Genomic DNA, 72,089 nt, shown 5'->3' on the forward strand with positions numbered 1-72,089 from the left:
TTTACCATTACCAAAAATGCTTCCAGCAGCATTTTCTTTCATGTATTTTTGTTCATATCTATAACTACAGTTAATAGCTATATTCATTCTATTAGGTACCATTTATGTTGACCTTGAACAACTTTTCTCGCTGGTAGTGTACAAGTATGTTTCATTCTCTCTGCACCTTTTAATATTTGCCAAAATCACAGGAAAGAAGAATTCTTTTATTTATTCAGCCACTGAAAAATATTTTCTTGAGCACCTACTATGTGTCGAGGATATGTATTAGGATATGGGAAACATGGAGGGCAAAAAGCGAAATGGCAGACCCTTTCCCAGTGGAGCTCCTGGTCCAGATGGGGAGACAAACATTCAGTAATCACATTGGGTTAAGTGTAAATTATCATCTTTTCAAGTGCAGTAAAAGAGAAACACATAATAGTTAGAAGAGCATGTAAAAGAGAGAGCTGATCTCATTAGGGGTTAGGCTGGGTGGCCAAGAATAGCTTCCTCCAGGAAGGGACAACTGACCTGCCAAATGAGTACAGATTCACTAGGAGGAAGAGGGAAGGAGAGAGAAAGCATTGCAGAGAGAGGGAATACAGTACAGATGAAGTTCCTGAGAAGAATCCAGGTGTGAAGTCAGAAGGAAAAAGTCGGTTCATGGCCAGACCACACATAACTCACTCAGGGTTCACATCCTTTCCTAGGAGGAGGGGGAAAGCTTGGAAAAGGTTTAACCAGGGGAGATACATAATCAGACTTCTGTTTTGTAAAGATTGTTATGTTTGCTCTTAGAGGTAGACAATAGTAGAACATAACTCACACTACTGTAATTTGCACTTATGGTAAGTCTCCAATATACAAACAAGTTTGGTTCTGAGAATACTTTCATAAGTCAAATTTGTTCATAAGTCCAACAAAGTTAGCCTAGGTACCCAACTAACACAGTCTACTATATAGTCTTGGTGGTGGTGGTTTAGTCACTCAGTTGTGTCTGACTCTTTGCGACCCCATGGACTGTAGCCCGCCAAGCTCCTCTGTCCATGGGATTCTCCAGGCAAGAATACTGGAGTAATTTGCCATTTCCTTCTCCACTAATATATAGTACTATACTGCAATAGATTTATAATACTTTTCATGCAAATAATGCATAAAAAACAAACACAAAAAATAAATATTTTTTAATCTTCCAGTACAGAACCTTCAGAAGTACATTAGTATAGTACAACAGCTGGTATCCAGAGGCTGGCATCCAGTGAACAGGAAAGAAGAGATACTACTTGAGGATGGAGAGGAGGTGGGAGATGGTAGGAGCTGAAGGATGGTCAGCAATAGGAGATGGAGCTACATCACTGCTGCTTTTACACTTGCTCTCAGACATGCTGGGCTTGAAATAAATATACTGTATTACTCTACTCTATACAGTACTGAATAATAGAGTACACAAGGCACAAGCACTTGTAGAGGATACATATGTGGGACAATGTAACCCAGACACATGAACTAACTTGATTGTACATGAAAAGCCATGTTTGCATCTTTGAAAGTTCACAACTTGAGCATTCTTACATAGGGGGCTTACTGTATTTAATTTTGAGTTAGGTTGATCATTTATTCTTATTTGATTGATGGTCAATTGTATGATTTTCTGAGTTGTTTGCTAATGGCCTTGACAACATTTTTCTATTGGTTTCATCTTATGATTTATAGGAGCTCTTTGTATTTAAAAGCATTAGCCTTTTATTTGCAAAGACTTATAAATACTTTCCCAATTTTGTCTTTTGGCTATTTTACATGCTCTTTAATATTTATATGGTCAGATTTAGCAGTATTCCCTTTATGGTTTCTCAATTTTGTGTCATGCTTATAAAGGCCTTCTCTCCTCTAAGATTATCAATATTTCCTTATTTTTCTAGGGCTCATATGTTTTTACTTTTTACCTTTTAATGATTTATCTGGGATTTCTTTTAGAAGAAAGTACAGAAAACCACTAGAACATTCAGGTATGACCTAAATCAAATCCCTTATGACTATACAGTGGAAGTGACAAATAGATTCAAGGGATTAGATCTGATAGACAGAGTGCCTGATGAACTATGGACAGAGGTTTGTGACATTGTACAGGAAGCAGTGATCAAGAACATCCCCAAGAAAAAGAAATGCAAAAAGACAAAATGGTTGTCTAAGGAGGCCTTACAAACAGCTATGAAAAGAAGAGAAGCAAAAGGCAAAGAAAAAGAAAGATATACCCATTTGAATGCAGAGTTCCAAAGAATAGCAAGGAGACATAAGAAAGCCTTCCTCAGTGATCAGTGCAAAGAAATAGAGGGAAACAATAGAATGGTAAAGACTAGGGATCTCTTCAAGAAACTTATAGATACTAAGGGAACAGTTCATGCAAAGATGGGCCCAATAAAGGACAAAAATGGTATGAACCTAACAGAAGCAGAAGATATTAAGAGGTGGCAGGAATACACAGAAGAACTATACGAAAAAGATCTTCATGACCCAGATAACCACGATGGTGTGATCACTCACTTAGAGCCAGACATCCTGGAGTGTGAAGTCAAGTGGGCCTTAAGAAGCATCACTACGAACAAAGCTAGTGGAGGTGATGGAATTCCAGTTGAGCTATTTCAAATCCTAAAAGATGATGCTGTGAAAGTGCTGCACTCAATATGCCAGCAAATTTGGAAAACTCAGCAATGGCCATAAGACTGGAAAAGTCAGTTTTCATTCCAATCCCAGAGAAAGACAGTGCCAAGAATGCTCAAACTACTGCACAATTGCACTCATCTCATATGCTAAGCAAAGTAATGCTCAAAATTCTCCAAGCCAGGCTTCAACAGTACATGAATGGTGAACTTCCACATGTTCAAGCTGGATTTAGAAAAGGCAGAGGAACTAGAGATCAAATAGCCAACATCCGTTGGATCATTGAAAAAATATGAGAGTTCCAGAAAAACATCAACCTTTGCTTTATTGACTATGCCAAAGCCTTTGACTGTGTGGATCACAACAAACTGTGGAAAATTCTTCAGGAGATGGGAATGCCAGACCACCCGACCTGCCTCATGAGAAATCTGTATGCAGGTAAAGAAACAACAGTTAGAACTGCACATGGAACAACAGACTTGTTCCAAATCGGGAAAGGAGTACATCAAGGTTGTATATTGTCACTCTGATTATTTAACTTATAAGCAGAGTACATCATGAGAAATGCTGGACTGGATGAAGCACAAGCTGGAATTAAGACTGCCGGGAGAAATATCAATAACCTCAGATATGCAGATGACACCACCCTTATGGCACAAAGCGAAGAAGAACTAAAGAGCCTCTCAATGAAAATGAAAGAGGAGAGTGAAAAAGTTAGCTTAAAACTCAACATTTAGAAAACTAAGATCATGGCATCTGGTCCCATCACTTTATGGCAAATAGATGGGGAAACAGTGGAAACAGTGAGAGACTTTATTTTTTTGGGGGGCTCCAAGATCACTGCAGATTTTGACTGCAGCCATGAAATTAAAAGACACTTGATCCTTGGGAGAAAAGTTATGACCAACCTAGATAGCATATTAAAAAGCAGAGACATTACTTTGCCAACAAAGGTCCATCTAATCAAAGCTATGGTTTTTCCAGTAGTCATGTATGGATGTGAGAGTTGGATTATAAAGAAAGCTGAGGGCCAAAGAATTGATGATTTTGAACTGTGGTGTTGGAGAAGACTCTTGAGAGTCCCTTGGACTGCAAGGAGACCCGTCCAGTCCATCCTAAACAAAATGAGTCCTGAATATTCATTGAAAGGACTGATGCTGAAGCTGAAACTTCAATACTTTGGCCACCTGATGCGAAGAACTGACTCATTGGAAAAGACCCTGATGCTGGAAAGATTGAAGGAGGGAGGAGAAGGGGACGAGGATGAGATGGTTGGATGGCATCGCTGACGTGATGGACATGAGTTTGACTAGGCTCCGGGAGTTGGTGATGGACAGGAGGCCTGGTGTACTGCAGTCCATGGGGTTGCAAAGAGTCGGACGCGACTGAGCTACTGAACTGAATTGAAGTAGGTTTATTTATTATTTTGCTGATTGCTGGTCAGTTGTGCATCACCATTTAATACATCTCTTAATTTTTCTTGTCAACGTGAATTGCTACCTTTATCACCTACTAATTTCCCATCTGTCAGTTATACATTTAGATATAACTTTATTCTTTTTCTGTTTCATGTGATTTATTCTTGTCTATTCCTGCACAAGTACTAATTCAAAAAATTATAGTAGCTTTGGGATATATTTTAGTATCTGCTGGTATTCAACTTCATTTCTCCCCTCCTCACTGCCACACATGCTTTTCTTGGCAATACTGGCATGTTTCTTTGCAAGGCCTCACTGGGAGAAATGAGCAGCCAATGTGACCTCCATTGTGAAGGGGCCTGTCACTCATGGTTTCATCCTTTGTGTGACATTCAGTGACTGTTCTAGAACCTTCTCGTTTGTAGTGTGATCTGGTGCTCCCCACTTCTTGGCATCAGAATGCCACAAGGATGCCACTACCCTGGTGATCCATTGCTTAAGAATCCACCCCCCGTGCTGCTGGGAGTTGTTCGGAGGTTGGCGGCGCGGGGCTGAAGGTCCTCAGGCAGAGTGATCATGTCGCAAAACAAATTTACTATTTGGACAAATACGACGACGAGGAGTTCGAGTACCGGCATGTCATGTTGCCCAGAATTGAAAAAAAAAAAAAAAAAAGAATCCACCTCCCAATGCAGGGGACATGGGTTAGATCCCTGGTCCATGAGGATTCCACGTGCTGCAGGGCAACTAAGCCCGTGTGTCACAGCTATTGAGCCTGCACTCTAGAGCCCAAGCTCCATAACAAGAGAAGCCACGGCAACAAGAAGCCTGGGCACCACTCGCCACAGTTAGAGAAAGCCTGCACAGAGCGATGAAGACCCAGCACAGCCAAAAATAAGTAAGTAAATATATAGTAAAAAAGAGATGCCATTGGGTTCACAGTTCCTCCCCTGTGTTTAATATCAGTGGAACAGTCAGATTAAATTCTGTATCATCTGGAAAATGGGAAACACTGGCAAGTCTGAACTCTTACCTAAAGAAGCAAATATCATCAGTAGTAGCAAAACTCCCACCGTAGATCAAAAAGGAGAAAAATACCACCCAGATAGGCTGGACTGCAGACCGCTCTTCCCTCCTCTTGTGCCCAAGTCTGGTTTCTCTCAGCCTGGTCTAGAGCACCTGTTTTTAAGTCTTCTTCAACAGACAGAGCATGGACTTAAGAGTCAGGTCCAGGGGCAAACTTATCCACTTTCTCTGTAACTTTGGACCTCTTAACTTCTTAGAACTGCAGATCCTTCTCAGGACAGAGGAGATCCTGATGTTTACTTTGAAGAGTTGCTCTCAGCAAAAAAGATTCCGTATCTGGATTGCACCTGGCACAGTGGAGCTGCTAATCAGAAACCATGGTTATTCAGCACATCACATGTTTACTTTATAAAAAACGCCTGTCCTAATCATACCCAATTCTTCTGAATGTTGATGCAAATCAGACACCAGACTGGAGTTTTCAAGGCCACACCAGTCATTACTGGGTCTTTTGTAGGCAGTATTTAATAAAAAGGTGGGGGAGGGGATTCTAAAACGTGAAAGCAGGCCTTGAAGAATCATCTTCCAAATATCAGGTTTTACCCCTGGCTCCCATCTCCACACTCCCAGGGCTGTGCCAGGCAGGTGATAATGAAATAACACACAGGCAGCCTGCAGCATCTCTCTTTAGTGGGGGCTCAATTAGCATGCAGAATTGATGCAGCCTGTACCTCTGGAATGAACTTTTACCCACTTCCTCGTTTGGAAAGTTTAATTAGCCAAAACCAAGGCAGTGGTCTGGCATAGATGAAAATGCTTTCAGGATAAAAATTTCAGTTACCCTGAAAGTTTTTATGATAAGTCAGGAAATGAAGTGAACGAACAACAAAAAAAGTGAACAATAACAAAACAAAACCCAAAGTCCAAAGCCTACTCTCTTGACCACTCTCCTTCTAAAAAAAAGAAAAAGAAAAACAAAACAAAAAATATCAGGCCTGGGTCAAAAGGAACTTCTCCCAAGTGATAGAGCTTTTCAGGTGGTTTGTGAAGTGTGTTCTCTAAAAAGCCCTCAATACTTTCAAACATCAAACCTGACGGAGGTTTTAATTACTATGGCGTTTCATTAACAGAGAGGGTGACTAGGCAGTCAGGTCAAGGGTAGATAATGTAACTTTGACAGGAATATAGAAATGCAGGGTTGGCTTTAAGTCAGATGGTCACCCTTAGATTTGAGAGGCCAGTCATTACTGGCCTTCATTAGGTGGTAAATACCAAGTGATGGGGGTTCACGATGGGGATTCAGTGATATGGTTAGAGGGGTAGCAGGTGGTGTGGTCTGGGGAAACCCAGAGCAGACTTGGAGGGCAGTGCCATCAGGGGAGACTTCAGGTGGAGGTCAGGCCAGGCTCTCCTTACTTCCCCACCACTCAACTCAGTGATGAGGGGTGTAGATTCCAGGCCCACTGCAAGGAAGCAGCAGAATGGTGAGGGCATGTGCAGCCCAGTGCCCTCTCTGATCTTCTGGCATAAGAACCCTGGATGCAGGTCCAGGGCTTGGGAGCTGTGTATCATCCTCCTCCGTAGGGTCTACCTCCTGTTCCCTTGGGTCCTCTGTGTCTGCCTCACCTGGTCCCTGCTCACCTTTCCAGCTTTGTCTCCCTGTCTCATGTATTCATGTCCTATCCCCAGTGGTCCTCCTGGCTTACTCTTGCTTGTTCCTCAGAACTGAACTTAAGCAGCATTTTCTTCAGGAAACTTCCCTGTATTTCTACCTGGCTGTGCCTCTCCAGGCTGGGTGAGAGGACTGGAATGGCTGTGTGTCTTCCTCCACCATAGTTCTATCCCAGCACGTAACTAGGGGCTGGTTTGTCACATGTCTCCCTAGGTGTGAGCTCCTGATCTTGCATTGCTGTGATGCCACACCTGACATGGTGCTGAGCACTAGAAGGGGCTTCTTGTACAGTGGACTTCCCAGGAAGCAGACTCTGGATGGAATTTAGTGGTCAAAGAGGATTTTTAGGGAGGTGTCCTTGGGAAGTGCCTCTATGGATGGAAGGGGAAGGAAGCAGGAAGTGATCTGTTTTCACCAAAATTATAGAAACAGAAACCTGATTGAAATAAAAGGTGCTTTAAAATTAAACAGTTAATTAATTTTAAAAGTAATTTCATTGAAGTTTAATTAATATACAGAGTTGTGTTAGTTTCAGGTTTACAGCAAAGTGATCTAGATCTGATAGATAGAGTGCCTGATGAACTATGGAATGAGGTTTGTGACATTGTACAGGAGACAGGGATCAAGACCATCCCCATGGAAAAGAAATGCAAAAAAGCAAAATGGCTGTCTGGAGAGGCCTTACAAATAGCTGTGAAAAGAAGAGAAGCGAAAAGCAAAGGAGAAAAGGAAATATATAAACAACTGAATGCAGAGTTCCAAAGAATAGTAAGAAGAGATAAGAAAGCCTTCTTCAGCGATCAATGCAAAGAAATAGACGAAAACAACAGAATGGAAAAGACTAGAGATCTCTTCAAGAAAATCAGAGATACCAAAGGAACATTTCATTCAAAGATGGGCTCGATAAAGGACAGAAATGGTATGGACCTAACAGAAGCAGAAGATATTAAGAAGAGATGGCAAGAATACACAGAACTGTACAAAAAAGATCTTCACGACTCAGATAATCATGATGGTGTGATCACTGACCTAGAGCCAGACATCCAGGAATGTGAAGTCAAGTGGGCCTTAGAAAGCATCACTACGAACAAAGCTAGTGGAGGTGATGGAATTCCAGTTGAGCTATTCCAAATCCTAAAAGATGATGCTGTGAAAGTGCTGCACTTAATATGCCAGCAAATTTGGAAAACTCAGCAGTGGCCACAGGACTGGAAAAGGTCAGTTTTCATTCCAATCCCAAAGAAAGGCAATGCCAAAGAATGCTCAAACTACTGCACAATTTCACTCATCTCATATGCTAGTAAAGTAATGCTCAAAATTCTCCAAGCCAGGCTTCAGCAATATGTGAACCGTGAACTTCCTGATGTTCAAGCTGGTTTTAGAAAGGGAAGAGGAACCAGAGATCAAATTGCCAACACCTGCTTGATGATGGAAAAAGCAAGAGAGTTCCAGAAAAACATCTATTTCTGCTTTATTGACTATGCCAAAACCTTTGACTGTGTGGATCACAATAAACTGTGGAAAATTCTGAAAGAGATGAGAATACCAGACCCCCTGACCTGCCTCTTGAGAAATCTGCATGCAGGTCAGAAAGCAACAGTTAGAACTGGACATGGAACAACAGACTGGTTCCAAATAGGAAAAGGAGTACGTCAAGGCTGTATATTGTCACCCTGTTTATTTAACTTCTATGCAGAGTACACCATGAGAAACGCTGGACTGGAAGAAACACAAGCTGGAATCAAGATTGCCGGGAGAAATATCAATAACCTCAGATATGCAGATGACACCACCCTTATGGCAGAAAGTGAAGAGGAACTCAAAAGCCTCTTGATGAAAGTGAAAGAGGAGAGTGAAAAAGTTGGCTTAAAGCTCAACGTTCAGAAAACGAAGATCATGGCATCCGGTCCCATCACTCCATGGGAAATAGATGGGGAAACAGTGGAAACAGTGTCAGACTTTATTTTTCTGGGCTCCACTGCAGATGGTGACTGCAGCCATGAAATTAAAAGATGCTTACTCCTTGGAAGGAAAGTTATGACCAACCTAGACAGCATATTCAAAAGCAGAGACATTACTTTGCCAACAAAGGTCCATCTAGTCAAGGCTATGGTTTTTCCTGTGGTCATGTATGGATGTGAGAGTTGGACTGTGAAGAAGGCTGAGCGCCGAAGAATTGATGCTTTTGAACTATGGTGTTGGAAAAGACTCTTGGGAGTCCCTTGGACTGCTAGGAGATCCAACCAGTCCATTCTGAAGGAGATCAGCCCTCGGATTTCTTTGGAAGGAATGATGCTAAAGCTGAAGCTCCCGTACTTTGGTCACCTCATGCGAAGAGTTGACTCATTGGAAAATACTCTGATGCTGGGAGGGATTGGGGGCAGGAGGAGAAGGGGAGGACAGAGGATGAGATGGCTGGATGGCATCACTGACTCGGTGGATGTGAGTCTCAGTGAACTCCGGGAGTTGGTGATGGACAGGGAGGCCTGGCATGCTGCGATTCATGGGGTTGCAAAGAGTCGGACACGATTGAGCGACTGAACTGAACTGATCTGATCTAGTTATATAGATCTAGTTACATATAAATCTATTCTTTTACAGATTTTTTTTATTATTATTATAAGATATTGAATATAGTTCCCTGTACTATACAGTAGGACCTTGTCAGTTCTCTGTTTTATACGTAGAAGTGTGTATATGTCGATGCCAAGCTCACAGTCCATCCCTCCCCAGCCTTGGCAATCTTAAGTCTTTTCTCTATGTCTGTGAGTCTGTTTCTGTTTTATGGGTAAGTTCACTTGTGTCTATTTTAGATCTCACATGTAAGTGATATCATACAGTATTTGTCTTTGACTTACTTCACTTAATGTGATAATCTCTAGGTCCATTCATGTTGCTGCAAATGACATTAGTTTGTTCTTTTTAATGACTGTTGTGTTCCACTGTCTATATGTACCACACCTTCTTTACCATTCATCAGTCGATGGACACTTAGGTTGCTTCCATGTCTTGGCTATTGTAAACAGTGCTGCTATAAACATTGGGGTACATATATCTTTTCAAATTAGAGTTGAATAAAGGTGTTTATTTGGGATTTGTTAAGACTGTAGCCCGGAAGACACAGACTTAAGAAGCGCTTGTATTGTGTTTCAGCGGACTACAACAAGGGGAGGCTTATCAAGGCAAAACCTCCCGGCGACAGTAGTTACTTGAGTTGTTTATCAAGAATTATAGTCGGAGCTGACAAGAAGTAAGGGAGTTTGTTAAGTAAGGATTGGTCAGTGTCTGAAATGGTGGCATGGTTACCAGGGGAGATTTTGAGACCATAAGTTTGCAGCTGGTAATGCTGTTCTGAATATGGCTGATAGTGTCTTTGGGCCTGGTATAGTTCAAAGAGAATTCAAGTTATCAGTGGGTCAGAGACCTGTCTGAGATCACCTGAACTGCGATCCCTCCATTATAATTTTAATTTGTCGTCAGCTGGGAGGCAGGCCTGACAACAGCCCTGCCTAGCTGTGTGGGGAATGCTGGGGCTGAAATAAACCCTTAGAGATGTACCTCCTTGGCCTGACTTGACTGGGCCTTTGTACCCTCACCTCTGTCAGTCCTTGGATGAGGGCCACTCTGAGAAGTGGGTAACCTGAGATGAGGGGTCTGGGTGGTGAACCTGGAGGGGCAGAGAGCTGTTTGACCTGCTGACAGCACCCCAGCAGCTGGAGGTCCCCACTGGAGTGGGATCTGGTTGTCATGTCCCCTGGTTCACACAGAGCCTGAGAATAGCAGGATGAATGAATGCACAGACAAGTCTGGCAGGCCGGCTATTTGGGAATCCTCAGCTAGACCCTCTCCTCTGCAGACATTCTCTGTGGTCATTCATTTTCATCCCACAAATATCCAGGCACAAATTAAGGTCAGGCCCCACTTTGTGCACAGGGACCAGTGGGGAACGAGACAGACATAGTCTCTGCTGTTCAGGAGCCTGGGTTCTAGCAGAGAGACTGACAATAAACAAGTCAATGTATACTTATAGTAAGTCCCTTACATGCAAACCTTCAAGTTGTGAACTTTCAAAGATATGAATGTGTCCCTGTATGCCGGCTGTTATACTCTACTACTGTGCTTTTCAAAGTATGAAACTGTAAGATTAAAAATATTTTCTTTATTTTTTGTTTGTTTTTTTAATGTACTCTTTGTGTGAAAAGTATTATAAATCTCTTATGATACAGTACTATATAGCTGATTGTGTTACCTGGGTACCTTGGCTAAATTGTGGGAAGTGTGTTAGTCACTCAGTCATGCACAACTCTTTGCAGTCCCATAGTCTGCAGCCCACCAGGCTCCTCTGTCCATGGGATTTTTCCAGGCTAGAATACTGGAGTGGGTTGCCATTTCCTTCTCCAGGGGATCTTCCTGACGCAGGGATTGAACACAGGTCTCCTGCACTGTAGGCAGATTTTTTACTGACTGAGCTATGAGGGAAATTTGTTGGACTTATGAACAAATTGGACTTAAGAATGCACTGTTGGAATGGAGCTCATTCATATGTAGAGGACTTATTGTAATGCAATTTCCCTGCTTCACTGAAGTTCAACAGAAAATAAAGAGGTGATATGAGCATGTCAGGGAGTAGGACGAGAGAGTTGACTCTTCTAGATGGGTGTTTGAAAAGTCACCCATGAGGAAGTGACATTTGACTTGCCACTTGAGGGTGAGGAGGATTTGACCAGGAACATTTGCAACAGAGGCAGGAGCAAGTGCCAAGGCCCTGAGGAAGAAAGAAGGCTCATTAGTCTGGAGAGCAGAAGATGGGATCAGATAGGAAGGCAGACACCAGTCTTTGTTTCTATGGCAGGAATGATAAGTTTTTAGAGTGTGTAAAGCAGGAAGTGTGAATTTATCTGATTTATATTTTGCATAGGTCATTTTCCTGCTATTAGAGTATGAATCAGAAGCACGCAGATTGGTCAAGAGGGAACACTAGGCAAGAGGTGACTTGGGTCCCTGCAAGGGATAGAGAGAGTGGACAGAGAGGATGTGAGGAGGGCATCCGTTGGACTTGCCCATGGACTGAATGCATCCTGTGAAGGGCATGGGGAAGATGGGGAACATCTGGAACTGGGTATCAGCCCCTGGATGTTCAGGGGGCCACTTCCTGGAGTGATGTGGGTCTGTCTCTCCCTCCTTTTCCCCGTTGTTCATTTCCTGTCTTATATCTTATTTCCTTGCAGAGTTTTTTTACTGAGATGATAAACCAAGTCACTCATACTAATTGTTACCTAATGCAGTCCATATGCCTTACACACAGTGAGGCCAAACAACCCAAAATGTCAGAATTTGGAGCAGAGAAAGATTCATTGCAGGGCCATGGGAGGAAAACGGGTAGCTCATACCTCTAAAACCCCAAACTCCTTGAAGGGTTTCAGCAAAGCACCTTTAAAGGCAGGCTCAGGGAGAGGTGTGGCTAGTTATTGCAAACTTCGTGTGCAGGAATCCTTTGTTCTTAGAGCTGCTCGGGTAGGTCAGGTTACAATGCTGCTGTAAACCTCCAGCTATATAAACAGAAAAGTAAAGGTCAGAGACTTGAGATGGGCTATACTGTGTATTTCAGGCTATAGGCAAGATTCTTTCTTTTAATCTCTATTTTATTTTTGGCCATGCCACATGGCTTGGGAGATCTGAGTTCCCCAACCACGAATTGAACCTGGGCCCTTGGCAGTCAAAGTGCAGTGTCCTAAGCACTGGACCACCAGGGAATTGCCTGGGCAACATGCTTAACTTGAAGCAAAAGCAATGGAACACAAAGGTTAAAGTAAAAGAAATAGATCTAATATGGAGTCAGATTTGTTCTTCCCTATTACGTGTTTTGACTGACAAGTGATTTCTCCTGAAACTCCATCTACAGTGGTGGAATTTGTGCAAAGCAGTGGTTTACCAGTCCTTTTTTATTTTCTTTACAAGTTTGTGCTTTCACTATATTTTATCTTCTGTCTGCGTGGAAATAAAAGTAAAGCAGATAAACGCCTGAGAGATGGGAATCTAAAGTCAATTTCATGGAACGTTCTTAATAGCTGAGCTGTAAAAGGGAAGGTTGAGTTCTTTTTAGGTAAAGAATATTTAGCATTTCATAGCCTCTCCAGTGATGGGGATGCTGGTAGATGCTATTTCTGAGTTTCCCAGTCTCAGGGCCCATGTCAAAAAAGGGTTAGCTGACAGACTAGTCTGGGGGCAGTCAGGAGGTCTGGTCATCTGTGGAGTTGGTAGAGATCACTGCTGGGGACCAGTGGGTGTGTGGTTCCCCTGTCTGCCCTTCTGCCCCTCAATAGCACAATGAGTTTCCTATCAGGGTAGGTGATGTATAATGTTTCTCAGGGCCATGGATACTCCATGGGGCTAATCTCTAGAGCATCCAGAGTCTGGACTTGGGGGAGAGAACCAAGATATGGAGAAGTAAAGGGTATAACTACAGCAATGTTGTTGAGAAATCTCACCTGAGGAGTGATTCGAGGATGAGCACGGAAGACTCAAGTAGTTAGGATGTGGGTGGACCAAACGGACTGAGCCCCAGGCAGGCTGGGAGTGTCAGAGCTGAGAGTATGCTTGCAAAGTGTGTGACCCTTTGCAAGAAGTGAGGCCAGATGGGCTGCTCTAGCTGTGGAATATTTAGGAAGAGCTCTGTGGGATGGAGGTGGGCTTAAAGGTCTGAGATATCCCAACAGGATCTCCCAGTGATATGACTGAGCTTCAGAAAGAGAGGGTGGTGGCACATGATGGTGGGAGAGTCACCTTGCTTTCTGAGTCTGGGAGCCAGTGTGGAGCACCCCCACCCCCACCTGCTGCTGCAGAAGGCATTAGGTGTGGGTTCAACCTTCATTCTCAGGGCCTGAGACTGACCCAGCCTGTGGCTGGCATGAGCCTGTGGCTGAACAGTCCTACAGTGAAAAAGAACCTTCTTTAAGTGGTCACTATAAGGAGGCCATTATCGGCATGTATTAGGTAGTAGCGGCTACAGGATTAGAGCACAGCTGCCTTGCAAGAGCTGCTCAAACTTGGGCAAGACAAGGAATCTTGTGGAGCTTTTATTTCTTTGTCAGAAAAACAGGATAATGATTGCAACTTCCTTTCCGGTTGAGTTGATATTTGCTAAGCTCTTAGAACAACTTCTGACACATAGTAAACACTCAATAGATGTTATCTCTTATCATCATTGCCACTTATTGAGTGTGGACCGTGCCAAGAGCCATGCTAGGTGATCATACACATAGAATTATTTCAGCCTGACAATAATCCTGAATGTGATCATCCCATTTTATACAAGAGGAATCTGAATTGCAATTATGTAATGCTTATGATGGTGACCGCAGCGATGAAATGAAAAGACGCTTACTCCTTGGAAGAAAAGTTATGACCAATCTAGATAGCATATTGAAAAGCAGAGACATTACTTTGCCAACAAAGGTCCATTTAGTCAAGGCTATGGTTTTTCCAATGGTCATGTATGGATGCGAGAGTTGGACTGTGAAGAAAGCTGAGCGCCAAATAATTGATGCTTTTGAGCTGTGGTGTTGGAGAAGACTTCTGAGAGTCCCTTGGACTGCAAGGAGATCCAACCAGTCCATTCTGAAGGAGATCAGCCCTGGGTGTTCTTTGGATGGAAGGATGCTAAAGCTGAAACTCCAGTACTTTGGCTACCTCATGCGAAGAGTTGACTCCTTGGAAAAGACTCTGATGCTGGGAGGGATTGGGGGCAGGAGGAAAAGGGGATGACAGAGGATGAGATGGCTGGATGGCATCACTGACTCGATGGATGTGAGTTTGAGTGAACTCCGGGAGATGGTAATGGATAGGGAGGCCTGGCATGCTGCAATTCATGGGGTCTCGAAGAGTCGGACACGACTGAGCGACTGCACTGAACTGAACTGAATGTTTATGAGAGTTGGACTGTGAAGAAAGCTGAATGCCGAAGAATTGATGCTTTTGAACTGTGGTGTTGGAGAAGACTTCTGAGAGTCCCTTGGACTGCAAGGAGATCCAACCAGTCCATCCTAAAGGAGATCAGTCCTGGGTGTTCATTGGAAGAACTGATGCTGAAGCTGAAACTCCAATACTGTGGCCACCTCATGCAAAGAGTTGACTCATTGGAAAAGACCCTGATGCTGGGAGGGATTGGGGGCAGGAGGAGAAGGGGACGACAGAGGATGAGATGGCTGGATGGCATCACCGACTCAATGGACATGAGTTTGAGTGAACTCTGGGAGTTGGTGATGGACAGGGAGGCCTGGTGTGCTGTGATTCATGAGGTCGCAAATAGTCAGACACAATTGAGCGACTGAACTGAACTGAACCGAACCAAACTGAATGCTTTGGGATCAGAAGGCTGTAAATAACAGTTACCCGGTTATCTGGTAACTGAAAGGGTGTGTAGGAAATAGGGTTAGTGTCATTTGGAGTTAATAAGAATTATTATTTCAGGTTTTAATACTAGGCTCAGAAAATGTCTCTGATGCCTGTTACTGGAGCAGGTGCCAACCCCAGGGTGACCTGGTCTTAAGGTGGTGGGCAGGTGGGCCACCTGCTGCTGGCAGTGAGGGAATCTATGGGACTGCAGGGAACAGCATGGAATTGGAGCCAAAGACAGGTCTTGACCTCAGTGGGAGAAACGTGAGCTCAAGCCAACTCAGAAAATTAAGACTGCTGTTTTTCTGTCGAAGGATCTTTTAATTAAAAACACTACGGCAGCACTGAGAATTGGGGATGTGCTAAGTTTGTCCTGTAAAGGATAAACGGTGAAGCTCGGCTGGCTGCCAGGGTCCACCATGTGCTTCTTCCCAGGTCTGGGAGCCTTGGCAGGTACACATGCAGGCTCTGCAAGGCTTGGCTCCAGACTTTGGCTGTCTCCCTGCTAACCAGGCTGTGCAGCTGCCACACATGAGGTTTTAGTTAAAGAGTAACTGGCGAGAAAGAGGCGGACTCAGCTCATAAACTTTTATTTAAAGGAGATTGAAGACTGCTCAGATGACTTTTTGTAGCCCAGAAATCTGCATGTAGCATTGGAATGGTGCTTCCTGCAAACACAACCATTTACAGATTGCCCGCTACATCCTGCTTAATGCTAGGTGTTCTGTAGAAACCATCTCTGCTCCTTACCCTCGTGAGCAAGGTCAACTTCACTTGGGAGGACTTGAAGGCTCAGAGAGGCTCCGGAAGTTTGCCAAGACCCCACTGTAAGAAGCTGCCAGACTGGAATGTCATCACCAGGACTCAAATTTGTCTGGACTCCCATTGTTTTCAAAGTTTACTGATAGCACATCTCTCATTTTGATCAAACTTGGTTCAGATGAGACTGGAATGTCCCTTTTGTGAAATTTCCAATCATGAAGTGAGCTGGTCTGAACTGCAGCACAGAAGGATCCTTTTTAAAGAAATGACAGAGGAGATAGTGGGGGTCAGGGGAGAGATACATTAGGAGCTTGGGATTAACATACACACATTACTATACATGGGCTTCCCTGGTGGCTCAGAGGTAAAGAATCCACCTGCAATGCAGGAGATACAAGAGACGTGAGTTCCATTCCTGGGTCAGGAAGATCCCCTGGAGAAGGGAATGCTACCCACTCCAGTATTCTTGCCTGGAGAATCGCACAGACAGAGGAGCCTGACAGGCTATAGTCCATAGGGTCACACAGATTTGGACACTACTGAAGTGACTTAGCACACATACACTGCTGCTGCTGCTGCTAAGTCACTTCAGTCGTGTCTGACTCTGTGCGAGCCCATAGACGGAAGCCCACCAGGCTCCCCGTCCCTGGGATTCTCCAGGCAAGAACACTGGAGTGGGTTGCCATTTCCTTCTCCAATGCATGAAAATGAGAAGTAAAAGTGAAGTCGCTCAGTCGTGTCTGACTCCTAGCGACCCCATGGACTGCAGCCCACCAGGCTCCTCCGTCCATGGGATTTTCCAGGCAAGAGTACTGGAGTGGAGTGCCATTGCCTTCTCTGACGCATACACTACTCTACATAAAACAGATAATCAACAAGGACCTACTGTATAGCACAGGGAACTATACTCAATATCTAGTAATAAACTAAAATGAAAAAAAATCTGAAAGAGAATATATATGTGCATATATGTATAACTGAATTACTTTACTGAAACTACATTGTAGGTTAGCAATGCTTCAATTAGTAAAAGAGCAAAAATAAAAATATGACAGGTCACAGGTTTATAACAGATGTTTACAAACTGGGAGATGGGTGGACTGGCCCTGTGAAACCTTCCATCGAGTTTTCATTTAACATGCGCTGATCATTCACTGTGATGTAGATTTGATGAATTGAGCTCCTTTTCTGAGAGAATCTTGCAATTTAGGCAACATTCCACAACTTCTGTCATCTGCTCCCTCTTAGTTTCTAGCTTTAAGATGTTGCACTGGTCCAGATGTTTGTGTCCCTCACAAATTTATATGTTGAAAGCCCAGCCCTCACAGTGATGCTATTGGGAAGTGGGGCCCTTGGGAGAGAGCTTAGTAGAATTAACGACCTTATAAAAGTGGCCTGAAAAAGTTCCTTTGTTCTCTTGTCCACCGTGAGTGGTTACAGAGAGAAGATGGCCAACTGTAAACCAGGGAGACCTCACTAAACATGAAATCTGCCAGAAACTTCCCAACCTCGAGAACTGTGAGAAGGAAATTCTCTTGTCTCTAAGTCATTCACTCTATGGTATTCTGTTTACAGTAGCTCAAACAGACTAAGGCAGGTACCCTAGCAGAATCCAGTCATTGGTGCACTCTGAACTTTTCTCACATCACCTTTCCCCATGAATTCCAGTAACATCCTTCCCCTCGGATGTACTAGTTTACTGACATCCAACCTCCTAGTGGAAGCTTGACTTTCTTTCATCAGCCAGATAAATACAGGATGCTAGTTATATTTGAATTTCAGATAAACAATGAATATCTTTTTTGAGTATAAATGTGTCCCAAACATTCTGTATCCTGTATTTCTAAAATTTAATTTATTTTTAATTGAAGTATAATTGCTTTACAGAATTTTGTTGTTTTCTGTAAAACCTCAACATGAATCAGCCATAGGTATACATATATCCTCTCCCTTTTGAACCTCCCTCCCATCTTCCTCCCCATCCCACCCCTCTGGGTTGATACAGAGTCCCTGTTTGAGTTTCCTGAGCCATACAGCAAATTCCCGTTGGCTATCTATTTTACATATGGTAATGTATGTTTCCATGTTACTCTTTCCATACATCTCACCCTCTCCTCCCCTCTCCCCATGCCCATAAGTCTATTCTCTATGTTTGTTTCTCCATTGCTGCTCTGTAAATAAATTCTTCAGTACCATTTTTCTAGATTCTAACACATAGATATATGTGTTAGAATACAGTATTTATCTTTCTCTTTCTGACTTACTTCACTCTGTATAATAGTCTCTAGGTTCATCCACCTCATTAGAACTGACTCAAATGCATTCCTTTTTATGGCTGAGTAATGTTCCATTGTGTATATGTACCACAACACCTTTATCCATTCATCTGTTGATGGACATCTTGGTTGTTTCCACATTCTAGCTATTGTAAATAGTGCTGCAATGGACAATGGGATACATGTGCCTTTTTAAATTTTGGTTTCCTCAGGGTATATGACATTGCTGGGTCATATGGTGATTTTATTCCTAGTTTTTAAAGGAATCTCCAAGCAGTCTTCCATTTTGGCTGTATCAATTTATGTTCCCACTAATAGTGAAAGAGTGTTCCCTTTTCTCCTCACCGTCTCCAGCATTTATTATTTGTAGACTTTTTGATGATGGCCATTCTGACTGGTAATTGTAGTTTTGATTTGCATTTCTCCAGTAATGAGTGATGTTGAGCATCTTTTTATGTGTCTGTTAGCCATTTGTATGTCTTTTTTGGAGAAATGCCTATTTAGGTCTTTTTCTCACTTTTTGATTGGGTTGCTTGTTTTTCTGCTATTGAGTTGTATGAGCTGCTTGTATACTTTGGAAATTAACCCTTTATCAGTTGTTTCATTTGCTATTATTTTATCTTATTCTGAGGGTTGTCTGTTCACTTTTGGAGCAGTAAATGGCAACCCACTCCAGTGTTCTTGCCTGGAGGGTCCTGAGGATGGAGGAGCCTGGTGGGTTGCTGTCCATGGGGTTGCATAGAGTCAGACATGACTGAAGCGACTTAGCATACATGCATGCATTGGAGAAGGAAATGGCCACCCACTCCAGTATTCTTCCCTGGAGACTCCCAAGGATGGAGGAACCTGGTAGGCTGCCATCTACGGGGTCGCACAGAGTTGGACACGACTGAAGTGACTTAGCAGCTGCAGCGGCTGTTCACCTTGCTTAGAGTTTCCTTTGCTGTGCGAAAGCTTTTACGTTTAATCAGGTCCACTTGTTTACTTTTGTTTTATTTCCATTACTCTAGGAGGTGGGTCAAAGAGAATCTTGATTTGATTTATGTCATGGAGTGTTCTGCCTATGTTTTCCTCTAAGAGTTTTATAGTTTCTGGTCTTACATTTAGGTCTTTAATCCATTATGAGTTTATTTTTGTGTATGGTGTTACGAAGTGTTCTAATTTCATTCTTTGACATGTAGCTGTCCAGTTTTTCCAGTATCATTTATTGAAGAGGCTACCCTGTATTTTTGTTTGCTAAATCTGGTCACCTTGCTACGGGCCCTTCGCCCTCTTACTCTTAGAGTACTAACTGTCTAAAGGACTCTGTCCTGTGCTGGGTTACTGTTTGTCTTCTCTCCCCCAGTAGGTCATCAGCATTCAGAGACTGGGAACTAGCTTCTGTGTGGGACTCTTCACAAGGTCTGGTGCACAATACATGCTCAGAAGATTTTAAAGGAGTGAATCAGTCTCCTCATTGTTTCATAGTGTTTAGACTGTAGCCTGAGTTGGACTGGAAGCTTCTGAGTGGACATTCGCATCCTAAGGTTTGGGATGGGCACAGAGTGGAGCTTAGGAAATGCTCTGTATACTTCTATTTTTAGGAACACACCACATATTCAATATCCATTCTTAAAATGCTGATTTTTGGAGTGGTTTGTATCACTCTCCTTTGTCCCCAACCCTGAAAACAAAACAAAGTAAAGCAAAGCCAAGCAAACAAACAAAAAAAATTTACAAAACTCAAAGTAAAACAAAACGAAAATGAAGCTAAACCAAATCAAACCAAAGTCAACATCTGGGAGGGCTCTTCTGGTGGGTACTGTTGGGTACCCACCATCTGTTGGGTCCTGGCATGCTTTTGGCATGTGTTTGGGACAGTATGGTTCAGAGAGCCTGAGTTTAGTTTGTACCCACTTCTCTACTCAAGTTTATCATTTTGTAAAATGGGTAGATGAAGGACACCCCACAGTATAGGATTTTTCAGAATTAGGGAAGGCTTATTTATTTAAAATTTTGAAACTCAGGACTGATCATCATTCCCCTCAACGGACAGGACCAAGGCTTATTGTATTGTTTTGAAGAAAACATTTGTTAAACAAATTGAGTATAAACAAGATTATAGTGGTGTCTTTAATCTATTGAAAAGATTTTTATTTTTTTTGCATTTAATCAAATTTACACTACTAATGTGGAATGTGTTTTATTCAATAAAGCTGGGTCAGCCAATGTCTCTTTGGTTAAGACAATGCCAGAGGCAAGGCCAGGAGGTAATGTGTGTGCATGGAGCAATTAAACACACTTTTACATGATCAGCATGCAGGCCAACTTCTCCTCTTCAAAGACTGAACAGTGAGCATGGAGTGTCTTAGACCTTTGGTGGGAGAAGTTGGAAGTTCATCCAGTTCCCCTTTGTCCAAGACTGGTCCATGCCAACATCTTGGACTGGTGTGGAGTATACCATTCTGCAGGTGATTGGTCCAAGGTGGGAGAGTTCCCACGACAAAAAAGATATGCTCTCTCCTGAGTTACAGTGCCCATCCAGGTGCTCTTTGTGGCCACACACCACACACAGCAAGTCTATTCTCTCCGGCCAAGACAGCCCCTTGAGAGCTGTCAGCTGCTCTCACGGGCCATATGAACCTTTCATGAGTAGCCAAGCCTGAGATGGTTCTGAGGTAGTGAAGTTTATAGAGAGAAGGGCTGTTCCATTTTTATTCTTCATCTCCACAGATGTCATGACATGAATGTGGGAATATTAGGTGGGAAGAGCTTCTTTTACGTGAATTTTTCCTGATCCAGTACTATTTGTATTCGAAAGAGAGGATTTCATAGGCTGTTTAAGGTAGAGATTGGGAGTAAGATGTGGTTAGTAACTAAAGATGGTTGATAAACTCTCTTCCATAAGGTTGAATTTGACCATAAAAAAAGCACACTTTAAAGTTGAGATTTATGTTTTATTTGGTACACTTAAGCCCATGATAAAACCTCTCAGAAAGTTCTGAGGGACTGTTTCGAAGAAGTAAAGGGAGGAGCCAGGGTATAGAGGAGGGTTTTTTTTTTTTTTTTCAGATAAAAGCCCAAGCAACTGCACATCAAAAGATTGTTGTTGTTTAGTCACTATATCATGTCTGACTTTTTGCAACCCCATGGACTGCAGCATACCAGGCTTCTCTGTCCTCCACAATCTCCTAGAGTTTGCTTAAACTCATGTCCATTGAGTTGTTGATGCTATCCAACCATCTCATCCTCTGCCACCCCCTTATCTTTTGTCTTCAATCTTACCCAGCATCAAGATCTTTTCCAATAAGCTGGCTCCTCACATCATGTGACCAAAGTATTGGAGCTTTGGCAACAGTCCTTTCAATAAATATTCAGGATGGATTTCCTTCAGGATTGACTGGTGTGATCTCCTTGCTGTCCAAGGGACTTTCAGGAGTCTTCTCCAGGACCACAATTCCAAAGCATCAATTCTTTTGTGTTCAGCCTTCTTTATGGTCCAACTCTCACATCCGTACATGACTATTGGAAAAACCATAGTTTTCACTAGATGGACCTTTGCTATCAAAGTGATGTTCTCTGCTTTTTAATATGCTATCTAGGTTGGTCATAGCTTTTCTTTCAAGAAGCAAGCATCTTTTGATTTCATGGCTGCAGTCACCATCTGCAGTGATTTTGGAGTCCAAGAAAATAAAATCTATCATTGTTTCCACTTTTTGCCTTTCCATTTGCCATGAAGTAATGGGATCAGATGCCATGATCTTAGTGTTTTGAATGTTGAGTTTTAAGCCAGCTTTTTCACGCTCTTCTTTCACCCATCAAGGGGCTCTTTAGTTCCTCTTCACTTTCTGCCACTAGAGTGATACCATTTGCCTATCTGAAGTTGTTGATATTTCTCCCAGCAGTCTTGATTCCTGCTTATGAATCATCTAGCCTGGCATTTCGCAGGATGTACTGTGCATATAAGTTAAATAAGCAAGGTGACAATATACAGCCTTCATATGCTCCTTTCCCAATTTGGAACCATTCAGTTGTTCCATATCCAGTTCTAACTGTGGCTTCTTGACCTTCATACAGGTTTCTTACGAGACAGATATGGTAGTTTGGTATTCCTATCTCTTGAAGACATTTCCACAGTTTATTGTGATCCACACAGTCAAAGGCTTTTGCATAATCAATGAAGCAGAAGTAGATTTTTATTTTGGAATTTCCTTGCTTTCTCCATGATCCAACAAATATTAGCAATTTGTCCTCTGGTTCCTCTACCTCTTCAAAACCCAGCCTGTACATATGTAATTTCTTGGTTCACGTACTGTTGAAGCCTAACTTGGTGTGCCGTCCATTGGGTCATAAAGAGTCCAACACGACTAAGTGACTGAACAACAACAAGGATTTGTTGAAGGATTTTGAGTATTACCTTGCTTGCATGTGAAATGAATACAATTGTATGGTAGTTTGAACCATTTTTGGCATTGCCCTTCTTTGGGACAGAAATGAAAACTGATCTTTTCCAGTCCTGTGGCCACTGTGAGTTTTCCAAATTTGCTGAAATATTGAGTGCAGCTCTTTAACAGCATCATCTTTTAGGATTTGAAATAGTTCAGCTGGAATTTGAACACTTCCACTATCTTTGTTCATAGTAATGCTTCCTAAGTCCCATTTGACTTTATACTCCAGGGTGTCTGACTTTAGGTGAGTGGCCATACCATCGTGGTTATCCAGGTCATTGAGGGCTTTTTTGTATAATTCTGTGTATTCTTGCCATCTCTTCTTAATCTCTTCTGCTTCTGTTAGGTCCTTGTTGTTTATCATGTCCATACTTGCATGAAATGTTCCCTTGGCATCTCCGATTTTCTTGAAGAGATAGCTGGTCTTTCCCAGTCTATTTTTTCCCTCTATTTATTTAAGAAGGCCTTCTTATCTCTTCTTGGAGAGAAGAGGTCTATCTATTCTCTGAAACTCTGCCTTCAGTTAGTTAATCAGTCATGTGTGATTCTTTGTGACCCCGTGGAGTTGCTGCCAGGCTCCTCTGTCTATGGAATTCTCCAGGAAAGAATACTGGAGCCACTCCCTTATCCAGGGGTTCTTCCCAACCCAGGGATTGAACCTGGGTCTTCTGCATTATAGGCAGATTCTTTACTGTCTGAGGTGTATAGCTTCCCCTTTCTCTCTTGCCTTTCACTTCTTTTCTTTGTTCAGTTATTTGTAAAGCCTCCTCATGCAACCACTTTGCCTTCTTGTATTTCTTTTTCTTTGGGATGGTTTTGGTCACTGCCTCCTGTACAATATTACAAACCTCTGTCTATAGTTCATTAGGCACTTTGTCCACCAGGTCTAGTTCCATTGAGTTACACAAGTCCTTCCCCCATGCCAAGGCAGTGATCCATGAAGGGGATCAAAACATTACTGCTAATTAAAGAAAAACAGACATCCAAGCTTAATGAATTTAGTGAAGGAAAAGGCAACCCATTCCAGTATTCTTGCCTGGAGAATCCCACGGACAGAGGAGCCTGGTAGGCTATAGTCCATGGTGTCTCATGGACACAACTGAGCGACATCACTTTTTTCACAAGAAAGAGCGACTTCTTTTTTGTGTATGGGAAGATGCAAGAGTCTGGGCTCATTGAAAACATTCTTTGATATGCATCTTAACTATCTAGGGCCAGTATCCCTTTTCTCTACATCCCGAATCCCCTCAGGGTGCACCTATGGGTGCGGTTGCAGTGGCTGATGGCTTGATGGATGTGATAACCTTTGTTTACTGATATTCCTTGATATTCATTGTGTACAGGATGCACACAGCCACAAGTACAGAAGAGGTGCTGGGAGGGGAGAATTCCTCTAAACAATACAGAGAGAGGAGACTGAAATCCAGGAGGGAGGAGCCTGGGAAGTGGGGATTCCTATGGGAGCAGACCAGCAGCTCTCTGGGGTGAGAAGCCAAGAGGGACATTGAGAACCAAAATGACAAAGGAAAAACTTAGAGCTGTTTGCTGTTCAGGACGTCATGTAAAGTTTACATAAGCTAGCTCAGGAGCTGCTTTTGAATGAAGAGATACTTGGTGGGGAACATCTGGGTTGTCATAGGATCAGCCCAAGAAAAACAAATGTGAGTGTGTTGGGACAGGATATGGGGTTTAAAGAGAAAGAGGTCCCTCAACCAATAACTCCAAATTGCCATAAAAAGTGACAGTTTCAACTAATTGGCCTGAGGCAGTGGTGATCAGGGCTGATGATGAAAACAAAAGCTTCCGGCTGTTGTAATTAGTGTTGCAATAAATATTGGGGTGCATATATCTTTTGGAATTATGGTTTTCTCTCAGTATATGCCCAGGAGTGGGATTGCTGGGTCATATGCAGCAGAAAATAGCACAACACTATAAAGCCATTATATTCTAATTAAAAACAACAACAACAAAACACCCCCAAACAAAAGGTCTACTCATTAGCAACATGTGAGGCTACTAATAACTAGTAGGTAAATATTGAAATATCAGAGAGTTTGTTATCAGGGACCAGAAAGGTAGTGTCCTGGTGGGGGAGTTATTTAGATGCTGAAATTCTGGTGGGTAGACCTGTTTCAGCCACCCCTCTTGTAAGAACATCTGGTCATTGTGTAGTGCAAGAGTTCTAGTCCTGGTCCAGCTCTGCATTCCTGACCTAGAGATTAGCATGTCAGTCCCCACCACTGGTACTTCCTGGGGAAGTTCCTTTCCTGGGCCTTGTTGCTTAAGAGATCCTTTAAGTGAAGTAAGGGAAGTGATATACTGGATTATATTGTACCCTCTTCAACAGATGTTGTAATCATCAAAGCTGTTATTATTATTTCTTTTCATTCTCTTCCTTTGCCCTTTAATTTTGTGACCCTGGACCAAATTTCTTAACTTTTCTGTTTTGTTTATTTCCCCATCAGTTAGGAATGTTAATTCCTGTCTCTTAGGATTGTGGAGAGTATTAGGTAAAACTGGGACAAGGATGTCAAGAAGATACACTCAGCATCTGGTGCAAAAAAGATGTGAGTGCAAAAAAGAACAGTGAGTCTTTTTTTTTTTTTTTTTTTTTGCTTCTTCCTTAAAGGTTATGATGGGTTCAGTCCCTCCCTCTCATGAGTTTCATGTTTGTTTACAGCTTCCTTTTCTCCCCTGACTCAGGAAGAAGAGAGTGGGAAGTTAGTCATCATGTTGTAGAAAAGACAATCCTCAGAAAGGGAGAAAACATTTTCAAATACAGAAACTGACAAAGGGTTAATCTCCAAAATATAGGAGAAGCTCATGCATCTCAATATAAAAAAACAAGCAAACAGCCCAATAAAAAAATGGTCAGAAGACCTTAACAGACATTTCTCCAAAGAAGACATACAAATGGCTAACAAACATGTAAAAAAAAAAAATACTCAACATCACTCATTATTAGAGAAGTATCAATCAAAACCAGAATGAGGTACCACTTCATACCAGTCAGAATGACCATCATCAAAAAATCTACAAACAATAAATGCTGGAAGAGGGTGTGAAGAAAAGGGAACCCTCCTGCACCGTTAGTGGCAATATAGCCACTATGGAGAAAAATATGGAGATTTCTTAAAAAACTAGGAGCAAAATTACCATATGACCCAGAAATCCACTGCTGGGCATATACCCTCCTGAGAAACCATAATTGAAAAAGACACATGTACTCCAATGTTCATTGCAGCACTATTTACAATAGCAGGACATGGAAGCAGCATAGATGTGTATCAACAGATGAATGAATAAGAAGTTGTGGTAGGTATGTACAATGGAATATTATTCAGCCAGAAAAAGAAATGTATTTGAGTCAGTTCTAGTGAGGTGGATGAACCTAGAGCCTGTTATACAGAGTGATGTAAGTCAGAAAGAGAAAAAAAACAACAAATATCATATATTAATGTGTATACATGGAATCTAGAAAGATAGTACTGATGATTCTATTTGCAGGGAAAGAATAGAGATGCAGACATAGAGAACAGACTTTTGGACTTAACTTGGGAAGGATAGGGTGGGATGAATTGGGAGAGTAGCACTGAAAGATATTCATTACCATATGTAAAATAGATAGCTAATGGGAAGTTGCTGTTAATATATAATACAGGGAACTCAATCAGGTGCTCTGTGACAACCTAGAGGGTGAGATAGGGAGGGGCGGGAGGGAGGTTCAAGAGGGAGGGGACATAGGTATACTTATGGCTGATTCATGTTGTATGGCAGAAACAAACACAACATTGTTATGCAATTATCTTCCAATTAAAAATAATAGACAAAGATACATGAACCCCAATGTTTATTGCAGCCCTATTACTACAGCTAGGACCTGGAAGCAACCCAAATGTACATTGACAGAAGTTTCTAACTGCTTTAAAGCTGGGAGGTCCAACCTGGTAACTTGGTTCCCCTTCTTTGTGGGTGGCAAACTCCACCCCCTCAAAAAACCCTGCTAGAAGCTGAGTCTTAGCAGATCATGTGGTTTTTCAACCCTTTTACTCCTTTGTCTTCCTGAAGGAGAACAGCTCTTGCTAAAGGATTCTGGCTGCCTTGCTTGGCATTTACTGCCCTCCTTGTTATTTTCAAAATCAAGCAATTTTTCAACTGTGAGCACGCATGCAGATCATTCTAAACAGAAGCCTGTCATATGCTTTATATTCATGGAAACTTCAGAGAAAATGTTTAAAAGCCAAGCCATCTTGGAGTAATTTGCATTTTAATTAATACTTCAAATAAGTTGCCCTTTAGAAAAGAATTTCTGTTTTTGGCTTTGGGAATCTTTAAGAGCAAAGACCAGGTATGAAAGTGCCTGCTCCAGCAGGCCTGTGGCTGCCTCCAGCCCCTGCTTTGGCTGGCTGGGGTTATTCTGATGCTGGGATAGAGCCATGAGATATGGAGAGGACCCTGAGACCTGGTGGTCTGCCAATTGCTCTTTTGTGGGAGCTGAAAATCCTTATTTAGTTCCTTTTTTAAAAGAATAATGTGTTAGAGTTGCTGTCTAATTGAAAACAATTAGAATTGTCAAGGACAATAGAGGTCATGAATAAAAGAAACAGCTGTCAATATTTCTCAAACTATTATTTGAAGGTGGCTTGATGATTTTATTACTTTTCATAATCCTTCAGGACTTTCTATAAATGCATGTATACACATAGTGAAGAACATATACAGATCTTTATGATTTTGTTTTTATATAAATGGGGTAGATTTGTTTTCCAGCTTGTGCATATTGATCTGGAATTTGCTTTGTTTTTTTAAACTCAGGTGTTGGCAAACTATGGCCTCTGGGCCAAATCTGGCCCCAAGCTTGTTTTTATAAATAAAGTTTTATTGAAACATAGTCATGCTTTTTTGTTTATTATTGTCGTGGGCTGCTTTTGCACAACTGTGGCAGAATTGAGTAGTCATAGCAGAGACAGAATGGCCTGCAAAGACTAAAATATTTACCATCTGACCCTCTATAGAAAAGTTTGCTAATCCTTGTTTTAAAATAATTTGTTTTAAGGTCTTTCTCAGAACATCCAGATCATCATTTTCTTTAACTTCAGCACAGTGTGGCAAAATAATTTGGTCATTCTTCTAGGGATGGATGTTGGGTGGCTTCCAGCTTTTTCTATTATAAATAATAAATGTCAGGAATGATTCTTAATACAACTTTTTGTGTACACATGCAAAGATTTTCTGAGATAGACAGCTGGAGGGGAGTTGCCAGATGGAAAGGTAGACCTACTGTATTTTAGATTTGGATTAATTGCCTTTCCAAAAGCTGTTCTTATTGATACGTTTGCCAACAACTGTGGATAAAAAAGATGAATTTACCTGTATTACAAAAAGTTACCCTTTATGGAGAAAAGAGAACATTTCCAAGTTGTTGGTGGGAATAAAAATTGGTGCAGCCACTATAGAGAACAGCATGGAGGTTCCTTAAAAAACTAAAAATACAGTTGCTATATGATACTACAATCCCATTCCTGACATATATATGGATAAAACTACAATTCATAAAGATACATGCTCCCCTGTTTATAGAAGCACTATTTACAATAGCCAAGACATGGAAACAACCTAAATGTCCATCAACAGACAAATGCATAAAGAAGATGTGGTACATATATAAAGTGGAATACTATTCAGCACAAAAAAGAATGAAATAATGTCATTAGCAGCAACATGGTTGGACCAGGTTGCAGAGATTAACATACTAAGTGAAGTAAGTCAGATAAAGAAATATCATATGATATCAAATATGTGGAATCTAAAATATGACACTAATGAACTTATTTATAAAACAAAAATAGACTTAGAGACATAGAAAATAATCTTATGTTTTCCAAAGGGAAAGGGCAGAAAGGGATCTGGGATTAACATATACACACCACTATGTATAAAGTAGATAAACAACAAGGTCCTACTGTGTAGCATATGGAAATACGTTCAGTATCCTGTGATAAACCATAATGGAAAAGAATATGAAAAGGAATGTGTATATATGTATAACTGAACCACTTTGCTATACAGCAGAAATAGGACATTGTAAATCAACTATACTTCCATAAAACAAAATTTAAAAAGTTACCCTTGATGTTAGGATTTTGGAAATGCTTTCCAGCCACACCAAGTCCGGTGTAGCCTCTTCTTTGAAGATGGCCCTCCTCTCCAAATGCTCAGAGGAGAAGGAAAGGTGAAAATCAGTTGGGAAGTTAAGGTGATTCAGAAACACCAGTACCAGCATGATAGAAGCCTCCTAGGATTCAGAGAGGGGAGCATGCCTATAGGTCCCTGTTGGCAGGGAAGGTTCAGAGGGGAGGCCGAGCTTGGTCTAGGGTGGAGGAAATCATAGGGTTCAAAGAAAGGACAGCCATGTGGGTGAGATGTGAACTGGCTTCTGTCTTCTCTGCAGCCTGTGGCCACCCACACACCCTGTGAGACAGGAGGAAGGTAAACAGTCTTCATAAGTAGTTCCCACACCAAATGCTTTTTTCCATCACTCGCAGACCAGTGGGAGGTGAGGGCAGGCAGATGGATGAGAGAGTGAAGCCCCTGCTGCAGGTGAGGATGTTTAACATAGACAGGAAGTGTGGCCACAGCTATATTTCTGTTCAGTGGAGGAAAATCCATTCTTGGTGAAGAGGCCACTAAGAAGGCACTGTGCCCACCAAGCCAGCAGGACCTCTCTTCTTACTGTGCTTGAGTGGGTGAGATGCATTACGCAGGGGAGGGAGAGGGGAAATGGTCCCTGCCCGACCAGGCAGCTTAGACACTCAGGTTGGAGCCAGTGCAGGGCCCTGGGCATTCATGGGAAGGGATGCTGCTCCTAGGGTAGGGTGTTTGCACAGACATGTCACAGAGCACTCAAGGGGATAAACTTCCTTTGGAATACTGTACCACGGCAATAACAACAGCAGCATTTACTGAATACCTATCACGCACTAGCAATGCTCCAAGCATTTTGCAGTTAATTCATTCAGCTAGCCCCACAGCAGTTTTATTATTATTATTGTTCCTCTTTCTTAGATGAGAGAAATGAGAATTAGAGCAGTTAAATAATTCCATCAGTTCAGTTCAGTCGCTCAGTCGTATCCAACTCTTTGCAACCCCATGACTGTAACACGCCAGGCTTTCCTGTCCATCACCAACTCCCGGAGCCTACTCAAACTCATGTCCAATGCATCATTGATGTCATCCAACCATCTCATCCTCATCCCCTTCTCCTCCCTCCTTCAGTCTTTCCCAGCATCAGGGTCTTTTCCAAAGAGTTGATTCTTTGCATCAGGTGGCCAAGGCATTGGAGTTTCCGCTTCAACAGCAGTCCTTCCAATGAATATTCAGGACTGATTTCCTTTAGGATGGACTGGTTGGATCTCCTTACCATCCAAGGGACTCTCAAGAGTCTTTTCCAACACGACAGTTCAAAAGCACCAATTCTTTTGCACTCAGTCTTCTTTAGAGTCCAAGTCTCACATCCATACATGACTACTGGAAAAACCATAGTTTTGACTAGACAGACATTAGTCAGTAAAGTAATGTCTCTGCTTTTTAATATGCTGTCTATGTTGGTCATACCTTTTCTTCCAAGGAGCAAGGGTCTTAATTTCATGGCTGTAGTCACCATCTGCAGTGATTTTGGAGCCCCCCAAAATAAAGTCTGTCACTGTTTCCACTGTTTTCCCATCTATTTGCCATGGAGTGATGGGACCAGATGCCATTATCTTACTTTTCTGAATGTTGAGTTTTAAGCTAACTTTTTCACTCTTCTCTTTCACTTTCATCAAGAGGCTCTTTAGTTCTTCTTTACTTTTGGCCATAAGGGTGGTGTCATCTGCACATTTGAGGTTATTGATATTTCTCCCGGCAATCTTGATTCCAGCTTGTGCTTCATCCAGCCCGGCATTTCGCATGATGTACTCTGCATATAAGTTAAATAAGCAGGGTTACAATAGGCAGCCTTGATGTACTTCTTTCTCAATTTGGAACCAGTCTGTCGTTCCATGTCCAGTTTTAACTGTTGCTTTTTGACCTGCATACAGATTTCCCAAGAGGCAGGTCAGGTGGTCTGGTATTTCCATCTCTTTGAGAATTTTCCACAGTTTGTTGTGATCCATACAGTCAAAGGCTTTGGGGTAGTCAATAAAGCAAAAGTAGACATTTTTATGGAACTCTCTTGCTTTTTGGGTGATTCAGCAGATGTTGGCAATTTGATCTCTGGTTCCTCTGCCTTTTCTAAATCCAGCTTGAACATCTGGAAGTTCACAGTATATGTATTGTTGAAACCTGTCTTGGAGAATTTTGAGCATTACTTTGCTAGCATGTGAGATGAAATAATTCTATAGAAAGAGGTAAAGTCAGGATTTGAACTCCAGTCACACTGATTGCCAAACCAGCACTCCGATGTCAACCTTTATATCGGCAATGACCAGCTATGTGTCCTTGGACAAGTTTCTTAACCTCTCCTTACCTCCATTTGTTCATTACAAAACAAAATAGATGTGGCACTAGTCCCTCACAGGAATGTTGAATCTCAATGATTATTATTATACCTCCTACTCTATCTACTTAAGTCTGAGTACTAAAGATGAAGAAACTTGGAATTTTATTTTGACTTATTCAATTCTCTCATTTTAAATTTGGGCTTCCCTGGTGGCTCAGATGGTAAAGAATCTGACCACAATGCAGGAGACCTGGATTCCATCCCTGGGTTAGGAAGATCCCCTGGAGAAGGGAATGGCAACCCATTCCAGTATTCTTGCTTGCAGAATTCAATGGACAGAGGAGAGCTTGGCGGCTACAGTCCATGGGGTGGCAAAGAGTCAGACATGACTGAGCAACTAACACACAACAATAACACATTTTTGATATACTTGCATCATTGTACCTAATGTGAGTTCCTCATACACAGCATATAATTATAAGCATATAGGACAATTGTCCTATGTTCTTTATATATTTAAAAAAATCTTTTAAAACATTTTTTAATTTTAAAATTTATTTATTTGCATACATCTGTGATTTTTTTGAAGTACAGTTAATTTGCAATGTTGTGTTAGTTTCAGGTGTACAGCAAAGTGATTCAGTCATACACATACCTGTATTCTTTATCAGATTCTTTTCCATTACAGATTATTATGCATTTTTAAAAAATTGAAGTAGAGTTGATTAATGGGGCTTCCCTCGTGGCTTAGATGGTAAAGAATCTGCCTGCAATGCAGGAAACCAGGGTTCGATCCCTGGATTGGGAAGATCCCTTGGAAGAGAGCGTGGCAATCCACTCCAATATTCTTTCCTGGAGAATCCCATGGACAGAGGAGCCAGGTAGGGTACAGTCCTTAGGGTCACACAGAGTCAGACACAACTGAAGCGACTTAGCACAGCACAGCAGAGAGTTGATTTGCAGAGTTTCAGGCATACAGTGAAGTGATGAGACTGATGATTTTTCTATGTGGTAACAGGGGCTTGAACTGAGCAGACAGGCTTGGGAGACGATTAGGTGGGGGAAACAGCTCCAGTAGAACTCGACAGTGATGGGAGACTTCCGTCTGACTGAGGACAGAGAGCAGACTTTTAGCTGACGAAGCTAAAGAGCTTCACTATTTTCTGAAGAGGAAGAACCAGAGGGCCATCCAGGGACCCCTTGAGATGGCCATTTACAGAATGCCAATTATTATGGTCAAATTAATGCTCCAGGTCCTCCTACTAGACCATGTGTGCCCAGCCATTTGCAACAAGCCCATTTACTGTCCTCTTACAGTTGTGGAATAACCCTTACCTCCAGATGGTTGCAGAGAGCTGACTGGATGGGAGGGACCTGTCTTCTGGGTGTAGACAAACTACCCATGCTTGGTGTGAGTGAGAGGGAAATGGGAGTCCTGATTTAAATCAGAATCACCTGGGCACTAGGCCCCACCCATAGACTCTGGTTCTGTAAGTCTGGAGTCAGGGAGTGGTTGTGCATGATCAATAAGCTCAAGAGTGACCTGGGCTCATGGTCCTCACCCCTACTTTCAAGAAGATGGTAGGCAGGAAACCACCTCCACAAGGCAGGTTTTACTCTATGTGCAACAAGGCACCAGAGCTGACGTGTGCATGGGTACACACGTGCTTAGGTGCTTGTCAATTTCATTTTCTTACAGAAACAGATGTGTTCCCAGGTTGGACTCCCTGCTGGTTTCATTTCTAGTCTTGAAAAGAAGTTCAGTTGGAATATTAAGACTTAAATATTTGCCATATATTGTTTTCATCAGCTGAATTGTCCTTGCAAATGTCTCTCTCTTAGAGCATCCCAAAAGTCCTTTAAAAGAAGTTTGTGATTTACATATACACAATACTATATAAGATAAATAAGCAACAAGGACCCACTCCATAGCACAGGGAACTATACTCAATATTTTGTAATAACCTATAAGGGAAAAGAATCCATAAAAGAATGAATGTGTGTATATTTATAATCGAATCACTATACTGTACACCTGAAACTAACAGGACAGTATAAATCAACTATATTTAATTAAAAAAAGAAGTAGGTTGAGCCCACTCATTCTGTAGAACTCTCTAGGGGTGAATCTGTGGGTTGGAGGAGTGGGTTCAGTTATGACATGTCAGGGGCGAGTCATCTGAGGAATATGGGGGCATAGTTTTGACATATTAAACACCGATAACATTCAGAATCAAAGAAGGAGAACGACTTTTATTAATTACCCATGTCTCCTCCTGCCCGTCTGTCCTCCGCCCCCCACCAGCTGTTAAGCATTTGAGAAAATGGTAAATGAACATGATTATAAGCAATTATGAGGTTTTCTTTTTTAAGAGACAGATGGAATCAAGGTTTCTGTTTGAAGAGGTTTTCAAATTTAGGTTGTGTCTACACAATGCCATATTATTACCACGGAACCATATGTTTTCTTTCACTGCCACTGAAATTTCATTCTGGAATGGGCCTGAACCAATGGTCAACAGTATGTATTGCTGCAAGTTCACAGATGCTTTTCTAATACAGACTACTTCACATTCATAATTCCCCTTTTCCCCACATTAATTTTTAAAATCTATCCACACATTTCCCTTTCCACAAGCGTTAATTCTGGACCAGTTTTGTGCTGTGCTATGAGGATATGGAGGTGAAGACAGTATGATGATCTGCCTTCAATGAGCACCTTGTTAACTTCATATGGTAATTTGAGTCAGTTCAGTTCAGTCACTTACAGTCATATCTGACTCTTTAGAACCCCATGGACTGCAGCACGCCATACTTGCCTGTACATCACCAGCTCATTTGCTCAAACTCATGTCCATTGAGCCAGTGATACCATCCGACCATTTCATCCTCTGTTTTCCCCTTCTCCTCCTGCCTTCAATCTTTCCCAGCATCACAGTCTTTTCCAATGAGTCAGTTCTTTGCATCAGGTAGCGAGAGTATTGGAGTTTCAGCCTTAGCATCAGTCCTTCCAATGAATATCCTGGACTGATTTCCTTTAGGACAAATTTCCATTGGGTAATTTGAGTGGATTCAGCTTAATATGATAACACTTTCAAGTTTCACACATTTGTCTGTACATATAAAACACTGTGAAGAATGACTAATTAGCTCATGTGTTAAATTAAGCTTGTAAACCATAGGCTTATCAACCCCTTTGAGAGATTAATACACAAATTAGCCCACAGAAGAATATGGCCTCTCTTCTGGGGGCATTTGTTTTGAGCCTTTGTGGTTGAATATTCAAGGTCCATTAGGGCATCTGGGTTAAATGTCTGATTCCTTAGAGCAGTTCTCAAGCTTTATTGTGGATCCATGGGCTTGTTTTTGCATAAATTGCTGGATTCCTGTCCCAGATTTATTCAATAGATTTGTGATCAGCCCTGAAGATTTGAATTTCTAGAAAGTTCTGGGGTAAGGGGACTTTTTTGATGCTGAGTCAAGGACCATGCTTTGAGAAGCATTGCCTTGGAAATTTTAGAAGGTGTGTGGATTCTCCATTGATTTGAATGCAAATGCTTTTCGGTAAATAAAAACATACCTCTATGGGACAACTGTCAGGTGCTATCTCAGTTCTGGGCAGTTTGTACGTAAAAGGAGAGTCAGGGAAATGAAGGCAGAAAATAAGAAGTCCCATACGTAAGGGAGACCCGCATGGCTCCGTGAAGAGGGCTGCACACACTGTACAGTCCCAGCTGTGCCCTTAATGCCTTCTGCCATGGGCTCTGGGGAAATGACACTGCTTTCCATACAATGACAATTCCCTCAGTAGGATTTCTCATCCCCAAGTGTGCTGCAAAATACTAAGTGAGATTTTGTCATTGCACTTAGCACAGACAGGTACTTGGTAACTGATATAATCTCTATTTCTAGTCAGAGAATGCTATGTAGGACAGTTTAAATTTATGCCTTTGAGGATGGACACAAACTCTGGTGCATGAATGTGTTGTCAAGCAAGGGGGATAAAGAGGTTAGATTTTCTATATCTCTTTTGTCTGTGGAATCCATGTGCTTTTTGCTCATCTTTTGAAACTCTCCCCGCCCCAAACACACTTTTAAAAAATATTTATTTATTGGGCTGCACCGGGTCTTAGTTGTGGCCTGTGGAGTCTGTAGTTGTGGCATGTGGAATTTATTTCACTGACCAGGGATCAAACCCGGGCCCCCTGCATCGAGAGCACTGAGTCTAAGCCCCTGGACCACTAGGAAAGTCCCACCCAGCTTTTTAACCTATAGATTCCATGTTCTCTACAGGTGTGTCTTCCACATCAGGAGATCCTTCTAGTGTTAGTCTGAAGGAAAAGGAAGTTATCACCAAGCTCGCCTGATTTTGATATGAAAGGCCTGCCTGAAAATCAACCACCAAACTCTCTACCACCTTTCAGACGGTGACCCCTCTCGGCCTCCATCATCCATCGCTACTAGTAAGCTTCACCCCTTCCTTCATTGTGTTGCATTTTATGTACAAATTTTCAAGTTGCTGTTTATGACTTAAACTTATTTTCCAGGTTCAGTGAATATATTTGTCTATCTACAAAAACTGCAAACATTTCCCATTAAAATCAATGAAAAGATTTTTCCCATGACTTTTCTCTTTGCATTAGGGGTTTCAGGAATGAATGAGGTGGTGACACAGAGGAGGGATGTGCTTGTCACTGAGAAGATAAGAGAGGCATAGAAGAAGAACATGGCCAAATTCACCATCTGCCATGAATTGTTCCAGCTAAATATGTTACTCTTCAAAGTAAAAGATAAAACAGGAATATGGAAGAAATAGGAAAAGTTACTTTACCTTCTTTAACCTTCTGCCTTAGGAGGCCAGCTGAAATGCTGTTCAAGGTCACCAGAGAAGAATGACGAAGCTCCTTCATGGTGATGGCAGGGAGGGCTTGAGGGATGAATATTAGCTCTTGCAGTTCATGGCAGTCATGGCTTAGGAAGCTGGCACCTTCATCTGTAAATGGCCTTGGAAATTCTGTTCCCATCAATCTTCATTCAATTAGGGCTCATTGCAGATAGGTCCTCAGGGGTATCTGGCTCATGGTGGGACAATACAGATGACATACTCATTTAACTTTGAGTCGGAGCAGCAGCCAACAATTGATGGCTCCTGGGACAGCAGTCACTTGGAGTGAGTTGGACCTACCTCTATGGCTGGCACCTGACTCTTGTGATTTTTTTCCATAGGCAGCTGTGTCTTCCAACCCGGCAGATGTCTAATGTCTTCAAATAAACCTTCATGAACTCCCCAGCAGGTGCCATAGATGATTCTGACCCCAATGAAGAGGACTGATGGTTATATGGTAAGGATTTAAAAACCATAAACACCAAAAAAATATTTCTGGAATTTTCTTTGCAGGCTAGCTTGACTATGGCCCAGGGTTCTTCTTGGTTGTGATATGGGGTAGCTGGGACAGGAGTTGTGCATACATATCTGCTCCACTGATGGCTGCATTTTGCCCCATCCCCATCTGCTCCGTGCCTTGAAAAGTAACAACATTATTGCACAGAGCTTTGGCACGTGTGCCTGTAACACTGTGGTTGTGTTTCTTATGCAGGTAGAAAGCTGCCTAAGTGTAGTATTATTTTTTTTAAGGTAATTGGGCTTTAAAAAAATTACTTTTTGTAGCAAAGGTACCCTGGCTTTTTAAGCTAATGAGCTTGTTCCCTTTATCTTGTCCGCTCCAAGTTTGACTGGATCTTATAAAGTGAAGACTCTTAATTGCTATTCTTAAAAGGTTATCTTGCTAAGGAATGGCTTTGTTCTTAATTAATAGTAAGCAAGGAGGCTGCTTGACCTCCCCCAGGGAGGCTGGGAGAAGGCTGACCTCTTTAGGACCCCATGCCAACTTTCAAGGCTTCAAGAGCAGAAGGAAAGCACAGGTTTTGTAATTCGACTAACATGGCAAGGAATCCTGTCTCCACCACTTAAGGGGTAGTGATGTTATCAAAAGTGGGGTCCAGGTGCTTGCCACTAGAAAGTCTATACTAGAAAGGCAAGGTTGGTAGAAAGGAAGGTTTGCTTTATTTGGAGGCCAGTAACTAGTGGAGAGGGTGGTCTCATGTTCAAAGGCTGACACCCCGCTGACAATCAGTGGGCAAGAGCTTTTATAGGCTGAGGGAGGGGGCTACATGCAGAAATAGCAAAGTCAGTTCTGACAGCCATCTTGATTTTTTTTTTCATTAAAAAATACTTTATGGCAAAACCAATACAATATTGTAAAGTTAAATAAAATAAAATAAAATAAAAGATTTAACTAAAAAAATACTTTATTGCTAAAAATGTTAACTATCATCTGAGCATTCAGTGAGTCATAATATTTTTCTTGGTAGAGGGTCTTGCCTCCACATTGATGGCTGCTAACTGATCAGGGTGGGTATTCCTGAAGGTTGTGGTGGCTGTGGCAATTTCTTAAAATAAGAAAACAGCGAAGTTTGCACATCAATTGATCCTTTCGTGAACAATTTCTCTGCAGCAAGCAATGCTGTTTAACAGCATTTTACCCGCAGTAGAACTTCTTTCAAAATTGAAGTCAGTCCTCTCAAACCTGTCAGTACTTTATCAACTCAGTTTATGTAATATTTTAAATCTTTTGTTGTCATTTCAACCATCTACATGGTATCTTCATCAGGAGTAGATCCTGTCTCAAGAAACCACTTTCTCTGTTCATCCAGAAGAAGCAATTCCCTATTCAAGTTTTATCATGAGATTGCTGCAATTCAGTAATATTTTTAGGCTCCAATTCTTTTTTTTAAAATTTTTATTTATTTATCTGGTTGCACTGGGTCTTAGTTGCAGTATGTGGGATCTAGTTCCCTGACCAAGGATTGAACCAGGCCCCCTGCTTTGGGAGCATGGAGTCTTAGCCACTAGACTACCATGGAAGTGCTTAGACTCCAATTCTAATTCTAGTTCTTTTGCTATCTCTACCACATCTGCATTTTGACAGTCATCTTGAAACTGGTCATGCAGTGATCGAATCAGTGTCTCCTTTATTGCTTTATGTACAGTTAGTCTTCAGTTTCAGGGTTGATTTGTTCCCATTTCCATGAGGCCAGTTCTTGGGATTGTGGCAGCTAATGTCAGGGCTACAGTCTGGTCATCATGTAGTTAACTTCTACCTTGTGGGCGTTTCAACATCTATAAGATAGCTCACAAGAGATGGCTCAGAATATTATCTATAACCCTTGAGGAGGAACTGAAAATCATTGACTTTGCTTAATGACTAAACTCTTTATATTTTGTCCTATTTGCCTGCTTTCCTTTGCTTCTGCATTTTCTTCTCTGATTAAATTTACTCTTTGGCTAAAGTTTTTCTACAGACAAAAGGTTGGTGGAGGACCATAGGGTTCTGTTACATTTCAATAATGAGCAAGACAGTCAACTTAAGTCATTACTTCCTCATCTTTAAAACGTGAATGATAACTGACATCTCTCCTACTGAGTTGTTGCATGGAAGGGACATGATGTTTGTAAAGCACCTGCATGGTGTGGAGCACCTACAAGGGTTTGGTAGATGGTGGCCATTACTAACTGGTTCGGCTCCCACAAGAGCCAGATCCTGGGGAGGATGATACAGGTTCTAGGACATGCAACTGTGCACAAGGAATCATCATAGTCACATATGAGACTAGGTTGGGAATAGCATATGATGACTTAGTAGTAGGAGGCAATTCTCCATGATGTTCCTCCGTTTCTTGGACTATCTATTCAAGCTTGCCTGAATAGTAGCCAGCCTTGGAAGCTCAAGCTGATGAAATGAAACTGCTGCCATCTTTGGAGACATTCCAGGATGGTAAATTCTCTGGAAGAGAGTTGCTTACATTCCAAATTAAAAAAAAAAAGGTCTCTCTCTCTCTCTCTCTTCCACCTCTTTTGCTTGTAGGAGTTGGACTTTAGGTAACTGACACAAGATTCTGCTCTTGCTACATCTTTTGCCATGACAAGTAATTTGTCTTTGTCTCTGCACCCGAGGTCTTGTGTCTTCCATTAGTATACATCGATAAACCGGGGGAAGCTTGCAAGGAGGGTGAAATCTCAGGTCCTTCACAATTTATGATTTAACACTTTCACATTTGGTGCTGGGTCTTTTAAAAACAGGAAATTCTCCAAACCCAGAAGGGTTACATATGTATATGGTGGTGGTGGTTTAGTTGCTAAGTCATGTCTGACTCTTGCGACCCATGGACTGTAGCCTGCCAGGCTCCTCTGTCCATCGGAATTTTCCAGGCAAGAATACTGGAGTGGGTTGCCATTTCCTTCTCCTACATATGTATGCATATGTTTATATATATATATATATAGATATAGATATATGTATAGTATCTAGCTATCTATCCATCATCTATCTGTCTAGCTACCTGTCTATCTATCTACTTATCTGTCTGTCTAGATGGATGAGTGAATGGACAGAGAGATAAACAGATGGATCTCCATCTAAGCATGATGTCTGGTACATACCTGCTTCTCAAAAAATGACGACTGTTTGATAGCCTGTTATCAGTGCATCCGCTGAGACTGCTGGGTGGCACTTGTACATGCAAATAGGGATGAGATGATGCTAAAAGAGGGGAAAGACGATGGAGCAGCAAAGTGGGATGCAAGCTATGCCTAACAGCTCCCCCCCCCCCCCACTCCACCTGTGATTCAGGTTTGGTAGAGAGGAGCATCCTGGCATGGGGGTCTCCCTGGTGAAGCCAACATTGTGCCTACCACAAGGATATAAGGCAGGACCAGGAAAGAAGAGCCCCTGGGTGGGGGAAGGGCTATGAGTCAAAAATGAGGTTGTCACATCTGGTGATCTAGACTATTCATTTTCAAAGAGAGTTCATTTTTTCCTTTTCCCTTGACACCTGAATTGAACCTTATCTGAATATGTTGGCATGGTCTTCAACCATTCACTGCTTATATGAATTACTGTACTCCTCCATTGATTATGAACATCTCTTCACAAGTGTGATTCTTTGGCTAGATCATAAACTCCTTGAGAAAGAGGACTACATCTTTTTATCTCTTCATAGTCCAGTAAAAGTTTACTAGTATAAGAATGGATGCTGGGTGATCCGGGGCTGCCCAATTCCCTCAGAGCACCTCATGCTCCACCTTTCCGAAAGACCACATTTTAAGACATTTCACCTGTGTCTTGATTTCAGTCAAGTGGAACATTCTGTTGACAGAATGGGATTGCCCGTGGCAATTTCCTCAGTGCAGCATGCAGGATCACTTCAAGTTTTCCATTTTATCAGGTTCGCTTACTGCACCCTGCCCGCCCTCTAAAATTGCTTCCCCATGGCTTTTCTTAATGGTCCTCTACCTTGATGCCAGAGAGAGAACCTTAATGGAAGAAAATAGAAGTGCAAATGTTGTCTGTAAGTAAACTCCAAGAATGGGTATGTGTGTAGTGGGGAAATGGCATGGTAGGAGTATTTTCCCTTAGTTTGATGTGTGTGTCAAGATATCAGGCTAGTTTCTTTCTTTCTTTCATACTTATTTATTTGGCTGCACCTTGTGGCATGTGAACTTTAAGTTGGGCATGTGAGATCTAGTTCCCTAACCAGGGATTGAATCCAGGCCCCCTGCATTGAGAGTGCGGATTCTTAGCCACTGGACCACTGGGGTAGTCCCTCAGGCAAGTTTCTTATACATTCACTGGGCCCCTAACATGAAATATAATCTTTTTAGCACCTCTGTTAAACACAAAATGTATAACCAAATTGTATATTAATTGATTCAAGGAATGTAAGAATCTGTCTCCTCCACTAGTCTAAGAGCAAGTTAAGGGTGTGGTTTGATGTTTCATTTGTCTCCACCTTTCCAAGATTTCTTACTAAATATTTCCACATAGTAGGTACTCAATAAATGTTGATGACCTATTGCTGAATGAGGAAGTCTTTTCCACCTGGATTTCTCTTGTTCTGTGGCATTAGGACCATAACAACAACCACATCTCCATAGCAACAATGGAGGTGAAGAAGATGAATAATACAATAACTTGCAACTTCTAGGTCTCTGAAGAAGACTGTGACTGTTTGGAGTCACAGTAACGAGGACAGCAGATGAAAGAAGAATGATGGAAGGCAGAATTAGCAGGAAGCCTTAGGTCAGTGCTTAATCTCCAAACAGCCCATCCACCCCCCTTATCTTTGTAAATCAGGAACTCCAAATGTCAAGGGCTTTACTTCCCCACAAAGGTCCACACCAGCAGTTGAACTCAATACAGCTTCTGAAATATTTGGAGCTACTATTAGAGTCACTCCAACCTTTTGTTGTCACTTTGTATGGGCAGGCATCTCATAGGCAGAGTGTTGTTTGATTTCCCAACTGTCTTTTGCTCACTCTTGGTCTGAAGTCAGGATTTAAATAAAAGGGGTGGGTGGGGGTTTGTATGAAACAGATGGCAGCCTTGCTGCTGTGATCTGCAGACATGGCATGCCTATGACAACTTCCTTTTTCCCGAGAGTTCCACTTTGGGGGAGTGCAGAGCTGAGAACTCTCTTATTGATCTTGAAACTGAAAGACTTAGTTCCCAGTCACTGCAATTGACAAAGGCTTTTGCAGCTCATTACCCTCCAGATTACGTGGCACAATTCATTAAAATTCTGTTTCATTGACTGCATTTGTAAATAGGCTTGGGGAACTTTATCACTTTTTGCCTCTTGCAGAGCTTTCCTTCAGTGAGTGCATTTTTCTTCTCCTTTTCCTGCTAGAAAAAGTCTGCAATAATTTGCCACAAGATGTGCTATCATTTAAATGCAAATGCAAATGAAATACTAACTGGGAATCACAGGTTCCTAGATTCCCGGCCCCTCCTGCTTTCTATTTGCTGCTATCTGCTTAGGTGGGTTACTTTAATAAATACATTGGCTTTGAGCTCCTGTGACATTAATTTTGTATAATGGTCAGATTTTTTAGCGGGCCTCTGCCCTGTCATTGCTGTTGTTTGAATACAAGCAGAAAGGGAAAGATGAAAGGTAATTTTTCTTTTATTAATATTTAAGTGTTAAAGAAATGATTCTTTGGATAGTGCCCATCTTCAGATGAATCCAGAGCATTGGACAAAGGACACGAAACCAGGTGAATGCTTCCCCTTCAGGTGTGCTGTGAGGTGGTTGGCTCACCCTAGAGTAAGGTTTTCCTGTAAAGGAAAACACGATGAACATTTGTGAACTAGATAGGTTCTGATGCAACGACTCGGCTTTGCCATTGTAATACAAAAGCAGCCATAGACAGCATGTAAGGCTATCTCTGTTTCAATAAACCTGTATCTATGGACATTGAATGGAGAATTTCATACTGTGTTTAAGGGCTGTAAAATTCTTCCCCTCACCCTCTCCCAACTGCTAAAAAATGTAAAACCATTCATAGTTCTTGGGCTGAATAAACACAGGTGGCAGGTGGGGTTCAACCCACTGGCAGGCTGTAGTTTGCTGACCCTTGCCCTAGATCAGTGGGTTTTCTTTTTTTTCCTCTTGGTCATGATGCATGCTGCATGTGGGATTTTAGTTGCCAGACCAGGGATGGAACCCATGCCCCCTGAAGTGGAAGTGTGGAGTCTTAACTACTGGACCATCAGGGCAGTCCCAGCAGTGGTTTTTCAATTGTGGTCCCTAAATAGACTTGGGGACTTGTGAGATGGGCTGATGGGTCTTTATCCAAGTTGGAGAGGGTATAATACCATGGTCTGTGGTTGGAGTAAGAATTTCTCCAGATATTGTCTTGTGTTCTTCTAACACTTCTAAGAAGATCATCCTCTGTCTGGGTTATCCTGACCATACCAAGGGGGCTGGTGGGTAGAGCTCTTTTGACAAGGACATTGCTGTGATAAGGAATGGCACTGTGGTATCAAAGGCCATCTGTTATTTGCCCATTTTCATCAGAGGCAGAGCAGGTAGAGTCCTGATATGTTAGCATCTCCTGAGCATAACAAATAAGATTGACATCTTTTTCATGTCGAGTTACCTTGGCTGTTCCTGTCTCCCGGACAGAACATCAAATGAGAACCACCCCATCCTCCAACTCAATATCGATGTCTCCGACCTCTGTCAATACCCAGTGAATCTTAGGATCAGTAGCTTGGATTGTCTAATTAAACGTCTCTGCAGCTGAGCCCGGCCATCCCAGCTCTTAATAATGATGTGATCCCGATTCAACACGTGAACAATGACAACAATAACTCCTTATCGCCCTGGGATCTGCTAATGTTCCTGGAATTTCATATTTATTAACTCAGAGCCCTAAAGTGGGACTCTGGGAATGGAGGATGTATGTTAATATCCTAATCCCGGAAATGAAGACTCCAAAACTCAGAGTTTAAATTGGTTTGCTAAGCTCTCACAGTTGGAAAGTGACTGAGCCAATTTGTATGTTCAGATTCATCAGAATTAAAAATTTCTGTTTTTTTTCTTCTAGGCCTCTCTAGGTTGGAAACTGCCAACTTACTACATTTTCTAAAAAATAGGCATCAGGAAAAAAACGAACTGCTTGAGGTATGAATCTGCTTATGAAATCTCCATTTCCTCTGGGAGCATCCCAGTGAGGGTTCTGTGGGCGCCAAAAGCCAGGGCATGAATTTCCTCCCCACCCTGACTGTAATGAGCTGCCTCCAGGGTTCTTAAAGTTATGCAGAGCTGCCATGGAGGCAACTGGCCACTCATGCTGGGCTCTGATTGCTGTATTTCTTAAGCATGACTGAGTCTGGAAAATAATTCATTGTAGGTTCCATTTCTGTGACTTTTCTGCATGCTTTGAGGGGCTATAATTGCACAACACTATTGGAGGTCATTTTTCCTTTCTTGTAAAAGAAAAAATATGGCTTGTTTAAGGCATGACTACTGGAATTGTATTTGCAAAGGTTGAGATTCACTATTGGAATGAAAGATGGCCGTGCAATCGTTCTTTTCCTCTTGTACAGGCATCAGTAAAGCTGCGAGTCAGACCCTGCGAGGCAGTGGTAGATGGTACATCTGGAGCTGACTGTCCCTCCCGTATCTTTTGCATTCAGATGCAGTGTGGGAATTAGGTTTTCTCCAAATCTACCTCCTCTCCCTTAGCCTTATTGCCAATAAGTCTAGACTTGGAGGCTGAGACTGATTGCCCAGGAAAGGGGGAAGTGGTTGTTGCCTGGAACAGAAATGCCAGTTTTCAGCTTGAGTGTCGAAGACTGTAAAATCTTGAGAGCCAAGCTTGCAAAAGAGGAAAAAAGGATTTGATTGGGTTTTCCTGAATTGTGTTTTTACATATGGTCCCCGATTGCTTTTTTTTTTTTTTCTTTTCATAGTGATAGGATTCTTGCCTGGCACAGTACCACCCAGAATAAATTTACTTTACCCATCCTCCCTTGCAGCTGTGAAAGGATGTCACAAAACCACAAAGCTGGACCAGTGGGATGCAGGTAGAAGTGTCACATGGCAGCTGTTGGGAAACTTCGTTAAAAATCTGGTCAGAGTGAACCCCATGCTGCCTCCTGGACCATGGTGGGTGAGGACCGGTTTCCAGGGGTGGTGAGTGGTGCAGGAAGGAATCTGATCCTAAGGACCAGGGCAGAACTGCCTCATCAGCATGGAAGGCAGAACTTTGGACCCATGACCTTCCCTCTGGTGTTATCCTATGAGTATGTTACATTACATGGCAAAATGGACTTGGCAAATGTAGTTAAGGTTACTAATCAGTTGACCTTAAGGTGAAGAGTATCCTTAACTAATCAGGTGGACCAAATCTAAGTTGTGTGGGTCCTGCTAAAGAGAAATCTATCTCCAGCTGTCATGGAAAAGGGGAAATCAGAGATTCAAAGCAGGAGAAGATTTGATTTGTGGTTGTTGGCTTGAAGATGAAGGGGTCCACCTGTCAAGGAAACAGGACTTCAGTCATATAGCTGCAGTGAACCGAGTTCCAGTAACAACCTGGATGAACTTAGAAGTGGGTTATTTCCCAGAGTATCCAGGGAAGAGCTCAGCACTGTCAACACCTGTGTTTTAGCTTTAAGAGGCTCTAAGTAGAGGACACAGCTGAGCCACACTGTGCCTGGATTTCTGATGCATTGACACTGTGAGGTAGTAACTTCTTGTCATTTAAAGCTGCTGCATTTGTGGTAAATGGTTATGTGGCAGTAGAAAATGGATATACTAACCTTCATGTGAGTGGAAAAAAATCTCAGTATTTGGATCTTTTATCAATTGCAGGCAAACCTAATCCTGACTAATGCAAATACCAAGAATCCAAAGTTGAAATGTTGACCCTGGAGACAGTGTTGGAGCAGCAAAGAATGTTCTCACATGAGGGGCTGAGCTAAGTGAAGGTGAGCATGTGGATCAAGCATCCTTTATGTGCCCATACTCTTGTGGGGAGGAGGCAGATGAACAGAGGTTTCCAGAGAGGTTTGGGTGAGTCCTAGAGTGGGTGGTTTGTCCTGATTCTTTAGGCAGAGCCTGCAAAGACCATGCACCTCTCAAACAAACAAACAAACAAACAAACAAAAAAACCTGGGGGTTGCCACTTCTCACCTGCCACCAGAAGGCAAAGAAAAAATGCTTGCAGATGGGTGTGAGATGTGACTCTCAGGTTCTCAGGGTCTTGGTCAAGCTGTCCCTAGAAGGTAGGGATCTCATGGGAGTGAAGCTGGCCTCGAGTTCTCCAAGGAATGGCAGCTCCAGTGAGAGTGCTGAGTCAAGAGAAAGGACCATGGACACCCAGCTTCCTAGATGGTCCCATGGAGGAAGCATGTCCTTTCCTGGAGCACCAGGACCCTAACCTTTCCTGGCATCCATAAACCATTTATGGATGTAGGAAGGAGAGATTCTTAAAGAGACAAGACATTCAGGAAGACTAATTGCCCAAATACTTACTATCGACAAGATCGAGCTTTTACAGGCATTCTACGATCAATAAAGTTTCAAGAACAAGATAAGTTGATGAATAGAAAATAATGGTGGTGAGCAACTTTTCCCTTTTTTTAATGCTTTACTCATAGTTTATAGTTTTCTAACCTGTGACATACAGATTTATCCTCTCCACATTTTTGGTTCTTTCCTCCCACCATTTTCACCCTTTATTTTCAAAGACTTTTATTCTTATGAGAAACAAAACATAATTCTATGTCACCACTGTGCTGAGTGCTGTTGAGTTAGTCTGCTTGTTTTCCTTTTTAAATTGTGCATTTAAGAACTCATAATAGAATAAATATCCATCCTGATTTTTTGTTGATTACATCTTTGTTTTTCTTTATTTTTTTTTTTTACCACATTTGTATACACTCTTCAATAATACACTATTTAGTTTTACCTGCTTTTTACTCTTGTTGACTGAATCCCATAGTTTTCCATGGGCTTCTTTCATTCAACTGATGCTTTGGTCCATCTATGTTTGTATATGCCTGTGCTGGTTTTTATTGCTATATTGTATTCTGTTGAATAAATATGCAGACATTGATTTATTCATTCTATTGAAGAGGGCCAATTAGGTCACTTCTAAGGTTTTTGCTGTGAACACTCTCACAGTTTCCTGATGCACATTAGCAAACCTTGCTCTAGGGTGAAACTCGGGCAGGAATTGCTGGGTCATGGTTTACATGCATGTCCGTCTCTGTCATATCACGCTGAAGGGTCTTCCAACAACGGGCAAGTGTTTTCTCCTTTACGGGACTCACAGCACAGCTGGGGAGATAAGAGTAGACTTCAGGAATAAACTAGTGTCCATACTGGGTAATTAAAAGCTACAGGGTTCATTTAAGATATTAAAGAGAGAGCCCTATCACTCAGCCATAGAGAAGAATGAAATAATGCCATTTACAGCCACATGGATGGACCTAGACATTATCATACAAAGCAAAATAAGTCAGAAAGAGAAAGACAAATATCGTGTGATATAAATTATATGTGGAGTCTAAAAGAGGACACAAATGAACTTATCTACGAAACAGAAATAGACTCACAGACATAAAGAACAGATTTGTGATTGCCAAGAGGGATGGGGAGTGGGAGAGGGAAGGATTGGGAATTTGGGATTAGCAGGTGCAAGCTACTATATATAGGATGAATAAACAATGAGGTCTTACTGTACAGCACAGGGATCTTTAGTCAATACCCTGTGTGATAAACCATAATGGAAGAGAATAATACACACACACACACACACACATATGAATCGTTTTGTGTACCTGACACTAGCACAACATTGTAAATCAACTCTATTTTAATTAAACATAAAGAGAGCCCTGTGAATGTCTCATGATATTTCTTCAGAAAGTCAGCCCATGGTGGGGAAGTCTTCCTTGGGGACAAGAAGTGATTACTTGACACAGTGGAAGAAAGCTGGAAATAGCACAAGGAAATTGGGAAGGAAGAGAGGACAACTATAAGGGTAATAAATAATCCTCAGGTGAAAATGGATGGAGGATATGGGCAGTAGTGAGCATGGGCATATGAGCATGTTGCCTCATTCCCTTGGACCCCTGGCCATGTACTGGCTGCACCCAAGCGCATCCAGGCCTTATCAAGAGCTGCGGTTCCCTCTGTCTGTGGAGTCTGTTTGGTCTTTTCATCGTCTGGCGGCACTCCCTGGTCACATCCTCTTCCTGCTTCTCTACACCACTGTACTCTATGGCTGGCTTGAGCAGGTCTGGGCAACCCATTTAAGGTTCCCTTACTTTGCCACTGACTCTGTTTTAGTCCTCAGGATGTCTAGTGCATTCCTCCACTGAAGCCAGTGAGAGGCACAAAAGTAAGTGTATTTTCATATATGAGGATGTAAGCTTTAGAGTGTGGTGAGCAATAATGCTAGAACAAAGGCATCATATTTAGGTATCAGATAAGACTGCTGAGGAAGGGACACTTTATACAAGAGCTTCAGAATGAACAGGAGAGAGCCAGAGGAAGCGGTGGCAGGGGTGGGGTGGGGTAAGGAGCCTTCTAGGCGTGTGGAGCAGCATGTGCAAGGGCCCTGAGGTTAAATGGTTTGGCCAATGTGACTGGAGAATGTACATGGAGGGCGGTGACCTCATATGATGCTGGAAGGATGTGAGATGAGGCAGCAGGGCTCATGTAGAGATTCTGTCCTAAGTATAAGGTGGAGGTGCTGAGGGCTTGGGCAGAGAGTGAGGCATCCTCGTGGTGGTATGTGGGATGCTGGGCAGGTCAGCAGGGCTGTGGCTGCCAGGCTGCTGGGGACACTGCTGCAGTGGGTGGACTAGATCAGAGATCCCGGCTCCCTGTCCTCTCTGCTACTGGAGTCAGTGTCCCTTCAGCACCCACTGCTCTCTTTCCTCCTTCTTTTGGTTTGTTAGCTTCTGTTTAATCTTTTGGATCTCACTGTTTCACTGATCACTTTAAATTCTTCCAGAGTCCCTGGACTTCTGTAGACATCACCCTGGCAGTCAGAGGGCCCCTTCCAGTTGGGAAATTCACCACCACAGGGATGGAACACAGGGGTGTTTGGTATTTAAGTGTATTTTATTGATAATGAAAAGTTTTGTTTCCCTTATTGTAAAATCTTGAACTCCTTCTTTCTGTCTTTTTTTTTGTGTGTGTGGCCACACTTCATGATGTGTGATGGCATGCGGAATCTTAGCTCCTGGACCAGGGATGGAAGCCCTGCCTCCTGCAGTGGAAGCTCAGAGTCCTAACCACTAAACCACCCAGGGAAGCCGCCTTCCTTCCGTCTTTTATTTAAATACATCTGTGCTCCTAACCCTAATCTTCATTCCCAGCATGTGATTAAATTTGGCCCGAGGGCTCCTCTTTAGAAAACAAGCGGGACTTGGGACATCCCCGGGTGTCCAGTTGTTAGGACTCTGTGCTTCCACTGCAGTGGGCAGGGTTTCCATTCCTGGTCTGGGAACTAAGATCCTGCATGTCGTGTGGTTGAGCCAAAATGAATAAACAAAAACAAACAAACTGTCATATTAAAAAAAAAAAGAAAAACAAGTGGGACTTTGGATTTCCTTTGTGTCACTCAGTGTCCACGGCAGGGTGTGCACATGGTGTAAATAAATACAAGTATACATACTTGTCTTTGGCATTCCTGTCCCCCCTACCACCTCAATGTGCCAACATCTGTATTTTCAAGTGGAGGTAACCACTGTAAGTTGACCCTAAAGTGAAGAAAGAAAAAAATGTCAAATTCCAGATTCTGTCTCCCCAGGGGTAAAAAGCAGAGACCTAGGCATCAGAATTCCTTCCCTGATTACTTACTGAGTACATGGTGCCATGTGAAACACAGTTTCTACCAATCTCCCTGCTGATAGAGAGAAGACACAGAAAGAAACAGGAGCCTGGTGGGCTAGAAGTGGTAAGGAAGGGCCAAGGAGGGAGTGGTCACCCCTTTTGGGGGTCAGCAGGACCTTCTAGAGGAGATAGTGGCCTTTCAATAGGTCTCTTGTTGCAGTCCTTGGGAGCTTATCTAAGCTTAGAGAGCCTCCTTTTCTTAGTAGAAAGTAGAGGAAAACAGTGCTCCTGAAATCATATGCAGTAAGTCCCCTACACACGAACAAGTTCCATTCTGAGGGCGTGTTCATAAGTCCAACTGTGGCGCAGTGGCCAGTGCAGGAAAGGCAGGAGACTCGAGTTCGATTCCTGGGTTGGGAAGACTCCCCTGGAGAAGAAAATGGCAACCCACTCCAGTATTCTTGCCTGGGATATTCCATGCATAGAGGAGCCTGGCGGGTCTATAGTTCATGGGGTTGCGAAGAGTCGGGCATGACTGAAAACACCTTAAGCTTTCTTCAACAAAATTAGCCTAGGTACCCAACTGATACAACCAATTATATATATAGTACTGTACCATAATAGGTTTATAATACTTTTCACACAAATAATACATAAAAAAACAAATAAAAAAAATGTATCTTACAGTACAGAATCTTGAAAAGTACAGAAGTCCATTACACAAGCTGGTGCTTCTTAGCAGTACCAGGTACATCGCTGATGTTTTTATCCTTGCTTTCAGACATCCTGAGCTTGAAATAAAGAATTGTACTACTATGCTCTATAGAGTCCTGTAGAGTAAAGTACACAAAAGGACAGCTACTTGTAGAGAATGCACGTGTGTGACAACGTATGCCAAACGTGAGCTAACTTAATGTGATCAGGCATGTGAATGCATGTTTCCATCTTTGAAAGTTTACAACTTGAAAAGTTTGTATGTAGGGGACTTACTGGACAAGTCCATGTCTCTGTCCTTTGAAGTAAAAGGTTTTAATCTCCCAGGCCTCCCTGGAGTCTCAAAAGCTGGCTCAGGAGTTAATGGTTAGGCTTTATCTTTTGCTCTACCTTATTCCTGGCAGCTGGTGCTCTGTGACAACCTAGAGAGGTGGGGTGGGGAGGGAGGTGGGAGGGAGGTTCAACGGGGAGGGGACATATGTATACCTAAGGCTGATTCATGTTGATGTATGGCAGAAACCATCACAATATAGTAAAGTGATTATCCTCCAATTAAAAATTAAAAAAAAAAACAAGAGTTAATTTTTAGGAATGTGAAAACGTAGGAAAAAAGAATAGCTACTGGGCTGGGAAACTGGGAACAGTTCAGACTATAAACCAGCCACATGGCACAGCCACCAAACTCACAGTCCCTTGAAAATACAGATAAAGACATGATACATGTTCCTAAGTAGTTTCTACAGATAGCAGACCCCCGCCAGATGGAAACTGCTACCACAAGCATATAGATCCTAGACTGGTTGAAACCAAAACGTTGATGATGCTTGAAAATTTACCTTGATGCCCGCACATCTGAAAATTGTTCACAAGCTGATCATATACCCTGCAGCCCCCTCCCTCACGCTATCTTTAAAAACTGGGGAGTCTGGGTCTTTTGAGCTTGAGCTGCCTGTTCTCACTTTGCACCGGCAATAAACCCTGTACTCCGCCCCCAACCCTCCCGCAACCTGGTGTCTATCAGTTCAGCTCAGTTCAGTCACTCAGTCGTGTCTGACTCTTTGCGACCCCATGAATCGCAGCACGCCAGGCCTCCCTGTCCATCACCAACTCCCAAAGTTCACTGAGACTCACGTCCATCGAGTCAGTGATGCCATCCAGCCATCTCATCCTCTGTTGTTCCCTTCTCCTCCTGCCCCCAATCCCTCCCAGCATCAGGGTCTTTTCCAATGAGTCAACTCTTCGCATGAGGTGGCAAAAGTACTGGAGTTTCAGCTTTAGCATCATTCCTTCCAAAGAAATCCCGGGGCTGATCTCCTTCAGAATGGACTGGTTGGATCTCCTTGCAGTCCAAGGGACTCTCAAGAGTCTTCTCCAACACCACAGTTCAAAATCATCAATTCTTTGGCGCTCAGCTTTCTTCACAGTCCAACTCTCACATCCATACATAACCACTGGAAAAACCATAGCCTTGACTAGACGTTTTGTTCACTGGATCTCCTGGCGCAGGAAACCTTGGTGAGTGATTGGCCGACTGAGGCACACTGCCCTGCTTCACCCCACCTACTTCATGCACTCCATCTAGGCAACAGGGCACCAGGAACTGACAGGGGCTGGGACATCCTGAAGGAAAAAAACATCAGTGTGCTATTTACAGGGTGGAGACAAAAGACTACATCTGCACTAATTTCTAAAGAGTTGGGTTGTTTGTTTTGTTTTGAAATTATCTGCTGAGAGAATTGAGTAGCACACACCCTAAGGGGCAGTGATTATCTGCTAATTAACTTTGTTGATTAATGGCAAATGAGTGTTGGGTTGCAGTTACAAACTTGTGAGCCCACATTCACTTGCTTTTGGGTAGTCAGCTCTGCTTTCAGGGAGATTCCCCTGATTTAAAGCCTGCTTTTGGTGACACGCTCTAGCCTGCAGGGCCAAATTGGGAGATGATGTCCCTTCCTCACAATGGTCCTGCTTACACATTTTGTACTTCGGGGAATAACAGCCATGGCAACCCTCCCACTGTCACCAGCATTATTTATCTTTCTATCCCCCCCTTGCTTCCAGTGACACAGGCTGGGACCTGGGGCCTGGGACCCTTTGCTGCAGTGCTTGCACCTGGACAAACATACAGCAGCAAAATACAAACAAATTATAAGGGACTAAAAACACCTTCTTGCATGTGCAGTTGTAGCAAATGATGGACAGTAAGTAATTATCGACAAAGAAGACTAAAAAGACCAATGGCCACTTCTGAGGAGCCAGGAGTAAAAGCAGGGGTTTGGGAGGAAAAGCAGAGTACTGGGCATGCCCCCTGCACACATCGCCACCTAAGGGGTGAGCAGACCATCTAAGCCATCTCTCCAGCCCAACCCCTGAGCATAACCTTACCCTTACTCCATATAGGGAACCAGCTCGCCTCCCCTTGGGGAGCGACTGAGCGAGGGAACCTGCCACTTGTTCTCACTGCCTCCTACCCTGCTGTAGCAGGGACCCCAGTAAAGCCTGGCCTGAGTTTCTTCTCTGACCTCTGATCAGTTTCCATTGATTATGGAAGCCAAGGACCCTGGTCAGTAACACCAACTCTGGTTGAATGATCTCTGTTTATTTTTGTGAAAGTCAGAGGTATTAAGAAATTTGAGCTAAAACTTGGAGATCTGTCAAAAAGATGACAGCTTATCTTTTCAACATCATGCTGGAGAGAAGCGCTTCCCAAAGTGTGGGCTAGGGAATCTCTGGGGATCCTGAAACCCATGGAGGGTGTCTGTGAGCTCAAAACTATTTTTGTGATGACATGAAGATAGTATTTGCATTTTCCACTGGATTGACATTTGCAACTGGGACAAAACCAACAGTGGGTGAAGCTGCTTGTATACTAACACAATTCATAGCCCTAGTCATTGCATACATCTTGACATATACTCACAGTAAAAAAAATTGTTTCACTGACAAAATCGGTGGTGATATTAATGAATTTTTTGTTATAGCATAATGAAGTGTGCCAGCATTTGGAAGATCTGTAGAATTCACTGAATTAACATTTTCTAAATGACCAATCATGATTTCTCATGCATGGGTAAAATACCAATTGAAAATATAAGGCAGACCAAAGGACCTTAATATAACAATATAAAAAGTTTTCAATGTTATTTCAGAACAAAAGTGACTCATATTGTTCATTGCCACATGCAAGGAGAAACGACCATTTGTTTAGTTTTAATAAAGTGTCAAAGAAAATGATCCAGAATGATCTAGAAGGGTTATTAAAATACTCCTCCTCCCTGTTCTGACAGCATATCTGAGTGAGGTTGGATTTCCTTTGACTACTCAACCAAAATAACACACTGTAACAGATTGAATGTAGAAGCAGATATGGGAATCCAGCTGTGTTCTATTAAGGCAGACTTCAAACAAAATTTACCAAGATGTAAAACATACCCACTTTTCTCACTAAAAAATATTTTTTGTTGGAAAATATAGTTATTTTTTACAAAAGTATGTTATTTAAAATTTACATTAATCTATAGTGGGTTTCAAGATTGCCGGGAGAAATATCAATAACCTCAGATATGCAGATGACACCACCCTTATGGCAGAAAGTGAAGAGGAACTCAAAAGCCTCTTGATGAAAGTGAAAGAGGAGAGTGAAAAAGTTGGCTTAAAGCTCAACATTCAGAACACTAAGGTCACAGCATCTGGTCCCATCACTTCATGGGAAATAGATGGGGAAACAGGTGGAAACAGTGTCAGACTTTCTTTTTCTGGGCTCCAAAATCACTACAGATGGTGACTGCAGCCATGAAATTAAAAGACGCTTACTCCTTGGCAGGAAAGTTATGACCAACCTAGATAGCATATTCAAAAGCAGAGACATTACTTTGCCAACAAAGGTTCGTTTAGTCAAGGCTATGGTTTTTCCTGTGGTCATGTATGGATGTGAAAGTTGGACTGTGAAGAAGGCTGAGCGCCGAAGAATTGATGCTTTTGAACTGTGGTGTTGGAGAAGACTCTTGAGAGTCCCTTGGACTGCAAGGAGATCCAACCAGTCCATTCTGAAGGAGATCAGCCCTGGGATTTCTTTGGAAGGAATGATGCTAAAGCTGAAACTCCAGTACTTTGGCCACCTCACGAGAAGAGTTGACTCATTGGAAAACACCCTGATGCTGGGAGGGGTTGGGGGCAGGAGGAGAAGGGAATGACAGAGGATGAGATGGCTGGATGGCATCACTGACTCGATGGACGTGAGTCTCAGTGAACTCCGGGAGTTGATGATGGACAGGGAGGCCTGGCGTGCTGCGATTCATGGGGTCGCAAGGAGTTGGACACGACTGAGCGCCTGATCTGATCTGATAGTGGGTTTATTGGTTTCCCAGGTAGTTCAGTGGTAAAGAATCTCCCTGCCAATTCAGGAGACACGGGAGACATGGGTTCAATTCCTGGGTCAGGACGATCCCCGGAGGAGGAAATGGCACCCGCTCCAGTAGTCTTGCCTGAAAAATCCCATGGAGAGAGAAACCTGGTGGGCTACAGTCCATGGGGTCACAAAGAGGCAGACATGACTTAGCAAATGAGCATGAACACATAATGGGCTTATTATTATTATTTTAAAAACCCTTAATTTTAATTTTTATTGCATCAAATATTACTAGATATAACTTACATCCACAAAGCTCTTTGGGGTGCCCTTCTGCTGGATTCTCCAATGATCAGTTTTGTAAAATTTTGATATGTGCTCACACTTGACATGAAAATTATGTTTCTTAAACACATGATGAGAATTTCATTTGATAAGGGACAAGGGCAAAAATGTTGGTAGAACTGTCCACCTCTCCTCACCTCATGGTTATGCACACTGGGAAAGACCAGCCCAGAGTCCCCTCTGAACGCCCAGGGCCTGCCTTTCTAGCTGTATCCTTATCTACCTCCCAGACTGAGATGTCTCACCTGGACACAGGGTTCCAAAATCCATCACACAGAGCTGTGACACAGGTAAAGTGACTGGCTCTTGTCTAGCTAAGTCTCAGCAATCTGGTTGTATTAGTCATCATGGTCTGCTACAAAAGAATAACACAGGCTTAAACAAAAATCACTTTTCTTACTGTTCTGAAGACTAGAAATCCAACATCAAAATGCTGCCATTTGGTTTTCTCTGAGGACCATCAAATTCAGACTTAAATTGAAGTAAGTAGGGGAAACCACTAGACCATTTAGGTATGATCTAAATCAAATCCCTTAAGATTATACAAGGGAAGTGACAAATAGATTTAAGGGATTAGATCTGATAGAGTACCTGAGAAACTATGGATGGAGGTTTGTAACATTGTACAGGAGGCAGAGATCAAGACCATCCCCAAGAAAAAAAATGCAAAAAAGAAAAATAGCTGTGAAAAGAAGAGAAGCAAAAAGCAAAGAGGAAAACAAAGATATACCCATTTGAATGCAGAGATCCAAAGAATGGCAATGAGACATAAGAAAGCCTTCCTCAGTGGTCAGTGCAAAGAAATAGAGGAAAACGATAGAGTGGGAAAGACTAGAGATTGAGATACCATGGGAACATTTCATGCAAAGATGGGCCCAATAAAGGACAGAAATGGTATGGACCTAACAGCAGCAGAAGATATTAAGAAGAGGTGACAAGAATACACAGAAGAACTATACAAAAAAGATCGTCATGACCCAGATAACCATGATGGTGTAATCACCAGTCTAGAGCCAGACATCCTGGAATGCAAAGTCAAGTGGGCCTTAGGAAGCATCACTATGGATAAAGCTAGTGGAGGTGATGGAATTCCAGTTGAGGTATTTCAAATCCTAAAAGATGATGCTGTGAAAGTGCTGCCCTCAATATGCCAGCAAATTTGGAAAACTCAGCAGTGGCCACAGAAAAGATCAGTTTTCATTCCAATCCCAAAGAAAGGCAATGCCAAAGAATGTTCAAACTACCGCACAATTGCACTCATCTCACATGCTAGTAAAGTAATGCTAAAAATTCTCCAAGACAGGCTTTGACAGTACATGAACCGTGAACTTCCAAATGTTCAAGCTGGGTTTAGAGAAGGCAGACCAACCAAAGATCAAATTGCCAACATCCATTGGATCATTGAAAAAGCAAGAGAGTTCCAGAAAAACATCTATTTCTGCTTTATTGACTACACCAAAGCCTTTGACTGTGTGGATCACAACAAACTGGAAAATTCTTAAAGAGATGGGAATACCAGACCCCCTGATCTGCCTCTTGAGAAATCTGTATGTAGGTCAAGAAGCAACAGTTAAAATGGGACATTGGAACAACAGACTGATTCCAAACAGGGAAAGGAGTACTTCAAGGCTGTATATTGTTACCCTGCTTATTTAACTCATATGCAGAGTACATCATGAGAAACGCTGGGCTGGATGAAGCACAAGCTGGAATCAAGATTGCCAGGATAAATATCTATAACCTCAGTTCTGCAGATGACACCATCCTTATGGCAGAAAGTGAAGAAGAACTAAAGAGTTTCTTGGTGAAAGTGAAAGAGGAGAGTGAAAAAGTTGGCTTAAAACTCAACATTTAGAAAACTAAGATAATGGCATCTGGTCCCATCACTTCATGGCAAATAGATGGGGAAACAGTGGAAACAGTGGAAACAGTGGCAGACTTTATTTTTGGGGGCTCCAAAATCACTGCAGATGGTGACTGCAGCCATGAAATTAAAAGATGCTTACTTCTTGGAAGAAAAGTTATGACCAACCTAGACAGCATATTAAAAAGCAGAGATATTTCTTTGCCAACTAAGGTCCATCTAGCCAAAGCTATGGTTTTTCCAGTAGTCATGTATGGATGTGAGAGTTGGACTATAAAGAAAGCTGTCTGAAGAATTGATGCTTTTGAACTATGGCATTGGAGAAGACTCTTGAGAGTCCCTTGGAGTGCAAGGAGATCCAACCAGTCCATCCTAAAAGAAATGAGTCCTGAATATTCATTGGAAGGACTGATGCTGAAGCTGAAACTCCAGTACTTTGGTCACCTGATGTGAAGAACTGACTTATTTGAAAAGATCCTGATGCTGGGAAAGTTGGAAGGCAGGAACAGACGGGGACGTCAGAGGATGTGATGATTGGATGGCATCACGGACTCAATGGACATGAGTTTGAGTAAACTCTGGGAGTTGGTGATGGACAGGGAGGCCTGGCCTGCTGCAGTCCACGGGGTCACAAAGAGTCGGACACAACTGAGTGGCTGATTGATCTGACTGACTGAACTGAAGACCATCATGGAAGCACTGGCTTCAGGCCTCTCTCCTTGGTTTGTAGGTGGCCAGCTCCTCACTGTGTCCCCATGTCATCTTTCTTCTGTGCATGTGAAGCCTTGGTGGCTTTTTGTATCCATATTTCCTCTTCTTAGAGGGACATCAGTGATAGCAGATTAGGGCCCACTCTGAAGACCTTGTTATAACTTAATCACCTTTCTACAGGCCTTTTCTCCAAATACCATCACATTTTGAGATCCTGAGGGTCAGGGCTTCAACATATGAACTTGAGGTAGACACAACTCAGCCTGGGGATTTCCTGGTGGTTCAGTGGTAAAGAACCAATGTGCAATGCAGGAGATGTGGTTTTGATCCTGAAGTTGGGAAGATCCCCTGAAAAAGGAAACGGCAACCCAGTATTCTTGCCTAAGAAATCCCATGGACAGAAGAACCTGGAAGGTTCATGTGGTGACAAAAGGGTGGGACACAACTTAGCAACTAAACAGCAACTCAGCCTGCAGCACTGGGTCAGCTATCTATTACCCCCTGGGTGTAGCACAAACCTAGAACAGCTCAATGGCACTCAACAATAAATGGTTATTTAGCTCACTGGTTGGGCTTGCTCTTGCAGCAGGGGTCCACTGCAGGCTGGCCAGGTGACCCTGACTTGCTCACCCAGATTCCTAGGGGCTGGCTGGCTGTTGGCCTATCTAGAATCGCCTTGGGGCTGTGACCATTCAGGTGGCCAGGCGCCACTCCCCTGTGTCTTCTCTTTGAGCAGGCTACCCCAACCATGCCCTTCTCAAGTGATGGGAGACAGAAAAGCAGACCAAGCTCAGAGTGAAGACACCTTGAAGGTCTCTGCTTGTGTCATGTACCCCTACATCCCACTATTTTAAGATAGATTCCATAGACTGAATATTTGAGTCTCCCCAAATTTATCTGTTGAGACATAACGCCCAATGCAATGGTCCTAAGAGGTGGGCCCTTTGGGAGGTGATTAAATGAGGGTGAAGTCCTCATGAATTTAATTTATATCTTTAGAAAGAGACCCCAGAGAGCTCCCTCACTCCGTCTGCTCTCTGAGGAAACAAGGAGAAGACTGTGGTCTGTGAACCAGGAAGTAGGCTCTCAGCTGTCACAGAACCTGCCAGTTTCTTGACTTTCCCTCCTTAAGGACTGTGGGAAATGAATTTTTATTGTTTATAATCATTCTGTTACAGCAGTCCATCAGACTAAGACATCAGTAATATGGCCAAGCACTGAACTGGGGCAGGAAGGTACCACAAGGTCACAAAGCAAAGGGTGGGAATGAGGGGCTGGGAGGGTTAAAAGCTGGAGCCACTAATGGAGTCAGGCTCACAGACCCTTAGCTTAGAGCTGGCATTGTTCTTCTAGTTAAGCCCTTCTTGAGTCTAGTTGAATTTTCATTTGGTTCCATCTTATAAAATGAGGAAATAGACATGTGTTTATCATGTATCAACTATTCTAGTCATTTTATCATACTGTCTCATTTAATTTTCCCAACCACCCTAAGAAGTAGGCACTATTATTATTATTTTTAAATTTTATATTTATTTATTTTAATTGGAGGCTAATTACTTTACAATATTGTATTGGTTCTGCCACACATCAACATGAATCCACCTAATTAAATATTAAAAGCTTCTGCACAAGCAAAGGAAACTATAAGCAAGGTGAAAAGACAGCCTTCAGAGTGGGAGAAAATATTATTAATTTTAAAATCTGTTTTGTTGAACAATGGTTGATTTACAACATTGTGTTAATTTCTGCGATATAGCAAAATGATGTATATATATGTATACGTACATTCTTTTTCATATTTGTTAAATTATAGTTTATCACAAGATACTGAATAGAGTTCCCTGTGCTATACAATAGGCCCTTGTTGTTTATGCCTTCTTCAATAGTTTACATTTGCTAACCCCAAACTCCCAAACCATCTCACCTCATCTTCCCCTTTGGCAACCACAAGTCTGTTTTCTATGTCTGTGAGTCTATTTTGTAGATAAGATCATTTGTATCATTTTTTAAAGATTATACATAAAAGTGGTATAATAAGATATTTGTCTTTCTCTGTCTGACTTCACTTCACTTAGTATGATGCTGCAAATGGCATTATTTCATTTCTTTATAGCTGAGTAGTATTCACCACATCAAGAAATAGGCATTATTATCCACATTTAACAGATGAGGAAACAGGCTTAGAAAAAGTTAAATAACTCATCCAAAATGACTCTGTAGGAAAAAAATTTTATCTAGATCCTGAGAGCTTTCTCCCTCACCAGTATTTTTGAAACCTTTTTTGAATTATTCTATGTGTGGAGGAAAGTGAATTCGCACCCCTAGGGAGCCTCAGGGCTACTGCCCAAATTGCCCATAGGAGTCTGAAAATTCTTCAAAATTCTACATTTTCTCTTAAAAATTAATATCTATTTGGCATTCTACTTCATCACATATCCTTTTAGCTGTAAAAACTGCTGATATCTTTAAGCAGAATAGATGCTCCTGTAAGAAATGCATGTTTATTGAGTATCCTGCAGACCCCTGGCCTGCAGCTGTGTTCCTTGGGAGCTTGCCCAACTCAGTTTGTGAAGCATGGCATTGCACCAGGCAGCTTTCCCAGAACAATGAAATTGAATGGCAGGCCTTGTTTGGCTGTTAGTATGCACCCTGGAAAATGGATATGACAGACTTTTGGCATCTCCTGTCACTTTTTCTTGACATTGTCAGACACTTCACTGGTCTTACGTTTAATTTGTCAATGATATTTCCTTAAAGAAGTAAGAGCAGCCTAGCAAGAAAAGGGTACCATGGATCCTGGGCTTTTGAGGTCTGCTGCTTACATGCTCCTTTAGAACTGACCCATTTTCTTTCAGAGCTCTATTAGGCATTGACATCAAAGCTGGCTTGAAGGGTACATTAGAGGTGAAAGATCCAGTTCAATATCCTGTTAGGGCACAGTATTTGTATGCCGTCAAGGAGCTCAGAGTTTCTTTTTAACAGCATTCAAGATCACCTTGTGAGCTCAAGGTAGAGTTGGGTACCACATGGTAGATTTTTACAGTTTTGACCAAGGCAACATGTAAATGTGTCTCTGGTTAGAACCTTGAATCTCTGGCTAGAATCTTGAGTCTCTGGTTAAAACCTTGAGCATCTGCCACCCATGGAGTAATGGATAAAGATGACGTGGTACATATATGTTAATACAGTAGACTATAACTCAGCCACAAAGCAGAACAGAATTGTGCCATTTGCAGAGATGTGGATGGACCTAGAGACTGTCATACAGAGAGAAGTCAGAAAGAGAAAAGCAAAAATCATGAATTAACACATATATGTGGAATCTAGAAAAAGTGTACATATGAACTTATTTACAAAGCAGAAATAGAGACACAGACATGGAGAACAAATGTATGGATACCAAAAGGAGAGAGGCAGAAGGTGGGATGAGTTGGGAGCTTGGGATTAACATACATACACTACTATGTATAAAATAGATAACTATTGAGAACTTACCGTATAGCATAAGGAACTCTACTCAGTGCTATGTGGTAACAAAAGGGGATATATGTATACATACAGCTGATTCATTTTGCTGTACAGCAGAAACTAATACAACATTGTAAAGCAAATACACTCCAATTAAAAAAAAACCCTGACTATCTGGTTAGAACCTTGAGTATCTGGTTAGATGGTTATGATAGGAGTATGGGCTTTTTAAGTCTTTCAGAAGCATCACGTCATTGTCACACACCTGTGACCCACATAGTATGCATTGGGATCAGCTCAAAACTTGCTGTTTGTGGTAAATGACTCTGTGTTTTGCTTTGCATTCTCTTGACCTCACCTCTGAGTTCAGTCATGACTGGAGTGGACAGTTCTGTTCAGGCTTTGGTTCTCTTTCTGCTGATGGTATCTGGCCTTAAGGATATGCCGCTTGTTTGCATTCTCTTGACCTCACCTCTGAGTTCAGTCATGACTGGAGTGGACAGTTCTGTTCAGGCTTTGGTTCTCTTTCTGCTGATGGTATCTGGCCTTAAGGATATGCCGCTTGACTTGGCCTTCTACCCTAGGGCTCTTTCGGTCATGCACAGGGTGTGTGCAGATGTACAAAGGAGTTAAAACTTTCAGGGACAATCCTTTACTACCCAGAAAAGGACGTGACCAGACCAAGGATTATTCTGGCAGATAATCCTGAGTGGCACTGTATATACTGCTGAGGGGTCCTTTTGGACTAGGAACTCCTGTTGGCCATAGCAGTGACCTTGACAATGCCTTCTTTGCCTGACTTTTCATCCTTCCTTGTCTCAGTCTCCACAGACCTTGTTTCCTTGGATTCCCCCCAGCACAGATGGCCTGAACCCAAGCCTTCGCTCTCCAGGGAACCGAAGCTAAGACACTGTCCTCTCTAGTTGGGTTCCTCTGGGCAAGGTGCTTTGCTTTTTTGGGTTTTCTCAGTTGCCTCAACCTTTTGAGGACTGAAGTCCCTTCCAGCTTTGAAAGTCTATAATTCTCTTTGAATGTCTCTTCCCTCCTGGGGACTCTTTCTCTTCCCAATTCATTCATCAGCCAAACCTTTGACATCCAGATTGGTTGGTTCTTCAGTTTCAGATGAGCCATTTCATACTCCTGGGTGTTCTGAAAGGATTCCAAGCATGACCTCCTTGGATACATTTTCGTCTTCTTGGTGTAGGACTCTCATGGCATCCCATTTTTAGAAACAAAATGCAGGTATTCTTTCAATTCCGGGCTTTAGTGTCAAAACACTGAGCCTCATTGTGAAGTTTATAGTCAGTCATTTCTCAGTTGACAATTTTTCTTCCTTTAGAAAAAACATCTGCCTCTTCATCATTTGATTTGACTAATGAAAGGCTGACCATCTAGAAAAGGTTACTTGCTGTCTGCCATGGAGGCTTTGGTCTCGCTGATTGCACCAGATCACTCAGGATGGGAAGTGGTGTAGAGTAATAGGCAACTCTGTGCTTCTGTCTGCTGCTACCTGGCTCCGATTGTGTCCTTGAAGGTCCTTCACTGTGAGCTTGTGCCTGTGTATGTGACAGGGCTGGAACTAGGGGATTGCAAGGTGCTGGGGAAAGACTCACCTCATTTCTGATTTTTAATAAACATTTTCTGTGTTGTAGGAATTCATTCTCCTTCCTGAATATGAATTCTTATATTGAACCCCTACCTAGAGTTCCAGCCTACAGCAACTGGGACCTCTTAACCAATTGTGTTTGGTGAGCCACATGCCATGTGCTTTATGAGTATTGTCACAATATCTCTGCAGATAGATACTATTGTCTTCATTTCGATTAGTAAGGAAACAGCTAATTCAATAGACTCTAGTCCTCTAGTTCTTTTTTTTTTTTAATTTTTAAAAATTTGAAATGTAGATGGTTTACAACGTCCTATACAACAAGGAGAAGGAAATGGCAACCCACTCCAGTATTCTTGCCTGAAAAAAATCCCATGTACAGAGGAGCCTGGCAGGGTACAATCCATGGGGTTGCAAGAGTCAGACACAACTTAGCGACTAAACCACTCATCCACCATACAACAAAGAGATTCAATTAGAAATATATATTTTACTATATTATTTTTCAGATTCTTTTCCATTTTGGGTTATTTTAAGATATTGAGTGCAGTTCCCTGTGCATTACAGTAGGACCTTGTTGTTTACCTATTTTGAATCTAGTAGTGTGTATCCATCTTTCATGCATTGGAGAAGGAAATGGCAACCCACTCCACTGTTCTTGCCTGGAGAATCCCAGGGACGGTGAAGCCAGGTGGGCTGCTGTCTATGGGGTCGCACAGAGTTGGACACGACCGAAGCGACTTAGCAGCAGCAGCAGCAGCAGCAGTGTGTATCCACAGTAGACCTGTGTATCTCCTAGTTTATCAGAGCTGGCTGGGATAAACCCACATCTGGCTGACACCTATGCCTGCCCTTACTCCCAGGGCATCCGTTTCACTCCATCCAAATGTCTACACTCTCCGGACATTTTGCCATTGCTATCTGTGTACCCAACTCATTTCTGAATCAATATCTTGGTTCTCCTTTCTCTTCCAATCTACAATATCTCTTTCCTTTCCATTTATCCAGTTTCTTGCTTTCCTTGAAAGTCATATGGTGGTTAAACACACACAGTAGCTGGGATTGTTTTGCACATATAATTTCACATCTCCCATTCAGCTCAAGTTATTAAAGACTCTTTGTAAATATGACACTTTAGAGCTGCCTGGGTGGGAAGGCAGGTTCAAGTTGGCTCAATGGAATGCTGGTTAATAGCTAAAGAGCTCAGAGGTGAGAGAGCTGGTATCAGTCTAATACCTTATTCTTGCCTTAGGAAGTTGATCTCCACACACCTTTTTTTTTTTCACTTGTGAGAGAAGGGGACTGGCTGCCATGATTTCAGCTCTCTTGCACTCTAAATCACTTGATTTTGTGAAGCCAAGGCAAGCAAAATGAATGTGATAGCAACCTCCATTTATAGAACAAATTTTGCCCTGAAGATGTTTCTACTTTGGTCCTGCCCTGCTGATGTTCATTCACAGTTTCTGTGTCAAGAAGACAGGGGTTGTGCTGACCTTGAGATCTGTACCTTTCTGTCCCCTTCCGGGCATGGTATTGTCGCTTCCCTGTACTGTTAGACTTCATGTTAGACTTCATGATGTCTGTTTTCAAGTGGGGTGAAAATAACAGCCTCACCCCTGCCTGGTCCAACGGGGGTAGGGGGTGGGGGAGGCGTCCAAGGGCAGGTACAGTTCCAGTCCTGCACCCCCACTGCCCACCCAGCAGTGGGTCAGCTACCCTGGGAGGCAGTGCCTGACCACAGCCCCATGCATGGTCTCCCAGCATTCTTTCCACTGCAGAAATTTGTTACCACTTCCTTATAAACTGAAAGGAACTGAAAGTCTGCTGTCCACTGCCATATTAAGTGTCACCAAGTACTTTAGCTAATGGGGTACTGAGCTATTGCTCACGTTTTGAAGTCCAAGAATTGCAGTGTGTGACAATAACATCTTCCTAACATCTGATCAATGGCAACCCACTCCAGTACTCTTGCCTGGAAAATCCCATGGACGGAGGGGCCTGGTGGGCTGCAGTCCATGGGGTCGCTAGGAGTCGGACACGACTGAGTGACTTCACTTTATTTTTTCATTTTCATGCATTGGAGAAGGAAATGGAAACCCACTCCAGTGTTCTTGCCTGGAGAATCCCAGGGACTGGGGAGCCTGGTGGGCTGCCGTCTATGGGGTCACACAGCGTCAGACACGACCGAAGCGACTTAGCAGCAGCAGCAGCAACATCTAATCAGCCATCACCAGGTTGGTCCCCCTGGGACATTCTCAGTTCAGTTCAGTTCAGTTGCTCAGTCGTGTCTGACTCTGCGACCCCATGAATCACGGCACGCCAGGCCTCCCTGTCCATCACCAACTCCCGGAGTTCACTCAAACTCACGTCCATCAAGTCAGTGAAGTGATGCCATCCAGCCATCTCATCCTCTGTTGTCCCCTTCTCCTCCTGCCCCCAATCCCTCCCAGCATCAGAGTCTTTTCCAATGAGTCATATCTTTGCATGAGGTGGCCAAAGTACTGGAGTTTCAGCTTTAGCATCATTCCTTCCAAAGAAATCCCAGGGCTGATCTCCTTCAGAATGGACTGGTTGGATCTCCTTGCAGTCCAAGAGACTCTCAAGAGTCTTCTCCAACACCACAGTTCAAAGGCATCAATTCTTCGGCGCTCAGCCTTCTTCACAGTCCAACTCTCACATCCATACATGACCACAGGAAAAACCATAGCCTTGACTAGACGGACCTTTGTTGGCAAAGTAATGTCTCTGCTTTTCAATATGCTCTCTAGGTTGGTCATAACTTTCCTTCCAAGAAGTAAGCGTCTTTTAATTTCATGGCTGCAGTCACCATCTGCAGTGATTTTGGATCCCCCCAAAATAAAATCTGCCACTGTTTCCACTGTTTCCCCATCTATTTCCCATGAAGTGATGGGACCAGATGTCATGATCTTTGTTTTCTGAATGTTGAGCTTTAAGCCAACTTTTTCACTCTCCGCTTTCACTTTCATCAAGAGGCTTTTGAGTTCCTCTTCACTTTCTGCCATAAGGGTGGTGTCATCTGCATATCTGAGGTTATTGATATTTCTCCTGGCAATCTTGATTCCAGCTTGTGCTTCTTCCAGCCCAGTGTTTCTCATGATGTACTCTGCATATAAGTTAAATAAGCAGGGTGACAATATACAGCCTTGACGTACTCCTTCTCCTATTTGGAACCAGTCTGTTGTTCCATGTCCAGTTCTAACTGTTGCTTCTATATATATGCATTAATATATGATATTTGTTTTTCTCTTTCTGATTTACTTCACTCTGTGGTGTCTCAGATGATAAACAATCTGCTGTAATGCAGGAGACCCAGGTTTGATACCTGGGTTGGAAAGATCCCCCAGAGAAGGAAATGGCAACCCATTCCAATATTCTGCCTGGAGAATTTCATGGACAGAGGAGCCTGGTGGGCTACAGTCCATGGGGTTGCAAAGAGTCAGATACTACTGAGAGACTAATACTTTCACTCACTCTGTATAATAGGCTCTAGGTTCATATGTCTCATTAGCACTGATTCAAATCTTTTTTTTGGCTGAATAATATTCTGATCCCATCACTTCATGGCAAACATATGGGAAAAAAATGGAAACAGTGACAGATTTTATTTTCTTGGGTTCCAAAATCACTGTGGACAGTGACTGGAGCCATTAAACTGAAAGATGCTTGCTCCTTGGAAGAAAAACTATGAAAAACCTACACAGCATATTAAATAGCAGATCCATAATTTTTCCGACAAAGGTCTGTGTAGTCAAAGCTATGGTTTTTCCAGTAGTCATGTATGGATGTGAGAGTTGGACCATAAAGAAGGCTGAGCACCAAAGAATTGATGCTTTTGAACTGTGGTGTTGGAGAAGACTCTTGAGAGTCCCTTGGACAGCAAGGAGATCCAACCAGTCAGTCTTACGGGAAATCAACCCTGAATATTCATTGGAAGGACTGTTGCTGAAACTCCAACACTTTGGCCACCTGATGCCAAGAGCTGACTCATTGGAACGGATCCTCATCAAAAGATTGAGGGCAGGAAGAGAAGGGGGTAACAGAGGATAAGGTGATTGGATGGCATCATCAACTCAATGCACATGAGTTTGAGCAAATGCTGGGATACTGAAGGTCAGGGAAGCCTGGCGTACTGTAGTCCACGGGATCACAAAGAGTCATACATGACTGAGTGACTGAACAACAACAATATTCCATTGCGAATATGTGCTACACTTTCTTTATCCATTCATCTGTCGATTGACATCTAGATTGCTTCCATGTCCTAGCTATTGTAAAGAGTGCTGCAATGAACATTGCAGTACATGTGTCTTTTTCAATTATGATTTTCTCAGGGCATATGCCCCGTATTGAAATTGTTGGGTCACATGATAGTTTTATTCCTAGTTTTTTGAAGACTCTCCATACCGATGTCCATAGTGACTGTTCAATTTACATTTACACCAAAAGTGCAAGAGGATTCCCTTTTCTCCTCACCCTCTCCAACATTTACTGTTTGCATATTTTTTGATGATGGCCATTCTGACCAGTGTGATGTGATATCTCATTGTAGTTTTGATTTGCATTTCTCTAATAATGAGCTATGTTGAGCATCTTTTCATGTGTTTATTAGCTATCTAAATGTCTTCTTAGGAGAAATGTCTGCTTAGGTCTTTGGCCACTTTTTGATTGGGATATTTCTTTTTCTGTTTCTGAGATGCATAAGCTGTTTATATATTTTGGAAATTAATCCTTTGTCAGTTGTTTCATTTACTATTATTTTCCCATTCTGAGAGTTGTCTTTTCACCTTGCTAATAGTTTCTTTGGGCTTCCCTGGTGGCTTAGGTGGTAAAGAATCTGAATGCCCTGCGGGAGACCTGGGTTCGATTCTGCGGTTGGGAAGATCCCCTGGAGGAGGGCATGGCAACTGGAATCCCATGGACAGAGGAGCCTGGCAGGCCGTAGTCCATTGGGTCACAAAGAGTCAGACATGACTGAGTGACTAAACACAGCATAGTTTCCTTTGCTCTTTGCTGCTTAAATCTTTTAAGTTTAATTAGGTTCTACTTGCTTATTTTTTTTTTTTTTTCCCATTACTCTAGGAGATGGGTCATAGAGGATCTTACTGTGATTTATGTCATAGAATGTTCTATGTTTTCCTCTAAGAGTTTTATAGTTTCTGGTCTTACATTTAGGTCTTTAATCCATTTTGAGTTTATTTTTGTGTATGGTGTCAGGAAGGGTTCTTATTTCATTCTTTTACATATAGCTGTCTAGTTTTCCCATTACTACTTATTGAAGAGACTATCTTTGCCCCATTGCATATTCTTGCCTCCTTTGTCAAAGATAAGGTGCCCATAGGTGTGTGGGTTAATCTCTGGGCTTTATATATTTGTTCCATTGGTAACTCTGATTTAAAAAAAAAAAATTTTATTGAAGTATAGTTGGTTTACAATGTTGCATTAATTTCTGCTATACAACAAAGTTATTCAAATAAATACGTACATATATCCTTTTTCATATTCTACTTCATTCTGGCTTATCACAGCATATTGAATATAGTTCCCTGTGCTATATAGTAGGACCTTGTTGTTTATACATTCTATGTATATTAGTTTGCATCTGTTAACCACAAACTTCCAGTCTGTCCCTTCCCCTTGGTTGCCAACATCCTGTTCTCTGTGTCTGAGAGTCTGTTTCATAGATAAGTTTATTTGGTACATATTTTAAATTTCACATATAAGTGATATCATATGGTATTTATCTTTTTCTGACTTACTTTAACTTTGACTTCTGAGCATGTCTATTTATGTATTATTTTAGGGTCTGGAAATAATTGTTTGAATATATAGAATTCTATGAAGATTTCTGGGGGTCATGGGTGCTTTGGGGGTAGAATAGATGAATGTTTGAAGGGGAAAGGCATGATTGCTATTCCATCTTCGACCAAGAACACTTGAGAGGTAACTTTTCTCAGTGGGATTCCCCAGGGCTCAGCAGAGTGACCAAAGAGTCTGCTCCAATCGACTCTGCCTTCTCTGTGTCCTCTATCTGTGGTGTTATCAGGTTCTTGGTGCCAGTTCTTCACTTTATCCATGCCATTTGCCCTGTAATTAGTTCTTTCAATGCAATATGGAATCTGCTTTCTTGTTCCTGGACATTGGACTCAGTCATGTGCCTTTCTTTAGCTAATGGAATGTGGACAGAAGTGACAGGCCCAGGACTTAAGACACCCTGTCTGTTCTGTTCAACCTACTTTTCATCTACTATCACCATCAGAATGACATGCCCTGGCTAGCCAGCTCATCCAAGGTGGATGAGAGCCATGTGTAGCAGACCTCCACCCAACTTGAGCACAGCCAAGATATAAGAATCACCCCAGTGGACCACAGATGCATGAGAAATAGATGTTTATTGTTATATGCCAAGAAATCTTGTGGTTGTTTGTTATATAAAAGTCGCTGATGATAGATTATTTTTTACTAATATGATAATCCTCTACCCAATCATGCTGATAGCTGTAGTCTCTTAAAGATTTGAGTATATTAGCTAGGGAGGCATTCAGTTGAACATAATGCATCAGTTAGAAAAGTGTGCATGTGGAGGAAGTCAATCCATGGCTAGTACAGCTGCCAATGATGTACTGGAAACCAGAGCCTTTGTATATCATTCTCTGCTGTTCTTAGCATGTAGCCTCCATTCTTATTTATGTAGACTCATGTATACAGATTGCTGTTCTAAATCCATTCAAGTTCTGACAGGAAGCAGAAAAAAGAAGCATATAAGTTTGAATGAAAGCATGACAACTGAGGCTGCCCATCTTAAAAATACTCTTTTCCAAGCCCTATCTGGAGATATCCATTTACATCTCATTGGCCATAATTGAGTCTCATGGTCAACCTGGGATAGTGAGCAGTTTCAGTTCATGAATTGTTATTGTAAACAAATTTGGGGTTATGTTATCAATAATGAAGGCAAGAGAGAGTATGGAGTAGGCAGCTCACAGAGTTTGTTAAGAGGATCTGAGGTCAGGGGTTGGCAAACAACAGCCCACCAGCTGCCCATGGTTGTACATGAAGTCTGTTGGAACACAGTTCATTTATAGGTTGTTATTTTATTGCTAAGTAACATCTGACTCTTTGTGACCCCATGGACTGTAGCCAGTCAGGCTCCCCTGTCCATGGAATTCCCAGGCAAGAATGCTGAAGTGGTTTGCTATTTCCTCCTCCAGGGATTGAACTTGTGTCTCCTGCATTGGCAGGGGGATTCCTTACCACTGAGCCACCTGGGAAGCCCGTTATAGTGGTGTGTATTTTTTAATCCCAAACTCCTAGTTTACCTCCCCCTGGAAACTCCTGCTATCCCTGTGGTAACCATAAGTTTGTTTCCTATGTCTGTTAGTCTGTTTCTGTTCTGTAAGTAAGTTAATTTGTATAATTTTTTAGATTACACATAGCAATGATATCATATGATATTTGTCTTTGTCTGACTGACTTCACTTAGTTTGATCATATCTATGTTGTTGCAAATGGCATTCTTGTTTTTACCTTTCTAGTAATAGATTAGTCTCTTCTTAGCTTGTCTTCCTTAACTTCCTTGTCCAAATGACCTGATTTATTTTCTTTGTAGAGCTTATCTCTGTTTGTATATTTGTTTGTGTGCTTATTTATTGGCTATCTTTCCTTCTGAATTGAAAACTCCACGAAAGCAATGATCTTGTATGTCAGGTTAGTGGCTGAAACCTCTGCACCCAAAACAGATCTAACCACATGATAAGAGGTTGATGATTCTTTGTGACTGATCTTGCTTGCAAATGTCATGAGATTTTATTAATTCGATGATGTCTATTGCTGTCACAGCAGCAGATGATGCTATTCTCCAAGCCTGGCTTAAAGAGGGGTAGTTTTTATATGTAAGTAAATTCTTCTTCATAGGAACCAACATTCCCTGAAATTTGGAGAGTGAAGAAAAAAGTGTGACCTTTGCATGTAGTTTAGGGAAGCTGGAAGGTCCTCCAAAATTCAGCCATGAGTCCAAGCTCTTATTCTTATTCATATCCTAGGCCATCTCCTTTTTATTTAGAACTTGCTGGTGGGCCTCTACTCCTTCATGATAAAGTACACAAGGCATTTCTCATTTTGATTCTGCCCATTTCTAATTGCTTCATGTACAACATGACATTCTCAGACTGATAGGAATGCATGCTTTCATTGACTCTGTGTCATTGTTAAGACCTTGATAAATAGATTCCATACCTTATTCTGGGGCAAAAAATTGTATAGGGTTATTCTGAACAGCTTTGTACAAAAAGAGAGGAATTTTAGATCATTGAGGCAGGTGTGACTCCAGAGTCTCAACTCCCTCCGTTCAGACATTTGTATAGCTTTCTAAATCCCAAACTGAAGCCCTCTTCCACACTGACCGTTTCTAGGATGATGCATCACCAGCAGAGGAAGTGAAATATCTTTCTGTGTCTAAGAATTTTTGCTTGATATTTTAATTTGACATGAATGATTCTTTCATTCAATCTACCAACTTAAATTTATACTATAAGAAAATATAATACAGAATCATTAATTAGTTAATTAGTAAATTCAACCAACTTTTACTAAGTAGGTCCCAGGGTGAATATGACAAATACTGTTCTTGACTTCACAGAGCATACTTCTAGGTGGGAAGACAGATAAAAAACATGTAGCAAAGAATAAGTTTGCTGGTAAAGAGACAGCTAAATAAAAATTTGCATACGGTTTAAATGTTGTAGAGACAGCTGAAAAAGGACTGAGAATTGAAACATGGTTAGCGTGACTGAGGAATTGAATGTTAAATCTTATTTAATTATAGTTAACAATTTTGAATAGCCATATGTTCCTATGAAAAACATATTGCACAGTGCACCTCTTTATGATTTTAACCTTTTGAAGTTTGTGAAGACTTGCTTTATGGCTCATAATACAGCCAATTAAAAAAAATTAAGTATTTTTCAGTTATTAAGTATGATATTTTATATGTTTATTTCAATCAGGTCAGATTGTTCTATAGCCTTACTTTAAAAAATGTCTGCTTATTTTATCAGTTACTGAGAGAGCATGTTAACATCTGCCATTATATTATAAATGCGCCTGTTTGTCCTTATAGTTCTGTAAATTTTTGCTTTATATATTTTGAGGCCAATGTTATTAGGTGCATCCAAATTTAAAAAGCTTATAATTACTAGTGAATTGATCCTTTCTTTCATTGAGAAACAATCTTCTTAATTTCTAATAATACTTTTTTTTATTGCTGATTCTATTTTAGCTGTTATTAATATAGGTGCACCAGTTACTTTTAGTTAGTGTTTGTATGGGTACCCTTTACCATTTTTTACTCTCAAACTTTTTTGTATTCTTACATTTTAAATGCAGTTCTTCTGAATAGTAAATAACGTGTATTTCCTAATCCAGTGTGATAATCTTTGTCTTTTAACTGAAGCACTTTTATTGACATTTACTGAAATTATAGGTGTATTCATCTTTAAATCTACCTTCTCATGATATGTGCTGTGTATTTGTCTATCCTGTTATACTTTTCTTGCTTTGTTCTTTCTCAAATTATTTTGGATTAAAAAGATTCTATTCTTCCACACTTTTGTAACACAATGCCTAATTCTGTATATGGTTTTAAAAGCTTACCAACATCTAATTTACTACAAATCCATTCCAGTTTTAGTTTAAACTATTGTGTATTTCAGGTCTAGAACTTCTATT

At 42.0% G+C, this 72,089-nt stretch overlaps 1 long non-coding RNA gene across 7 annotated transcripts; it reads left to right on the forward strand.

Moving 5' to 3' along the window:
• The first annotated feature begins 4,737 nt into the window (after nucleotides 1–4,737).
• On the forward strand, nucleotides 4,738–46,322 carry LOC133261690 (uncharacterized). 7 transcript variants are annotated; one of them, XR_009741082.1, is made up of 7 exons: nucleotides 4,738–4,956; nucleotides 35,388–35,557; nucleotides 36,321–36,436; nucleotides 43,543–43,619; nucleotides 44,477–44,606; nucleotides 45,312–45,427; nucleotides 45,691–46,322. It is a non-coding gene; the product is annotated as an uncharacterized LOC133261690 (long non-coding RNA). The 7 variants fall into 7 exon arrangements; XR_009741080.1 differs by having other exon boundaries at nucleotides 46,000–46,322; XR_009741079.1 differs by having other exon boundaries at nucleotides 44,411–44,606; nucleotides 45,312–46,322.
• The last annotated feature ends 25,767 nt before the right edge of the window (nucleotides 46,323–72,089 follow it).

Source organism: Bos javanicus, chromosome 2, assembly GCF_032452875.1.
Source record: "Bos javanicus breed banteng chromosome 2, ARS-OSU_banteng_1.0, whole genome shotgun sequence".
Taxonomy (NCBI): domain Eukaryota; kingdom Metazoa; phylum Chordata; class Mammalia; order Artiodactyla; family Bovidae; genus Bos; species Bos javanicus.